General features: G+C 36.3%; 2 protein-coding genes across 4 annotated transcripts; both read right to left on the bottom strand.

Moving 5' to 3' along the window:
- Window positions 1–34,233: 34,233 nt before the first annotated feature.
- Window positions 34,234–56,123, bottom strand: LOC131052905 (pentatricopeptide repeat-containing protein At3g12770). The gene is made up of 10 exons (XM_057987546.2): window positions 56,043–56,123; window positions 55,747–55,826; window positions 55,552–55,611; window positions 54,046–54,126; window positions 53,861–53,961; window positions 37,489–37,986; window positions 36,323–37,344; window positions 35,570–36,184; window positions 35,141–35,172; window positions 34,234–34,435 (listed from the first exon to the last, which is right to left on the bottom strand). Exons 1-10 carry the CDS (start codon window positions 56,121–56,123, stop codon window positions 34,234–34,236), a joined length of 2,772 nt encoding a protein of 923 aa, XP_057843529.1.
- On the bottom strand, window positions 53,451–65,384 carry LOC131052914 (putative pentatricopeptide repeat-containing protein At3g23330). Of its 3 annotated transcripts, XM_057987559.2 has the most exons (7): window positions 62,631–65,384; window positions 62,530–62,590; window positions 60,512–60,591; window positions 55,707–55,796; window positions 55,552–55,611; window positions 54,046–54,126; window positions 53,451–53,961 (listed from the first exon to the last, which is right to left on the bottom strand). In XM_057987559.2, the coding sequence occupies exon 1, from the start codon at window positions 65,265–65,267 to the stop codon at window positions 63,033–63,035; it is 2,235 nt and encodes a 744-aa protein (XP_057843542.2). In that variant the 5' UTR covers window positions 65,268–65,384; the 3' UTR covers window positions 53,451–53,961; window positions 54,046–54,126; window positions 55,552–55,611; window positions 55,707–55,796; window positions 60,512–60,591; window positions 62,530–62,590; window positions 62,631–63,032. The 3 variants fall into 3 exon arrangements, with proteins under 3 accessions (XP_057843542.2, XP_057843541.2, XP_057843543.2); XM_057987558.2 differs by lacking the exon at window positions 62,530–62,590; XM_057987560.2 differs by lacking the exons at window positions 55,552–55,611; window positions 62,530–62,590.
- Window positions 65,385–72,089: the final 6,705 nt, after the last annotated feature.

Here is a 72,089-nt window from a genome sequence, read left to right as displayed (position 1 = left end):
TTTGAAAATGACCCTAAATTCCCTTTTATATAAACAAGAGAGCAACAACAACTCCTGTGTGATTCTCCAATGTCCATGCAAAAGCGAATACAAAGTTTCAAAACCCTTTGCAAAATTGAAAATGACCCTGAATTCCCTTTTATAGAAACAAGGGAGCAACAACAGCTTCAAGTCGAATTGCAAGTTTGCAACATGTGAACATTGAACATCAAAATCACAAACTCGACACATATTTATATGGCCATCACAGGCCGTATTAGCAATTTAACATCTGCTACATGTTTGATGTCTCCTGTTAAAAAAAAAAAGTTCAAAATTAAATATTAATTCACACCATGAGTCATAACAAATTAAACATAGATACTAGCTATAGGAGTGCCTAAAACCTACTAATCAGAAATAGAGAAATGCATAAATGTTAAAGAAAAAGAGAATTTGAGAATACAAATTTACTAGTTGAAGTTTTGCAGTGTGCATCATAGATACATAGGCTGGATTAGCAAAATAGCAAACAGAAAAAAAAAAAACCTTGAAATTAAGAATAAAAGAAGAAAATTGTGCAATATATACTATGATTCTTAAGAATTTTGTGCCAGTTTTTGTAGGGTGCTCCACTCTTCGTATGATGGAAGGTCAATATTCTGTAAACTATGGAAAGTCAACTCCAACTTTGTCAACATTCCATATCTAGAAGATTTACTTGACATCAATGTTTCATCCAATAGCGAATTTAGTGTTGTAAATGGTTGGATGAATTCGAGAAAGCTTTTGGGAGTTGTGTCCTTTGGAAGCAAGTCTAAATCAGACTTCATTTTTTTCTCCATGATTTCTTTGTAAGCTTCTTCTCCAATGAATTTATTTTCTGTGTCAACAGGCTTAGGCAAACCAAGTTTAATCAAATTATTTTTCTTTTCTTGTAGCTTCATTATGTTTTTTCCACAACTATCCATAACTTCTGATGTTTCCCTTAGCTTTTGGCATTTTTGAATGATAGATGATGTCTTAACTGTGGCATCAATGCGGCTCTTAATTCCCTTAGATGCCAAGTAGTTGTCACTGGAACTGTATACTACTTTCAGAATCTTTTTTGCCATTTCCTCTTTTGAATAAACATGTGTGCTCTTCTCATAGTGCCGTTTGATTTAAAAAAAAAATTGTCTCATACTTTCAGTCAATTGAAACCATTCACACAACTTCTCACTCCTCTGCATTATTTCCCGCCAAATGTTTTCTTGTATATACTTCATTGTATTTTTCATATTATCTTTGAATCTATCATCCAAAGTTTTTATTTTATCATTTGCATTGTGCAGGTCTTCTTTCATTTGTGCACATTTTTTTCTTTCTTCCTCTACTTCCTCTTGCAAATGTTTTTCTTTTTCCTTCCCATGATCCAATAGGTCCTGTAATTTTTTCATTTCGACAGTAGCAGACTCATAACTTCTGTATAATTTTTGAAAACTGGCTTTTTCCTTAACAATTTTTTTACTGCTTTTAGCCAGTTTTTCTATCAGGTCCTTCAATTCTGCATCCTTCTTGTCCTGCTCTGCAATTTCTACTGCAGAGCCCGAATTTTTTATCCTTTTCTGTAATTCATTGCACTTGCTATCTGCTGCTTTCCTCCTTGATTTTTCATTTTCCAGGTCTGCCTGTAACTTTTCTATTTGTTTCTCCAGTTTATTTTTTCTCTCTCCACCTTTAGCAGTGAAGTGTAGACCACTTCGTTAGTCCTTTTTGACACACTAATTTTGTCCACATTATGTACTTTGGAAAAATCCATGTGGAGGGTGCTATCTTGAAATTGAGAGGGATCTATCTGACCGTGTGGTGGATTTTTATCTTTAGATGTGTTCGGGGGCATAACAACCATGAACTCCATGATATCTTTCTATGGGTCATATGTTGGAAATACCCTGTTCCTTGTAGGTTGTTCATTTACAACTTCAGACACGGAATTCCTATGAAATGCTTTCTTTTTTTCTTTATTTGTTTTTGTTGTGTGTTCATATTTTTCATAGTAATCACAAAATTGAAAATCTAGGCTTGCTGAAGCAATTGAATGTTTGAAAGGTGACATAGGAATACCATAGGCTCCAGTTCCACTTATTCCTGTGGTTTTAACTAATGCTTGACCAGGATTAGGATTACCAACAACAGTTCCTGATGCTGTCCCACTCCCACTGACACTTTCATGTGTAGTTTTCATAGTCTTTTGAGGTGTGTGATCTGAAGCTGCAAATGATTGCTTTGTAGTGTTAGTGGCACTTGATATAGGATTCTCAATAGTATGAGATTGAGTATCTACCTCTAGTGGCCTCTTGTGAGAGATATTTTGTTGTTGCCCTTGTCCAACACCAAGACAACTAGTATCAGTAGTAGTACCCATGCCAACATCACCAATCACAGTGGCACTTGACTGAACAAGAATAGGAATACTATCCCCAGATTCCCCACCAATGGCAGTGGCACTTGATTCACCACCAATGGGAACACCATGATGTGGTGGTGGTTGTGGATTTGAACCTGAAACAAATGTAGGTGGATTCTGAGGGTAATGATTAGTAAGTATCGGTGACGAATCTGAAAAATCAAGTCCACTGACTGGTTTATAAGGACCTTTTGATTTTGACCCACCAATCACAGTGGCACTTGACTGAACAATAATAGGAATACTATCCCCAGATTCCCCACCAGTGGCAGTGGCACTTAATTCACCACCAATGGGAATACCATGATGTGGTGGTGGTTGTGGATTTGAACCAGAAACAAATGTAGGTGGACCCTGAGGGTAATGAGTAGTACCTATCCCTGATGAATCTGAAGAATCAAGTCCAATGACTGGTTTATAAGGACCTTTTGATTTTGACTGTGATGGAAGTTGTACCTGAAGTGGATACCAAATGCCCTCTCCTCTGGGACCTAGACCACCACCTTCAAAACTCATTTTTTCCACAAGGTTTGCCCCTTTGCTATATTTGTCTTTCATGGACTCACTGACTCCACCTAATATTTTAGGCACTGTAGTAGTTGTTGGATGGGGCTCAACGACAACCTCATGCTCATCATCATCACCTTCAGTCCCACCACGATCCATATCCCACAATTTGTTAAACTCTGCATCCTCGTCGATGCTCTCAAATTCTGCACTTGTCTTTGGTTCACCGAGATTCCTCCTCATAGTCCAAAAATCATTTATTTTGGTTTGAGTTCAGTGATTCTCTTTACATTCGTGCAGCATTGATTTGGGAATAGTTTTCTTAGATGGATTAGCAGATTTTATGTAGAAATTGTAGGACCTCCTATTTTGGATGCCCTCATTGCCCTGGCCCTCCATAATTTGTGATGAAATTTCTTCATTTGAAATGTTATTGTTAGCTGTAATTTTCTCCATCTCTTTTTTAACCTCATCCCAGGAGTCCTTGTTTCTAAGGTTTTCTAGCAATGGTTTACTTTCATGTTGACATAACGCTGAAGAGTTCCCATTTTTCTTAAGCCTTGCTTGAACTACACCAATTGGATCATACTGCCAGAGACCCTCATCACCAAAGTTAAAAACTGTCAAGAAATCATGTGCCACAATGAATGCTTTTCTCTCAAATGTGAACCCTCCACATGAGAAAGGCAAGGAAGGAAATATGCTCTTCTTTTGCTGACCATGGAAGTGCCTATCTTTTCTCTCCAATTGTCGTACATACTCTAATGCAAATACCCTCTTTGTCACATGTATTGGAAGTTTGTATGGTTTTACTGTCGATCCGTAAAATCTTAACACAGTGAATTCTTCCATGAAGAACCAGTTAGCCAATTCTATTTGACTTCCGAGTTGAATGCAATCTCTACAAGACATAGGCAACCTAGGCATTGGAGTGCTTGTAATTTCATTATACATTGGTGCCAAAAAGAAGTCTACAAAATGGTTGTAGTTCTTTCTGTTATCATGCATCCTTATCTTTGGGCTCCAATCATATATTGGACAATCTGTTCTCTTCCTAGTCTTCTCATCAATCTTATAGCTCACAATTTGAAGCTTGTTGGTCTCAAATATTGCATGATACTTGGATAGAAGGAGATAGCACAAGTAGGATGAGAACCTAAATGTCTTATAGGAACCTTTTTTTATCATAAGTAATTGTTTTTGCATGGATTTTACAATGTGATCAATAAAATTATATCTTACTGGCTGACTTGCACAATGGATATTATAAATCATTTCAAAAAGGCTTGCACCCACTTCCCTATCATTTTCCAATCCCAAGCAAAACGACAACAAGGAAATACTGTCCTCAACCCATGGAACACAATTTTTTGAATCATAAGGAGGCTTATGATTCTCATCCAACACAATACCAGTACCAATCTTTATTAGACCTTTGATAAATGAATCTCTGCGACTTGGATTGAGACTCTCATAATTCCCTGCCAGCTTTTCAAGGTCAATTTGGACGTTTGAATTTTGGGCTTCAAATTCTAGGTTCAACAAACGAGCAAATTCTCCCTCGTTTATGGATAGAATTTCCTCTTTTGTATTTTTATTGACAATTGCTTTTTTATCTTCATCATAATTTTCGGCGCAAACCATGACAAAATCAGGGCAAGGGAATACTTCAGGGAACACCATGCTTCCCGATCCAACATCCCACTATGCGATTTTATTTGTTATTTTTTGTAACATTGGGTTGAAAACAGAAAATTTTGCCTTGGATGCATCTGCCGCCTTACTAGACAATATATATCTAATATCTATGATACGGTTTTCACCATGGATAGCAAGGTCATAAATATCATGGTATCATCAGTGAAACCTGGTGTTTTAACCAGTTCAGTTAGGTACATTTTGTTTTTCACTTGGCTTCTTGTTGAACTACTGCTTCCCGTTTTCCCCATCACTATTAGTGTTAATAATTCAAAATAATGCTGGGCAACTACATAAAAACTTGAAAATGCTAACCCTCAAATTGGACCACGAGATTACCGAAAGCAAAAAAGGTGGGATGTAGGTGTTTTAGATTTTACCCGAAAATTGGAATTTCTATTTCACTAGATTGGCGCAGACAGTCTCTGTTGCAACTTGCATTCCTCGATCTAGTAGTTGTTTCTGAATCTCCCTCGATTTACAGGTTTATCCAAGAAATGAAAGACAATTATGATTTACGAGTCTCTTATTTTGAAAACTCTAAAAAGTAGAAAAGTAAAACCTAAAGGGCAAAATATCAAGAATCATGTTGTAATTTTATTAATTACTATTAATAACTATTCGATGCCGAAGGAAAAAACATTCATTACTTCAGTATAAATTCCGAGGACATTAAGAATCATGTTGTAATTTTATTAATTATTATTAATTATTTGATGTCCAAGGACAAAACATTCAATACTTCAGTATAAATTTTGAATTTCTGAGGACATTAAATGTAATACGTTCAATTCCGGGTGAAGTTCTCCCAAATGTGTTCACTTCCCACATTCGGGCCGAAATCCACCCTAAGCCGTTGATCTTTGCTCATCCAACGGACGAGGGACCAAGGACCTGTTGTGACTTTACGGGTGAGTTTTTTAAGTTTGTTTAATAATTTTAAACTTCCATCCGAAAAAGTGCTTTACAGACTTATATTTAATTAAATTTAAAACGTTTCAATTCTGGGCAACGTTCTCCCAAATGTGTTCACTTCCCACATTCGGGCCGAAATCCACCCTAAGCCGTTGATCTTTGCTCATCCAACGGACGATGGTACCTATTGTCAGTTGTCATGGGTCCCATCACTTCTGCCAATTTTCAGGCATGTCACCATACTCGTGTCACTTTTCCGGTTTGATTTTTAGTCTATTTAATCATTTTAAACCTCCACCTGAGAAAAAGCTTTATAGACTTAATTGTATTTAATTACATTTAAAATGTCCAATTCCGAGCGAAGTTCTCCCAAATGTGTTCACTTCCCACATTCGGGTCGAAATCCACCCTAGCCATTGATCTTTGTTCATCCAACGGTCGCAGGTCGATGTTACGTGTTTTAAGATGTAGTGGGTCCCACGACTTCTGCCATTTTTCTGGCACGTCACCATACTCTCATCACTTTTCTGGTTTGATTTTTAGTCTATTTAATCATTTTAAAATTCCGCCCGAAAAAGAGATTTTTAGAATTAATTATATTTAATTAAATTTAAAATGTCCAATTCCGGGCGAAGTTCTCAGAAAGGTGTTTGCTTCCCACATTCAGGCCGAAATCCACCCTAGCCGTTGATCTTTGTTCATCCAATGGTCGATGGTACCTATTTTTTGATGAAGTGGGTCCCACGACTTTTGCCATTTTTTCTGGCACGTCACCATACTCGTTACTTTTCTGGTTTGTTTTTAAAGTCTACTAAATCATTTTAAAATTCCTCTCGAAAAAGAGATTTATAGTCTATAGAGTCATAGACTATAAGTATTAAGTATAGACTTTCACTTAATTCTGTTTAATTAAATTTAAAATGTTCAATTTCGAGCATTGGACAATAGTTTGAGATAACTATTAAAAATAATGTTAATATTATTTGTAAAAATTTTAAATTCAAAAATAGTATTAAATATGAAACTTAGTTTCTAGAATAAAACAAATAACTAAATAAAAATATAAATTTTGATCTACAATTTGAAAGGTAAAAGTTTAATATTAAAAAGAAAACATTCAATATTAAATCTAAAATATTAATTTAACGTTTAACAAAATTATTTGAAAATATGTTTATGATATATCATTTTCAAAAATAGTTTAAAAATATATATAAAATTTCAACATAAATTTAGTCTATTAATTTAAAAAAATGTGCAACTGCAATCCTCAACTTGTTAAGGTGAGAAAATTTGGAAAGTACAAATGCGAAGGTGGCAATTAATTGTTGCACAAGGAGTTGTTTATGGCATGCCACACGAAAGGAGGAAGGGGAGGATGGCAGGAAATCGTTTTCGTGATCTCATGGCATTAATGTCTTATTGTGCACATTCATTACCTGGCCTATAAGAGTTAAGACGAAGGCAAATTTTTTTACCTTTTCATCTGTGTACCACTTTTTGCTTTGAAGCAGCTGCAAGTGTAGAACAAATCTGTAGTTCGTAGTTCGTAGAATCATACCTTCTGTAAGACAATGGAGGCCAATTTCACACTTCGAACAGACAAGAAGTTGGTGCCCTTTTTGGGCAAAGTATCTGATAAACGAATGCAAGGACTATTCAAGTTTAAGGAGGAGAAGTTGTGGGCGGCAGCTCGACTGATGTTTGCGGAGGAGGTGGCACATATCAATCACCGGTATCGAACTAACATGGAGGTTTACTCTCTGATTATGGCATGGGCCTGTGAATTCGAACCGGAGCTGGAAAAGGTAAAACTCACATTGGTCAAATTGATTGATGGGGAGTTTTTTATTAACCTGGATTCAATCTTGGAGTGAGTGGTGTCGGGAGTTGGCATTCAAATTATGGAAGGGGACAACCAGGAGGAATTGCTTCCTTTTATTCGTGGCCCAGAGGATGAAATCAAATACCAGTGCCGTGAACGAGCCCGAGTGGGGTGGGAAGCAATGAAAATCTTTGTTAAATTAACGAGGGTGGATGAAGTCCTGAATGCTTTGCATGTGGTGGCAAGGATGGAGGTTGGTAGGGCATTGACAAATAGGGCTGAAGAAGGAAGGGCCATACAGCTACTGGCAAGCTTGGAGGGCGACCCTGACTTCGGGTTCCTAAACTGCATTCCAAAAATGAAAGCTGAAATGGCAAAAGGGAAAGCCAAAGCATCGACCTCTGAGGAGGGAAGGGACTGGGAGGACTAGGGGGATAGTGAGACTGAGTGAGCGACCTATCGGCAATGAACTAGTTTTTTTGTCTGCTTGCTATAAGCCGTAGACAAATTTTGTATCTTGAAACATTTCAATTAATTGAATGAAAAAACCTTGATTGATAAACTTTTGTATCTTGCAACTTTTAAAATTTTGTATTTTGAATGACTATATAGTAATAGTATATATTTATAAAATTATAATCAACCATAATCAATGTACAAATAATTAATGGAACAAATTGAATTTTTTTTTTTTATAACATTACATAAAAAGATCACGGTATTAAATTTATTTCCATTGTTTAACAAATAATTGAAATAACGTAGCCGGTAGCTCATATACAAAAAGCATTTGAAAGAAATTAATTAATAAAAATGAAATAGAATTATAGAAAGCATTTTTATATCCATAAGAATGTAAGAGGCAAAGTGGAACAAATTGGAATTTGAAAAATTATCATTAAATTATTTATGCTTTTGAAATTTACAATTTTTTCGTCAGAGACTTGAGTCCTCCCAAAACTTAAAAGCCAAAATGAGTGAGCCTCTGGCACTCAGCCTGTTAGGGTTCAAGGACATAGGAAAAAAAAACTACAAGTAGTGGAATTGTTTACAATTTTTCCCTATGAATCTGGCCCTCCTTCCATGTAGAATTCTTCAGACAGCATAAGCTGAGAGAATTCTTCAGGCCACATGTAGTTTGGAAAGTCGTCCACGAGGAACCATTTTCGGAGGAAGTCCCTGCCAATCCACACCCATTTTCTGTGACACGTCAACTGCTCCGCATTCAGGTTTAGGAGAAACGGTTGCCTGGCCACTGGCAGTGTTTGGTCAGGGAGGAGAAGCTTGGATAAATCACTCGCCCTAGGGATCCCCACCCCTACTTCTGCAAGAACGACAAGAGTAATGTCATCTCCGAGGAAGTCTTCCTTAAAAACCTTCCTCAACAACATCAGCATATCCACCTTGTTTCCTCCCAAGTCCAGAAGAGATGCTAAGAAGCGGGATGTAATGTCCGTGTTAACACGGTACCTATTTTCGTTTCACAAAAATTCTCTACCCAGCACCATCCGCACAGCTTCATTGGTGAACGACCCAACCTCCTTGCAGACTGATTAGAGGGTTGGGGCTCTAACGGAGCCTAGAAAGGCCATCTGGTCCTTTGCAGAAATGCTTCTCAAGTAGATTGGAGTGTCCATCTTTGAGAAAACAGATTAACAAATTAAACAACCTGAGCAGTGAGCCTATAAACCTAAAATACCATGAGCTCTGACAATTTATCTACTAAATGGCAAAGGCTAATTGAAGATGAAAGAAGTAGAGATCATATATAAATTGTTGAAGCTCTTGATTGTAATAATTACTTTTTTAACAGTATTAATTGCTATAAAAAAATTTAAATCTTTCGTATCTCTGCAAATCTTTCCCATAAATGCACGAGTGTGCGAAATTGGAAACAGCTATGAACTAGTACCAAATTGGCAAGTATCACATTGGAAGTTGTGGGGACATAGTGGATTGTCGTAAGTGAAAAGATATATATTAAATGAACGAAATTATGGATCGTGATTCGTGACATTTGATACATGTCTATTGAATCCAATTCCATTCTGGGCACTTTCTGGTGAGCTATGTTCTCTTCAGAAAATTGGGCCGAAATAAAACTTCAGCCATTGATATACGATCATCGAACAGTTTAAAATCATTGATAGATTTTAGGTATGTATCACCCTTTACATGTCAAAGAGGCCGCGCTTATTGATACATCGTGCAGAGTCCAGACTCAATGTATTATGTGATGTGATGTACTGATGTGATGTGATGTGCCTTGTCTATTAATGGCAATGAATTTATGAAATCGCCAATGAATTATATTTCATTCCATAAATAACAAAATATTCGCCAATACATTTAAATGATTTTCAAGCGGTGGATAAAAATCGCCAATACATTTAAATAATTTTTCCTTCGGAGTAAAAATTTTCGCTCATACAATTATATATTTGTTCCTTTTAACAATAATTATTCGCCTCCCACAATAAATATTTTCTCCATAGAACAAGGTATTATTCGCCAAAAATTTATAGCATCGCACACTAGAAAAAAAATCGCCAATACAAAATAATTTTTTCGTCATTTAAAAAAAAATTTCGCCATCGATATGAAAATTTCCCCCCGAAAATAATGTCTAATTCGCCAGGATTTTACACAGCTGCCTGGGGGGGGTTTCTTAAAGTTATCCTTGGTGCCCTCTTCCACGTCCAACACTTCCATGTTCCTAATTTAGTTAATTTTTGTCTCCTTGCTAGTGTAAAGCGGAAAATCGTAATCGAACCCTAGTTGCTCTCCCCTCTTCCAACTCCGAGGAGAGAGAAGGGAGGTCGCTAGGGTTGATGGTTTTCACTTAGGGGAGACTTTACATTCAAAAGAGGGGTTGAAACCCACAAGATCCAATCCCACACAATGCAAGATTGGATGCTAAATGCGTTTCAAGGGTTAAGACAGCAAGGCTACCCTCTTTTGTAAAGAATGTTGATAGAAGAATTAAGCTAGGAATGCATAGAAAGTGAGAAAGATTCACTTATAAACTGAGATAGGGATATAGGATGAAGCTGCGGACCTGGAATTAGCAGTAAAATGTCGATACGGCGCTGTCCTACAAATTTGAGCAAAAGTTGACGGGACGATGGCACCCGGAGTGCACACGGTCCTCCAAAAATTCCGCGAAACGAAGGGGGATCTGTTCGTCTCTGCACAAGGATTCCAGATCTTCAATTTCAGCCGCGTACCTGCAACCTACACACAAAAAAGTGAAGACGATTGGGGGGTTAGGGATTAGGGGTTTGCCTTTAGGTCAAACCCCGGTTTTGGAATTAACCAAGAAATGAGAAATTGCTGTAAATGTAAATGATTGGAATGTAAAACAAGTACTAATACCTTGTTGTAAGGATGTTTGTATCCTTATGTGCGAAGGTATAGATGTTGTTGTTTGTTGTATGTTGTATGTTGTATGTTGTATGTTGTAGTATGTTATCTCCTCTTCAATGGTTGAATCCTTGTCTTGAATGCAACACTTAGCCTTGAATGGAGACTTAGAATGATCAATTGCTTGAAGGCATGTTTGAATGCTTGAATGCTTGAATGCTTGAGTATCATTTCCACGCTTTTTCCGTCATATCGAATGAAAGAGGAAAATGTAGTTTATATACTTGCCAATTAGGGTTGATAGACTGATTTTCCTGACCTTAGGCCGACCAGGAAAGATAATTTTCCAATTTGCAAACAAAAAGACCCGAAGTCCCATAGGAGACCGGGCCCAAAATAGGGCCAGGGACCAGGGCGCTGGGCGCCATGGTCCTGGGGGACCAGGGCGCTGGGCGCCCTGGTCCTGAAGGACCAGAGCGCCAGGACCAGGGCGCTGGGCGCTCTGGTCCCACCTCCCGGGACAGCAGGGTGCAAAGGAGGTTCAGGCCAGGGTGCTTGAAAAATGCAGTTTTTGGTGTCGTGGACAAGTTTCAGGGTCTCCATTCAAGTTGCGTGTTGTGTTGCCATCGTGAAGACTGAAATGCAGTCGAAATTGCAAGTGTCACAATTTTAGGACGCTACATTTAGCCCCCACTTTAGCGGGAGTATAGGCGTACGCTCATACTTCCGGTAAAGTACAAGGAAACAACATTGAAAGACTTTCACCACGTCAAGGAGGCAAGACACACCAAGCCCCCAGTGGATTAAGGATCTTACGACTTCGATTGACAAAGTAAAAGGGAAGATCACGAGGGAAAACCATGATTGTCAGTAGTAAGGTTCCCTCACTATGAGTCATGCAAAAGAAATACCAAAAATTTTCAAGGCAAAGCTAAGTTCGCCAAGAAATTTTCAAGTATCTTGAAAGGATAGACGGGGTGTATGCCCCCCTACGTTAAAGCGATCGCACACGCCTCAACGGGGGTGATTGTTTTAACGTAGTGATACACATAAGAAATGAGAAAGGAAAGGAACACGTTATCACAAAGATTTAGCCCCCAAGTGTGAGATAAACCCAAGGATAATAGACACAAAACACAAAGCACAAGGTGACTTCGCTTTCCTCGGGGTCAGTATGCTGTATGATAATTCATGTATATATATCATATGTATGTATGCATAATTGTTCTTCATTCCCCAATCAAGGAAGGTCACCTAGAAGAAGGGAACACATGTGTCTTTTGAGTCAACATGAGAGAGACCAAAAGAGATCTCAATGCTTTGCATCGTCCTCAAGTAGACAACACTAAGGACAACAAATAGAAGAATGAGAATAACACATAGAAGAAGTAACACAAGAGAGGAGAAGAGAATCTACTATGCTAATGTAACTAGTCTAGCACGTCATCTACCCCCCGATCTTGCTGATCAATGTTTCGGGAAGGCAGAGAACACGCTAGAGGAGGAACATCCAACACAGCAGATGGAGCTATCACAAGATCCAAACAAGGGCTATGTTCATGTCCCAAGCCACGTTGTTCTTGTCTAGGAGCTAGGATAAGTGCTTTAGAAAATTCGTTAGATAAATGGTTATCAATATCAACAAGTTCATATTCACTATCAGAAGCAAGAGGAGTAATATTTTCATCATGAATAACATTTTCATCTATATCATCATCAAGATTTATAAAAATAGGATCTTTAACTCGCACAGGATCAAGACCATCATGCATCTTATGTTTAGGAGATTTTGGAGAAAATGGAATAATGCTTGTTGAAGGTGTTTTTGGAGATTGCAAAGTTTGAGAAGCAGCTGCTTGAGCTCTAAGACGACGCTTTCGTCGGCGTTCACGTGCAGAACGATTTCGTCTAGTCTTAGTAGGAAGTGGAGAAGATTGAGGAGGAGGAATGTTCTCATCCTTATCACTTGGGTGTTTAGGTTGTGGTCTCTTAGGCTGGATAATAGGAGAAGAAGAAGGTCTCTTCTCTCTATAAAAGGAAGGAGGAGGAACTACTCCATATAAAGGAGGAATTTTTGGTTTAGGAAGAAGACCAAGTCCATCATGATGAGGAGGTATAGGTCTACTTTTAGAAGGTTTATTAGGCATAGACATAGTCACATCCATAGGGATAGGTTGGGAATCTTCTTGAGGAAAGACATTAGTTTTATCTTTCAAAGGAAGAACTTCCTTCTCAAGAACGATAGGAATATCAAGTTTGGGTGTTCTAGGTTCACTTAAAGATAGGATCATATCTGTTTTCCACTTTTGATAAGATTTGAAAAGATGATCACTTCGCGGTGGAAGAGATTGGAATTGTTTAGGCCAAAAGTAATCAATAGGAATGCTAGAAGTTCTTTCAGCTGGTTTAAAGAGACTATGATTGACAGTAACAATTTCACCATTATGGGGAAATTTCAAACACTTATGAATAGGAGAAGCAATAGCTTTCATGGAAGATAGCCAAGGATAGCCAAGCTTCACACGAAATTTTTCGGATGAAGGAATAATAGCAAAGTTCACATCAAGGGATTTGTTACGAACTTCAATAGGTAATGTAATAGAACCAATTGCAGGAGAAGAAAATGCATCTGTAGCGTCCTAAAATTGTGACACTTGCAATTTCGACTGCATTTCGGTCTTCACGATGGCGATGCAACATGCAACCTGAATGGAGACCCCGAAACCTGTTTACGACACTAAAAACTGCATTTTTCAAGCACCTTGGCCTGAACCTCCTTGCACCCTGCTGCCCCGGGAGGTGGGACCAGAGCGCCCTGGTCCCCCAGGACCATGGCGCCTAGCGCCCTGGTCCCTGGGCCTATTTTGGGCCCGGTCTCCTATGGGGTATCGGGTTTTTTTGTTTGCAAATTGGAAATTATTGTTTCCTGGTCGGCCTAAGGTCGGGAAAATCAGTCTATCAACCCTAATTGGCATGTATATAAACTACATTTTCCTCTTTCATTCGATATGACGGAAAAAGCGTGGAAACGATACTCAAGCATTCAAGCATTCAAGCATTCAAACATGCCTTCAAGCAATTGATCATTCTAAGTCTCCATTCAAGGCTAAGTGTTGCATTCAAGACAAGGATTCAACCATTGAAGAGGAGATCACTTCCTACATGCTACATACAACATACAACATACAACAAACAACAACATCTATACCTTCGCACATAAGGATACAAACATCCTTACAACAAGGTATTAGTACTTGTTTTACATTACAGACATTTACATTTACAACATTTCTCATTTCTTGGTTAATTCCAAAACCGGGGTTTGACCTAAAGGCAAACCCCTAATCCCTAACCCCCCAATCATCTTCCCTTTTCTGTGTGTAGGTTGCAGGTACGCAGCTGAAATTGAAGATCTGGAATCCTTGTGCAGAGACGAACAGATCCCCCTTCGTTTCGCGGATTTTTCGGAGGACCGTGGCGCCGGGCGCTATCGTCCCGTCAACTTTTGCTCAAATTTGCAGGACAGCGCCGTATCGACATTTTACTACTAATTCCAGGTCCGCAGCTTCATCCTATATCCCTATCTCAGTTTATAAGCGAATCTTTCTCACTTTCTATGCATTCCTAGCTTAATTCTTCTATCAACATTCTTTACAAAAGAGGGTAGCCTTGCTGTCTTAACCCTTGAAACTCATTTAGCATCCAATCTTGCATTATGTGGGATTGGATCTTGTGAGTTTCAACCCCTCTTTTGAATGTAAAGTCTCTCCCTTAAGTGAAAACCATCAACCCTAGCGACCTCCCTTCTCTCTCCTCGGAGTTGGAAGAGGGGAGAGCAACTAGGGTTCGATTGCGATTTTCCGCTTTACATTTTGGTGAACCCGACGTGAACATCCTTTCTGATTATTCATGGTTAGATCTGAAAATTGGCTCCCTTGATTGCATTTCCATGTTTGATCTTTTGCAAATTTTAGAGGTTGATTGCATAAAAACCCTAAATTTTCTTTTTGGTAATTGAACTTGTGAAATATTTAATTGTTAATGCTTGTTTCAGATCTACCCTTCTATTACAAATTATCAATTCATATTTGTGCTTTAATTTTGAAAATTAAGTGGTTAAGTGTCAAAACCCTAATTTTTGAAACCCTCTTGATTCAACCTTTGTCCAACAATTTCACTGATCAAAACATCTCCAAATCAGCTGTAACTTTGGATTCCGCAATAAAATCACAATATCTTTCATCCCTGAAAATTTGGAAAAAAGTTGTGAGGACCGTGTGCACTCCGAGCGCCATCGTCCTCGATATTTTTTCTGAAATTTCGGGAGCAAGATCTTACCGTATTTTCCTGCTAAAATCCAGAATTATGGCTGATTTTATCAAATCTAACACTTTCAAATTTACAGTCAAAGTTGGTCTTGTGATTGTTTGGTTTAAGGCTTCTAATCATTCAAAAATTGTTGAAATTGAAATTTTGTGTCAAAATTGTTTTCTTACTATCCTAAATCTGAAAAGTGTGTTTGCATTCATTCGAAATTTTAGTGCTTTATTCAAATTCTTGCAATTTGTCACTTTTGAAATTAAGTGCTTAATTATAACAACTTTGATTTCCGCTTTCAAAATTGAATTTTGCATGAAATTGAGTCAATTTTTAAATTTCAAAACTTGCATTGCTTTTGACATTCCCTCTAAAATCATAAAATTCAAAATTTCAGTTTCCCTCTCTTTTTCAAAATTCAAATTTTGCATTTTTCGATAATCTGGGTAGGGTTCAATTTTGAGATTGCAACTTTAATTTGGCCTATCTACAGATCATAAAATCACTCAATTTTTTCAGATTAGCTCTAAAATCATCATAACTTTCATCCCTGCAAATTTTGAAAAAAGTTGCAAGGACCGTGTGCACTCCGAGCGCCACGGTCCTGGACATTTTTTCCGAAATTTCGAGAGACTGTCGAGATTGCATTTAACAGCTTAAATCCAGAAGATTGGCTGATTTTACTGAAAATTGCTACCTCTAAATTCAAAATTTTCTCTCTCTCTCTAGTGCATGAGTTTTACAACAATAAGCCCTACTTCTACTATTCCCGTTAGACGAAGCCGTAGAATTAAGTCTTTCCGAGGTGTAATTACCGAGGAGATGGAACCTAATTTGAATAGCCTTTTTAACGAGGACATGGGTAATTCGTCTAATCCTCCTAATGATGAAGAAGCTCTCCATGAGGTTTCTGTAGAACAACTTTCAAAATTGGATAACCAATTTGACGATTTTCACCAATGGATGTCTCATGAGTATCCCGATAGTCAAGCTCTTCCTTTAATTGAGGGTCTAAAACGTATGATTCAAAGTGATAAGAATGGAATTGATATTTTGCGTGGTATTGCACACATTGTGGATTCAAATGTGATGCCTATAAAGAGTTGTGCCGAAACTTTAGGTTATACACAACCTCCTACACAAGTTAACCATTCTATTCCTTTGACAACTTCTATTGCTAGCATGCCTACCTTTACATCAAACATAATGACTACTTCTATACAAGACATTCCTCCTGTGATTACTAGTCATGGGGGCAATCCCTCTTCTTCAATTAACCCTCTTCCTTCATTCAATCTGACTTCTTCATTCATTCCTTCAATGAGTGTTCCTATTACATCTTCACAAATGAACATGACGCAAGGGGGCAATTCATTTAATCATTCCATTCCTCCTTGTAGTGTTCCTCCTGTCCAATCATCTCCTATGACTAACTATCATAGAGTCCCACCACCTTACTCTTTACCTTCTTTCAATAACATAACACCTCCATCTCAATCTAACACATCTAATATGAACTCTTCGACTGAAGCAACCATTAATAATCTTGCACAAACTGTTTCTTCTTTACAGCAACAAATTGCCTCTATGAATCAATCTAAGTTTAGTGTGCCCACATTTGATGTTGCGAGCCCACTTTCTCTTGACATTGTTCGAGCTATTCCCCCTAAACATGTTGAAATCCCGCATTTGGAGCTTTATAATGGTAAAGGTGATCCTCTAACACATGTTAAGACTTTTCAAACAATATGTACTGATTTTGCTTATGACCAAAGGTTGCTTGCGAAACTGTTTACTAGAACATTAAGAGATAAAGCCCTACAATGGTATTGCTTGTTGCCTTCTTATTCTATTACTTCTTTCGAACAACTTGCAAATGCTTTCATTCAACAATTTCAAAACAATATAAGTCCTAAAGTTACTTTGATTGATTTAATGCATTGTAAACAAGGTGTTAAAAAAAAAGTGACTAATTTCATTGGTTGATATAAGCATTTGTATGCTCAAATTTCTTTTCCAGTGCCTGACAATGATATTCAAAGAATCTTTATTTCTAATTTACAAAAAGATATTCAAGACAAATTTCTATTTTTTGAGTTTACTTCTTTCCAACAGTTGTGTGCAACTCTTCATAATTATCAACTGACTGTGAGTCAAATGGAACAATCACATCCTATGGCTCCGAGTGATAAGGGTGATAGCAGTCAACAACCATTTGGAAAGTTTAAACCGAATAGAGATTCTATCAAATTCAATGAAAACATCATCAACAACAATGTGAATGCAGCATCAGGTGAGCCTCCTATTTCTAAGTTTTTCAAGAAAGAAAGAAAGTATACTCCTTTGAATGAATCATTGCATAGTATTATGAATAAGTTATTGGAACAAAATGTGCTTACTCTTCTTCCTATAAGGCAAATAGATCCTGCAAAGATTACTTCACCTTATTTTGATAACAAAGCTTTTTGTCAATTTCATCGTCAGCCTGGGCATGATACTGAAAAATGTTTTTCTTTAAAGGGTAAAATTCAAGATTTGATTGATAATAATACTATCTCTGTTTCTGGAGTGAATGATAAAGGCAACACATCTGTAGCTCCTCCTAACCAAAGTCTTCAAATTTTTTCTGATCCATTACCTTCCCATACCTCTAATGCGATTGAGGCTAATGATTCCTCTCTCTCATCTGATGGTCTTGTGTCTATGACTCCGAATGTGATTAACTTTGTAGAGCAGCAAGAAAACCCTAAAGAACCTTCCATCACATTTGATTCTAGTGAAACCATTAGAGCACCTGATGGTCCTTTATACATAGTTGCAAAAGTCAAGAATACACCTTGCCGTGGAGTGCTTATTGATCCTTCTTGCATGGTTAATGTTATTACTGAAGAATTTCTTTTTACTTTGCAATTGAATCAAGTGATCTATGACAAAACAGATGTGATTGTGAAATTATTTGATGCATTTTCTTCTCCTGCAATTGGTTCTATTACATTGCCTATTGAGGTCCATAACAAATCTCTTGATGTGAACTTTGCTATTATTCCTTCTTCTGAACAATTTCGTGTGAAGCTTGGCTATCCTTGGCTATCTTCCATGAAGGCTATTGCTTCTCCTATTCACAAGTGTTTGAAATTTCCCCATAATGGTGAAGTTGTTACTGTCAATCATAGTCTCTTTAAACCAGCTGAAAGAACTTCTAGCGTTCCTATTGACTACTTTTGGCCTAAACAATTCCAGTCTCTTCCTCCGCGAAGTGATCATCTGTTCAAATCTTATCAAAAGTGGAAAACAGATATGATCCTCTCTTTAAGTGAACCTAGAACACCTAAACTTGACATTCCTATCATTCTTGAGAAGGAAGTTCTTCCTTTGAAAGATAAAACTAATGTCTTTCCTCAAGAAGATTCCCAACCCATCCCTATGGATGTGACTATGTCTATGCCAAACAAACCTTCTAAAAGTAGACCTATACCTCCTCGTCATGATGGACTTGGTCTTCTTCCTAAACCAAAAATTCCTCCTTTATATGGAGCAGTTCCTCCTCCTTCTTTTTATAGAGAGAAGAGACCTTCTTCTTCTCCTATTATCTAGCCTAAGAGACCACAACCTAAACACCCAAGTGATAAGGATGAGAACATTCCTCCTCCTCAATCTTCTACACTTCCTACTAAGACTAGACAAAATCGTTCTGCACATGAACGCCAATGAAAGCGTCGTCTTAGGGCTCAAGCAGCCGCTTCTCAAACTTTACAATCTCCAAAAACACCTTCAACAAGCATTATTGCATTTTCTCCTCAGTCGGAAATTGAGCCTAAATCTCCTAAACATAAGATGCATGATGGTCTTGATCCTGTGCGAGTTAAAGATCCTATTTTTTTAAATCTTGATGATGGTATAGATGAAAATTTTATTCATGATGAAAATGTTACTCCTCTGGCTTCTGATAGTGAATATGAACTTGTTGATATTGATAACCATTTATCTAACGAATTTTCTAAAGCACTTATCCTAGCTCCTAGACAAGAACAACGTGGCTTGGAACATGAACATAGCCCTTGTTTGGATCTTGTGATAGCTCCATCTGCTGTGTTGGATGTTCCTCCTCTAGCATGTTCCCTGCCTTTCCGAAACATTGATCAACAAGATCGGGGGATAGATGACGTGCTAGACTAGTTACATTAGCATAGCAGATTCTCCCCTCCTCTCTTTTGTTACTTCTTCTATGTGTTATTCTCATTCTTCTATTTGTTGTCCTTAGTGTTGTCTACTTGAGGACGATGCAAAGCATTGAGATCTCTTTTGGTCTCTCTCATGTTGACTCAAAAGACACATGTGTTCCCTTCTTCTAGGTGACCTTCCTTGATTGAGGAATGAAGAACAATTATGCATACATACATATGATATATACATGAATTATCATACAACATACTGACCCCGAGGAAAGCGAAGTCACCTCATGCTTTGTGTTTTGTATCTATTATCCTTGGGTTTATCTCACACTTGGGGGCTAAATCTTTGTGATAACGTGCTCCTTTCCTTTCTCATTTCTTATGTGTATCACTACGTTAAAACAATCACCCCCATTGAGGCGTGTGCGATCGCTTTAATGTAGGGGGGCATAAACCCTGTCTATCCTTTCAAGATACTTGAAAATTTCTTGGCGAACTTAGATTTGCCTTGAAAATTTTTGGTATTTCTTTTGCATGACTCATAGTGAGGGAGCCTTACTACTGACAGTCATGGTTCTCCCTCGTGATCTTCCCTTTTACTTTGTCAATCGAAGTCGTAAGATCCTTAGTCCACTGGGGGCTTGGTGTGTCTTGCCTCCTTGATGTGGTGAAAGTCTTTCAATGTTGTTTCCTTGTACTTTACCGGAAGTATGAACATACATACTCCCGCTAAAGTGGGGGCTAAATGTAGCGTCCTAAAATTGCGACACTTGCAATTTCGACTGCATTTCGGTCTTCACGATGGCGACGCAACACGCAACCTGAATGGAGACCCGAAACCTGTTTACGACACTAAAAACTGCATTTTTCAAGCACCCTGGCCTGAACCTCCTTGCACCCTGCTGTCCTGGGAGGTGGGACCAGTGCGCCCAGCGCCCTGGTCCCAGGGCCTATTTTGGGCCCGGTCTCTTATGGGGTATCGGGTCTTTTTGTTTGCAAATTGGAAATTATTGTTTCCTGGTCGGCCTAAGGTCAGGAAAATCAGTCTATTAACCCTAATTGGCAAGTATATAAACTACATTTTTCTATCTCATTTGGCATGAAGAGGATATGTGTACAAGCATGGAAACTATACTCAAACATTCAAGCATTCAAGCATTCAAACATTCAAGCATTCAAGCATTCAAGCATTCCTTCTAAGTCTCCATTCAAGGCTAAGTGTTGCATTCAAGACAAGGTTTCAACCATTGAAGAGGAGATCACTTACTACATGCTACATACAACATACAACATACAACAAACAACAACATCTATACCTTCGCACATAAGGATACAAACATCCTTACAACAAGGTATTAGTACTTGTTTTACATTACAAACATTTACATTTCCAGCATTTCTCATTTCTTGGTTAATTCCAAAACCGGGGTTTGACCTAAAGGCAAACCCCTAATCCCTAACCCCCCAATTGTCTTCGCTTTTCTGTGTGTAGGTTGCAGGTACACGGCTGAAATTGAAGATCTGGAATCCTTGTGTAGAGACGAATAGATCCCCTTTCGTTTCGCGGATTTTTCGGAGGACCGTGGCACCGGGCGCCATCGTCCCGTCAACTTTTGCTCAAATTTGCAGGACAGCGCCGTATCGACATTCCTAGCTTAATTCTTCTATCAACATTCTTTACAAAAGAGGGTAGCCTTGCTGTCTTAACCCTTGAAACTCATTTAGCATCCAATCTTGCATTGTGTGGGATTGGATCTTGTGAGTTTCAACCCCTCTTTTGAATGTAAAGTCTCTCCCTTAAGTGAAAACCATCAACCCTAGCGACCTCCCTTCTCTCTCCTCGGAGTTGGAAGAGGGGAGAGCAACTAGGGTTCGATTGCGATTTTCCGCTTTACAGCATCAAATAATTTCACAATCACATCTGTTTTGTCATAGATCACTTGATTCGATTGCAAAGTAAAAAGAAATTCCTCAGTAATAACATTAACCATGCACGAAGGATCAATAAGCACTCCATGGCAAGGTGTATTCTTGACTTTTGCAACTATGTATAAAGGACCATCAGGTGCCCTAATAGTTTCACTAGAATCAAATGTGATGGAAGGTTCTTTAGGGTTTTCTTGCTGCTCTACAAAGTTAATCACATTCAGAGTCATAGACACAAGACCATCAGATGATAAAGAGGAATCATTAGTCTCAATCGCATTAGAGGTATGGGAAGGTAATGGATCAGTAAAAATCTGAAGACTTTGGTTAGGAGGAGCTACAGATGTGTTGCCTTTATCATTCACTCCAGAAACAGAGATAGTATTATTATCAATCAAATCTTGAATTTTACCCTTTAAAAAAAAACATTTTTCAGTATCATGCCCAATCTGACGATGAAATTGACAAAAAGATTTGTTATCAAAATAAGGTGAAGTAATCTTTGCGGGATCAATTTGCCTTATAGGAGGAAGAGTAAGCACATTTTGTTCCAATAACTTATTCATAATACTATGCAATGATTCATTCAAAGGAGTATACTTTCTTTCTTACTTGAAAAATTTAGAAATAGGAGGCACACCTGATGCTGCATTCACATTGTTGTTGATGATGTTTTCATTGAATTTGATGGAATCTCTGTTCGGTTTAAACTTCCCAAATGGTTGTTGACTGCTATCACCCTTATCACTCGGAGCCATAGAATGTGATTGTTCCATTTGACTCACAGTCAGTTGAGAATTGTGAAGAGTTGCACACAACTGTTGGAAAGAAATAAACTCAGAAAACAAAAGTTTGTCTCGAATATATTTTTGTAAATTAGAAATAAAGATTCTTTGGATATCATTGTCAGGCACTGAAAAAAAAATTTGAGCATACAAATGCTTATATCAACCAATGAAATCAGTCACTTTTTCTTTAACACCTTGTTTACAATGCATTAAATCAATCAAAGTAACTTTAGGACTTATATTGTTTTGAAATTGTTGAATGAAAGCATTTGCAAGTTGTTCGAAAGAAGTAATAGAATAAGAAGGCGACGAGCAATACCATTGTAGGGCTTTATCTCTTAATGTTCTAGTAAATAGTTTCGCAAGCAACCTTTGGTCATAAGCAAAATCGGTACATATTGTTTGAAAAGTCTTAACATGTGTTAGAGGATCACCTTTACCATTATAAAGCTCCAAATGCGGTATTTCCACATGTTTAGGAGGGATACCTCGAACAATGTCAAGAGAAAGTGGGCTTGCAACATCAAATGTGGGCACACTAAACTTAGATTGATTCATAGAGGCAATTTGTTGCTGTAAAGAATAGATAGTTTGTGCAAGATTGTTAATGGTCGCTTCAGTCGAAGAGTTCATATTAGATGTGTTAGATTGAGATGGAGGTGTTATGTTATTGAAAGAAGGTAAAGAGTAAGGTGGTGGGACACTATGATAGTTAGTCATAGGAGATGATTGGACAGGAGGAACACTACAAGGAGGAATGGAATGGTTAAATGAATTGCCCCCTTGCGTCATGTTCATTTGCGGAGATATAATAGGAACACTCATTGAAGGAATGAATGAAGAAGTCGGATTAAATGAAGGAAGAGGATTAATTGAAGAAGAGGGATTGCCCCCATGACTGGTAATCATAGGAGGAATGTCTTGTATAGAAGTAGTCATTATGTTTGATGTAAAGGTAGGTATGCTAGCAATAGAAGTTGTCAAAGGAATAGAATGATTGACTTGAGTGGGAGGCTGTGTATAACCTAAAGATTCGGCACAACTCTTCATAGGCATCACATTCGAATCCACAATGTGTGCAATACCACGCAAAATATCAATTCCATTCTTATCACTTTGAAGCATGCGTTTTAGACCCTCAATTAAAGGAAGAGCTTGACTATTAGGGTATTCTTGAGACATCCATTGTCGAAAATCGTCAAATTGATTATCCAATTTCGAAAGTTGTTCTACAGAAACCTCATGGAGAGCTTCTTCATCATTAGGAGGATTAGAGGAATTACCCATGTCCTTGTTAAAAAGGCTATTCAAATTAGGTTCCATCTCCTTGGTAGTTAAACCTCGGAAAAACTTAATTCTACGGCTTCGTCTAACGGGAATAGTGTAAGTAGGGCTTATTGTTGTAAAACTCATGCACTAGAGAGAGAGAGAAAATTTTGAATTCAGAGGTAGCAATTTTCAGTAAAATCAGCCAATCTTCTGGATTTAAGCTGTTAAATGCAATCACGACAGTCTCCCGAAATTTCGGAAAAAATGTCCGGGACCGTGGTGCTCGGAGTGCACACGGTCCTTGCAACTTTTTTCGTTGCAACTTTTTTCGAAATTTGCAGGGATGAAAGTTATGATGATTTTAGAGCTAATCTGAAAAAATTGAGTGATTTTACGATCTGTAGATAGGCCAAATTAAAGTTGCAATCTCAAAATTGAACCCTACCAAGATTGTCGAAAAATGCAAAATTTGAATTTTGAAAAAGAGAGGGAAACTGAAATTTTGAATTTTATGATTTTAGAGGGAATGTTAAGAGCAATGCAAGTTTTGAAATTTAAAAATTGACTCAATTTCACGCAAAATTCAATTTTGAAAGCGGAAATCAAAGTTGTTGTAATTAAGCACTTAATTTCAAAAGTCACAAATTGCAAGAATTTTGAATAAAGCACTGAAATTTCGAATGAATGCAAACACACTTTTCAGATTTAGGACAGTAAGAACACAATTTTGACACAAAATTTCAATTTCAACAATTTTTGAATGATTAAAAGCCCTAAACCAAGCAATCACAAGACCAATTTTGACTGTAATTTTGAAAGTGTTATAATTGATAAAATCAGCCAAAATTCTGGATTTTAGCAGGAAAATACAGTAAGATCTAGCTCCCGAAATTTCGAAAAAAATGTCGGGGACGATGGCGCTCGGAGTGCACACGGTCCTCGCAAGTTTTTTCCAAATTTTCAGGGATGAAAGATATTGTGATTTTATTGCGGAATCCAAAGTTACAGCTGATTTGAAGATGTTTTGATCAGTGAAATTGTCGGACAAAGGTTGAATCAAGAGGGTTTCAAAAATTAGGGTTTTGACACTTAACCACTTAATTTTCAAAATTAAAGCACAGATATGAATTGATAATTTGTAAGAGAAGGGCAGATCTGAAACAAGCATTAATAATTAAACATTTCACAAGTTCAATTTTCAAAAAGAAAATTTAGGGTTTTTATGCAATCAACCTCTAAAATTTGCAAAAGATCAAACACGGAAATGTAATCAAGGAATCCAATTTTCAAATCTAGCCATGAAAAATCAGAAAGGATGTTCACGTCGGGTTCACCAAAATGTAAAGCGGAAAATCGCAATCGAACCCTAGTTGCTTTCCCCTCTTCCAACTCCGAGGAGAGAGAAGGGAGGTCGCTAGGGTTGATGGTTTTCACTTAGGGGAGACTTTACATTCAAAAGAGGGGTTGAAACCCACAAGATCCAATCCCACACAATGCAAGATTGGATGCTAAATGCGTTTCAAGGGTTAAGACAGCAAGGCTACCCTCTTTTGTAAAGAATGTTGATAGAAGAATTAAGCTAGGAATGCATAGAAAGTGAGAAAGATTCGCTTATAAACTGAGATAGGGATATAGGATGAAGCTGCGGACCTGGAATTAGCAGTAAAATGTCGATACGACGCTGTCCTACAAATTTGAGCAAAAGTTGACGGGACGATGGCGCCCGGAGTGCACACGGTCCTCCGAAAAATCCGTGAAACGAAGGGGGATCTGTTCGTCTCTGCACAAGGATTCCAGATCTTCAATTTCAGCCGCGTACCTGCAACCTACACACAGAAAAGCGAAGACGATTGGGGGGTTAGGGATTAGGGGTTTGCCTTTAGGTCAAACCCCAGTTTTGGAATTAACCAAGAAATGAGAAATTGCTGTAAATGTAAATGATTGTAATGTAAAACAAGTACTAATACCTTGTTGTAAGGATGTTTGTATCCTTATGTGCGAAGGTATAGATGTTGTTGTTTGTTGTATGTTGTATGTTGTAGTATGTTATCTCCTCTTCAATGGTTGAATCCTTGTCTTGAATGCAACACTTAGCCTTGAATGGAGACTTAGAATGATCAATTGCTTGAAGGCATGTTTGAATGCTTGAATGCTTGAATGTTTGAGTATCGTTTCCACGCTTTTTCCGTCATATCGAATGAAAGAGGAAAATGTAGTTTATATACTTGCCAATTAGGTTTGATAGACTGATTTTCCCGACCTTAGGCCGACCAGGAAAGATAATTTTCCAATTTGCAAACAAAAAGACCCGAAGTCCCATAGGAGACCAGGCCCAAAATAGGGTCAGGGACCAGGGCGCTGGGCGCCCTGGTCCTGAAAGACCAGGGCACTGGGCGCTCTGGTCCCACCTCCCGGGATAGCAGGGTGCAAAGGAGGTTCAGGCCAGGGTGCTTGAAAAATGCAGTTTTTGGTGTCGTGGACAAGTTTCGGGGTCTCCATTCAGGTTGCGTGTTGCGTCGCCATCGTGAAGACCGAAATGCAGTCGAAATTGCAAGTGTCGCAATTTTAGGACGCTATAGCTAGAGCCTTCTCCGAACTGCAGTACACGACCCTTCTTAGTTGTTCTTCCACAAGGTCGACCCTGTTGTTTTGTGCGTGCAGGAACTGTTCATTGCACAAGTGCTCTATATTCTGACCAAGGTCCCCATTTTGCCATCTCCACACGCGCTTCCCAAACATCGACCGTCTCAAGGTATTGCACAATACCATACATCCCAGCCTGTGCTACACTTCTTCTGGCCTCTTTATCGAATGTGGCACTCCAAAGAAAGAACGGTCACAAGGGAGGACTGAATTCACTCACGTGAATCCACGCTCTGTCCACACTTTCAAAGTCGTCCATGTCTTGTGCCAATCCTAATAAGGCTTCCATTTCGCCTAGCCATTCCTTCTTCACACACCTATTCATGATTTCTCTGACTTTCAGAATAGGTCGGAGCTCGAGACACCATGCCATAAACAGAGACACTATGTCCGCATTCGTTTTGTACTTCCATCCACCTTCTACATACTCGGGCCCAAGGATCAACTTCACCACAAACAGGAATGAGGTGTCTTCATAAATAAACAGGTTCATCAACCTCTCATCGCTTATTCGTCCCCAAAATGCGACCTGTGTTTTGGTTGTTTCTAAAGAAAAGTTGGCCTCCATGTTCAAAATCAAGATACCTGTTATTCCAAAACGGACATGCAAATATGTCAGACTAACAACAATGCCTATAAATTATTTCAATTTTTATAAACCTATGCCTTAATTTTTTAGTGCTTTCTAATAACTAAGTTCATCCACCACATGTTCCATGTTATTCTACAATCTAAATTTCTGCACAATAGTCTATGCATGTTTTTTAAGACTTACACATTTCCATATGATGCACACAGCTAATCAAAAGTTTCTTCGATTAACGGGCAGCGATTGACTAACATTACGGATTGACTAACAGTCATGTTAGTCATGCGTGTTACATCGTTGATTTTGTAACAAACTGTTTGCGATTGACTAACTTGTCGCTAACACGTTGTCCAAAAGGTCTGTTTTGGAGCCAGAATAGCTTCAGCCATATTGCCTCTGGAAGGGACGGCTATTCTAGCTCCAAAACAGAACTGTCGTATAGCGTGTTAGTTAGAGGTTAGACAATCGCAATTGTTAACTGCAAAATCGATGGTGTAAAACATGAGACTAACACGCGTGTTAGTCAATCCATACTATCTGTCTAAAGGTTTAGGGTTTTTGAAATTTACCATATCGGGATAGTGCAAAAATAGTTATATTGATCCCCGATGACATGGAGAACAGGGAAGGCGGAACCATCGGTATTACCTATACCGATAAAACAAACTTGGAAGCATTAAGCATAAAAGTGCATCGAAGATTGATCGGGACTTTGGGAGGAATGGAAAAATGCTATTTCGACCCCCGATGAAGATAAAAGCTCCTGCGGGGATATCGGTGTAAACTATATCGATAAAGTAAACATGCATTAGGACTCATCGAGAGATCGGAAGAAGCACTTTTATGCTATGTCGAGTCCCGATAGGACTATTAAGGCATGTTAGTAGTGCATTTTACACCGTCCATAATGCGACCAACATTCTGCGATTGTCTAACCTATTGATAACGCGCGGTTGAGATTGACTAACCTGTCGCTAAGACACTGTATGACATGGAGAATGGGGAAGGCAGAACCATCGGTATTACCTATACCGATAAAACAAACTCGGAAGCATTAAGCATAAAAGTGCATCGGAGACTGATAGGGACTTCAAGAAGAATAGAAAAATGTTATTTCAATCCCCGATGAAGATAAAAGCTTCTGCGGAGATATTGGTGTAAACTATACCGATAAAGTAAACATGCATCAGGACTCATCGGGAGATCGGAAGAAGCAATGTTATGCTATGTCGAGTCCCGATAGGACTATTAAGGCGTGTTAGTAGTCCGTTTTACACCGTCCATATTGCGACCAACATTCTGCGATTGTCTAACCTATCGGTAACGTGCGGTCGAGATTGACTAATCGGTCGCTAAGACATTGTACGACATGGAGAATGGGGAAGGCGGAACCATCGGTATTACTTATCCCGATAAAACAAACTCGGAAGCATTAACCATAAAAGTGCATCAGAGACTGATCGGGACTTTGGGAGGAATAGAAAAAGGCTATTCCGACCCCCGATGAAGATAAAAGCACCTGCGGGGATATCGGTGTAAACTATATCGATAAAGTAAACATGCATTACGACTCATCGGGAAATCGGAAGAAGCAATTTTGTGCTATGCCAAGTCCCGATAGGACTATGTAGGCCAATGGAGAGTTGCTAGGAGTTCTTCAAGGTGATTTATGCCGATAATGCAGGGGACTTACTCACAATGCGGACTCATCGGGGCATTGCAGGGACATAAATTGAACTATGCTGATACACGATGGGACATATCGGTCTATGTTTCGGCTATCGGGAGCGGTCTCGGTCTGCTATACCGATACCCGATCAGTAATGAGTAACACGCGTGTTAGTCGCACGTTTTACACCATCGATTCTGCAGTTAGTGGTTGCGATTGACTAACCTGTCGCGAAGTAGCGAAAGGGAAGTGGGCCCAGCGTGAGGATGACGTGGAAAGAAAAGAAGGTGCATCTTGAAAAGGATATGATGGTCTGCGTTATTTCATTGGGCGAAATAGCATGGAGTTTATCTTTCGCGAAGTAGCAAAAGGATGGTGGGCCTGGCATATCAGACTAGTCCTGCTTTTTTTTTTAAAATGGCCATATCAGAGAAAAAGACCATATCGGGATAGTGCAAAAATAGTTATATTGATCCCCGATGACATGGAGAATGGGGAAGGCGGAACCATCGGTATTCCCTATACCGATAAAATAAACTCCGAAGCATTAAGCATAAAATTACATCGGAGACATATCGAGACTTCGCAAGGAATAGAAAAAGGCTATTTCGACCCTCGATGAAGATAAAAACACTTGCAGGGATATCGGTGTAAATTATACCGATAAAGTAAACATGCATTAGGACTCATCGGGACATCGGAAGAAGCAATTTTTTGCTATGGCTAGTCCCGATAGGACTATTAAGGCGGATGGAGAGTTGCTAGGAGTTCTTCGGGGTGATTTATGTCGATAACGCGGGGGACTTGGTCACAATGCGGACTCATCAGGGCATTGGAGGGACATAAATTGAACTATGTCGATACCCGATGGGACATATCGGTCTATGTTTCGGCTATCGAGAGAGAAACAGGGACCAACAACAGCGTGTTAGCGATAGGTTACGCGTTCGGCCACAACTCCAAAACAGACATTTTTTTTGTTATCTTAGACTATTTTATGCAATAAATAGTAAATCATATTAAAAAAAGCAGACAAAAATCCCTATGTAAAATTAACTAGAAATTTATATGGGTATTTCTACATATTTATTTGAATCATTTGAAGATAATTTCAATATTACTGTTAATTGTTAATCGCCCGAGGAGTAACACGCCTAATCGCATGTTACTCAGTGCGTACGACAAAGTCGGCAAGGCCACAGCTATTGCGCAACTAACAACGCATGGAAATCCATCGGAGAAGTGGCAAAACCGATAACAACGCATGGAAATCCAAGGTCGGACCTATTGGCGTTACTCTCGCCAATTAAATTAATAAGGCAACGATGGTTACATCAAAGAACCGGTAAAAACATAATATTGTCTTGCCGATAACCGAAAAGCGCTACAGAAATGATAGACCAAAACGGCAGTACAGAGATACTAACAGACACCAAAAACCCAGCAAAACGACAATATAGACATACTAACACGCATTTTACAACTACTTTTTGGAGCCAGCAAACACGCGTCGAGCCCTATATCTAACCCTAACCCAAATAATTTCAAGCTACAGAAAAACAAGAATAACCAAAGCAAAAACAAGACAATATAATTTTCGCACAACGTATACAAATCTGAAAGAACGGCTACTCAAAAAAACAATAAAACATGCAAATTTTCCAACTATAACTCAACATACCTGTTAACCTTCAGAAATGAACGCAGGCTGCCCTTGAAAACTAAGTTCTTGTTGCCTCCTTCAAACCCTTCTTTGCCTTCAAAAACGCCTTCAAAAACAACATAACACTTGAACAAATGAGGGCTTTGGACTTTATCTAATCGCACATCAGTCCGTCCCTTTATGCTTGTCCCCTTTTTTCCACAACACGCAGAAAATGGCAAGAGGTCCGGTTGTACGGTCCACCTAACACGTGGAGCCCTAACACGCGTGTTTTTCCACATGGGGTCGCGAAGCCACAGAAAATGGTAGGACGCGTCTATTCTGGCTCCAAAAAGACAGTATGGATTGACTAACACGCGTGTTTGTCTCGCATTTTACACCGTCGATTTTGCAGTTAACGGTTGCGATTGACTAACCTATTACGGACTAACACGTTGTACGAAAGGTCTGTTTTGGAGCTATGGCATCGGTTTTCACTGAACGGCTGTGATTGACGGATTGATTGAGTAAGGACCCACTTGTCAGCAGTACGTACGAGACAACCATTGCAGCTTGGAAGCCTGCGGCCTCTTTTTCCCGCCGTTTTGGCGTCCGAATGCGGTCATCAACACTTGTCGCTGGATGTTTGTATTCTATGGCTTTTAATATGCGTGTTAGGCAGAACACATCAGCGCGAGTCGCGGCCCACGATCCACCATTTTCCGGCATGTCCACGTAGTTTCGTGTGGGCCCTGACGTTTGAAACAGCCGACTCCAGGACAACTCCACATCATTTTCGGTGGGTCCGGTGCCTGCGCCAAATGGGCATGGTATGCATGGGCTATGCATGTCTCGAACATGTCCGTCGATGCATGTCGTTGGTACGACAGATCACTTTTGGAGCCAGAATAGATGCGTCCATCTAGATTACTTGCGTACATGTCTAACTCCTCTCCTCTAAGGAAGTCCAATAAACAGATCTGAACAATGCCCTTTAGCAGTTGATAAGGATGTGATCTAACTGGACACAAAATTTCCCTAGTAGTTCATCATCGTAATCTTCAGAAATCCCAACTGTACAAATTCAAATTCACATGCATCACTTGAGCATAAGATATACAGTAATCCACACAAAAATCATACAAAATGACAAAGATGGGAGTGAAACTCCATCAAGAGATGATCTCTCATCATGCCCAAGAACCGGCTTAATTGTAAGCACTTTTCTAACATTTTCCACTGGTTGACCATTTTTCAATTTTTTTAGAGCATTCCTTGTAAGGAAAGCTACGATGCGGAAACGCTTTCCTAATGCCAATTCGCAGAGGATGTAAGCAACAATATCTATCTACTTCCTAAATTGCAAAATCTCGAGATGACTTAAACAGAAGAATAGAGAACATATAAAAACCATGCACATATACACAGAGATTTTTACCATGGGAAACCCTTTCGGGAAAAAACCCATGCACCAAAAAGCCAAGCGTCTCCTTTGTATTATAGTAAACAATATTACATACAATCGATAACAGACTTTTTGCACAGGCTCAGATTGTATTACAATCAACCCGAATTTCTATCACACTCATTCCCAACGAAACTTGTAGCAATTTATACACACTACAATCCGTTATGAAATCTGATACTGCAACTGTCACTTCACAAACGGTCAACCATACGGATCAGCATTGGCAACTACCGTAACCACCATATGGGTCAACATTGGCTACGCCTTTGTCTGTACGGGTCTGCACGGAATTACCACGTACTAAAATGTCATACGAATATGTCTTTGTTCGTACTAATATGTCTGTACTAATGTGTAACATTCCGTACTTGGCAATGATTTCCGTCGATCTGGCAATGCAACTACCATACGGGTTAACTCAGTACGTACGAGGCAACAACCATACAGTCCATACATACTTCAACAATCTCCCACTTGCCGAGGTACGTACTAATATCCGCAGAGTTACTCAACAAGTCTAATAAGAGTCAGGGGCTTTAAGTCCCATGGAGCTTGCACACCATTTAAATTTAACTGTGCTCACCGGCTTTGTCAATGCATCTGCAACATTCTCCTCAGTGCCAACCTTTTCTATCTTCACCTTCCTATCTTCAACCATGTCACGTACAAAGTGATATTGCACATCAATGTGTTTTGTTCTAGCATGATAAGTAGGATTCTTCGCCAAACAAATTGCACTCTGGCTGTCACATAGGATAGTGATTCTCCCTGCATCAAAAACAACATCAGAACACAAGCGCTTAAGCCAAACAACTTCTTGACACGCACGAGTAGATGCCATGTACTCCGCCTCAGTTGTAGATAACGCAGTTACGCTCTGTCATTTGCTCATCCAACTGATGGCACCACCATTCACTGTGAACACATATCCACTGGTGGATGTTCTTCTGTCAACGTCCCCTGCCCAATCAGCATCTACATAACCTTGAATGCTAACAGATCTACTTGATCTAGTTGAGTTACCTTGATAGCACAAAGCGTACTATGTCGTACCCTTCAATATTTAAGCACTCTTTTCAAGGCATCCCAATGCGGCTTGCCCAGATTTGCCATAAACCGACTTAATACTCCCATTGCTTAGGCAATGTTAGGTCTTGTACTGACCATTGCATACATGAGGCTGCCAACAGCACTCGCATAAGGTACCCGCTTCATGTCTTCAACCTCATCTAGAGACTTTGGACTGTCATTAATTGACAACTTCGTTCCCTGTAAAACTGGAACTACTTGCTTCTTGCAATCAGTCATATTGAACCGCTCAAGAATATTGGTAATATATTTGCTCTGGCTGAGCCAAAGTTTCCTACTAACCCTATCTCTCCTGATTTCCATCCCCAGAATAAATTTAGCTGCCCCTAAATCTTTCATCTCAAATTTCAAGGACAACTGGGATTTTAAATCTGAGACCATTCCTTTATTATTGCCTATAAACAACATATCATCTACATATAGTGCAATAATAAGTATCTGATCATCTTCAATTTTATAGTACACACAATGATCTAATTTAGACCTCATAAAACCCAAAGATAAAACATATGAATTGTACTTCTGATACCACATTCTGGGTGATTGTTTCAAACCATAAAGAGACTTCTTAAGCTTACAAACCAAGTGTTCTTTACCTTTCTCCACAAAATACTCTAGCTGGGACATATATATTTCCTCTTCAAGATCGCCATGTAGAAACGTTGTTTTCACATCCATCTGCTCAATTTCAAAATCATGTGTTGCTGCAAGTGACAACAAAAATCTAATGGATGTTAGCTTAGCTATAGGAGAAAAGATTTCTCCATAGTGAATCCCTTCTTTTTGAGAATACCCCTTTGCAACTAGGCTTGCCTTGTACTTGTCAATTCTTCCATCTGGACCATACTTCTTCTTAAATACCCACTTACAACCCACATACTTTTTATCTTTAGGCAAGGTACCAGATCCCAGGTTCCATTTTTCTCCAATGACTTCATTTCATCTTTCATGGCTTCCAACCAAGAATCTAAATCTGGCATATTAATTGCTTCATTCACAATCCTAGGCTCATCAACATCAGTAAGCAAAGCATAGGCACAATTAACATTCAACATTGAGTATTTAAACCTTTCTGGTGAATAGCCGTACCTATCAAGTTGTCGTCTCTCCCGTGTGGATCTCCTTACTTCTTGTGGTGAGTCTTCACGAGGTTCGACATGAGGTTCATGATCATGAGGTGCCATTAAACTTTTCAATGTCTATTCTCCCTGACGTGCCAGCCATCTCAATTTCCAGACACAACCGATAACCACTTTGCAAACTCCCACTGAAAACAAATTGACACAAAAAACCAACCCTACTTAACAAGGATAACAACAACTGGCCAGGCTCTGATACCACTTGTAAGGAAAGCTATGGTGTGGAAACGCTCTCCTAATGCCAATTCACAGAGGATGTAAGCAACAATATCTATCTACTTCCTAAATTGCAAAATCTCGAGATAACTTAAACATAAGAATAGAGAACATATAAAAACCATGCACATATAAACAGAGATTTTTACCGTGGGAAACCCTTTCGAGAAAAAACCCACACACCAAAAAGCCGAGCATCTCCTTTGTATTACAGTAAACAATATTACATACAATTGACAACAAACTTTTTGCACAAGCTCAGATTGTATTACAATCAACCCGAATTTCTATCACACTCATTCCCAATGAAACTTTTAGCAGTTTATACACACTACAACCCGTTATGAAATCTGATACTGCAACTGTCACTTCACAAACAATCAACCGTACGGATTAGCATTGGCTACGCCTTTGTCCGTACAGATCTGCACGGAATTACCACGTACTAAAATGTCGTACAAATATGTCTTTGTCCGTACTAGTAGGTCTTTGTACTAGTTTATACACACTACAATCCGTTATGAAATCTGATACTGCAATTGTCACTTCACAAACGGTCAACCATATGGATCAGCATTGGCAACTACCATAACCACTGTACGAGTCAGCATTGGCTACGCCTTTGTCCGTACGGGTCTGCACAGAATTACCACGTACTAAAATGCCGTACAAATATGTCTCTGTCCGTACTAGTAGGTCTTTGTCCGTACTAATGTGTAACATTCCGTACTTGGCAATGCTTCCCGTCAATTTGGCAATTATTTCCGTCAATCTGGCAATGCAACTACCATACGGGTTAACTCAGTACGTACAAGGCAACAACCGTACGGTACACATGAGGCAACAACCATGCGGTCCGTACGTACTTCAACATTCCTCTCTTTTCGCATTTCTCATTCTTCCACTTTTTTCGAGTTTTTGTTAGATAAGTTTTGTAAGCTTCCTATGCTTAATAGATTAGATAGGATCAATCTTTCAAGTTGATCAGTTTTCAATGTTGTTTTTGGTGTTTGTCTAATGTAGTTACAACTGCCCTAATTCATTATTGCATTGGAGAATTGTTGATTCTTTACGATAGTGATATATTTTGATGTGATGGGTTTTTATCCAAAAGAGCTTTCTCAGGTGAAATACTTTGTTGTCTTTGCATCCTATTACTCTGTTTTTCTATTTCAGATCGAATATACACTACACTATTTTACATATTTATTAGACTTCTTTTTCCCTACAGTTCTCAATCTAGAGTTGTGCTTCCTCAAATGCAATTCAATGTCATGACTCAATGGAATGATCATAAAAAGAGTGCAAAACTAGTCGCCGATTAGCATATCTAGGTAAGTGATACATACCATACAAAATCAAGCATGGTCTAACTCTCCAAACACTCGAAACAACATTTTTCCAGAACATGAAATTAAAACTTGATGTCTTCTCATCACTGCAAATATGAAAAGATGCATCTTGGTATAGTTAAAACCTCCCCTGGCAACTTGCCTCACTTAGCATTACCTGCAGTCTCCACAAGAACATAGTCCATGCTTGAAAAAATGGAGACAACTGACATCTCTCACAACAGTTTCTCTTCAAACAACCTTGGAGACAAACTTGGTTGCAGTGTGGCGATCATCACATACTAAATTTCTTGACAACTGTAATAACTATGTCAGGGGCCATGGACCTGTTCAACAAGCTGAAGGAAATTGCCGAGATCTCAGTATGGTGGCACGGGAATTTCTCTTCCTCCTAGGTCTCGTATCTGAAATTGTCTTCAGCAACTAAGCGTAGGTGTCCTGTTTTTGTGGAATAATTGGTCTCCTACGCTAAAAACATGCACCATTTTATTGACTACAATCCAACTACATCCAGGTTGCTTTTTAATTCCTCTACCTTTCATCAAATTTCTTACCTCCTGAATGTCACCCCACCTGCCCATTTCTGCATAAATGTTCGACAAAAGAACATAAGGTGCTGCATTTTTAGGATCAAATTCAAAAAGGAGTTTTGCCACGAATTCCCCTAGCCCTGTATTCTTATGTGACCTACAAGCACCAAGCAAACTCCCCCACACAATCACAACAGGTTTCATTGGCATTTTGATGACAAAGTTTAGCGCTTCCTCAAGATATCCAGCGCGGCCAAGAAGATCAACTATGCATGCATAATGATCCATCTTAAGCGAGATGAAATTAGAGTTGCCCACGTAATTGAAGTATTTACAGCCCTCAATCACTAGACCTGCATGGCTGCAAGCAAGCAAGACACAAATGAAGCTTATATGGTCTGGACTGGTTCCAGAGTGCTTCATTAGATCAAAAAGTTTGAGGGCATCCTTGCTATAGCCATGCATTGCATATCCTGCAATCATCGCATTCCATGAAACTACCCCTGGATGACGAATTTGATCAAACAGTCCACGCGCCTTATGTATACTCCCACATTTTGCGTACATGTCTATCAAGGCAGTCACAACCACATTAGAGGAAACCCCACTTTCAATTGCTTTTTGATGAATTTCCATACCCTGCTCCAAAGCTTCAAGTTTGGCACAAGCAGGGAGGATGCTGGCAAAGGTCGACGAATCTGGTTTTACATTTTGCAGTTGCATTTGCATAAACATCTGCAAGACTTCATCAAAAAGGTCATTTTGGGAATAACCTACAATCATTGCATTCCATGAGACTGCATCTCGTTGAGGCATTTTTTCGAACAATGTCTGTGCCTTCCACATGTTTCCACATTTTGCATACATATCTATTAGGGCAGTTGTAACTACAGGATCAGACAACAATTTATTTTTAATTATATTTTGATGGATTTCCATGCCCTGTTGCAGTGCTTCAAGCTTGGCACAAGCAGGGAGGATGCTAGCGAAGGTTAAAGAGTCTGGTTTAAGACCTGCCAAGTGCATATCCTTGAGAATTTCCAGGGCTTTACTGGCAAGCCCATTTTGTACATATCCTACTATCATTGCATTTAATGAGGCTACATCTCGTGGATGTGTTCTTCTGTCAAACAAATAACGTGCCTTACTTATACTCCCACATTTTGCATACATGTCTATAAGTGCAGTCATAATCACATCAGATATACATCCACTTTCAATTATTTTTCTATGGATTTCCATGCCCTGATTCAAAGATCCAAGTTTGGCACAAGCTGGAAGGATACCAGCAAAGGCTGACGAGTCTGGCCTTACACCTGCCAATTGCATTTGCTTAAAAATTTCGAAAGCATTATCAACCAGCCCATTTTGTGCATATCCTACAATCATTGCATTCCACGAGGCAAAATCTTGCTGAGGCATTTTGTCAAACATTTCCCGTGCCTTATGGATACTCCCACATTTCGCGTACATGTCAATTAGAGCAGTCACAACTACAATGTCTGACAAAAATTCACTTTTCATCACTGTTTCATGTAGAGCCATACCCTGTTCCAAAGCTCCCATTTTGGCACAGGCTGGGAGGATGCTGGCGAAGGTTGCTGAGTTTGGCTTTACACCAGTTGATTGCATTTGGTTAAAAAGCTCCAATGCTTTATCAATTAGCCCATTCTGTGCACATCCTACAATCATGGCGTTCCATGACACAACATTTACTTGAGGAATTTCTTCGAAAAGTTTTAAAGCCTCGTCAACATCACCACTTTGTGCATATCCGGTAATCATGGCATTCCATGAAACTACATTTGCATTGTGCATTTTGTCAAACACTTGACGTGCCTTGTGTAAGTTCTGACTTTTTGCATACATGTCCAGTAGAGAATTCGTCACAGCGACGTCAGATTGAAATCCACACCTAATGATTTTTCCGTGGATCTGCAAACCATGTGTAAAAGATGTGGGGTCAACACATACAGGAAGAATTCCCGAGAAAGTAAACTGATCAGGTTTGACAACCGTCCGTTGCATTTGGCGAAACAACGCCAATGCCTGTTGAGGAAAACCATGCCTTCTGTAAGCTGCAATTATCATATTCCACGAGTAAACATTTTGTTCGGTCATGTGATCGAAAACACCGCGAGCATCCACCAAACTTCCGCACTTGTCATACATGTTGATAAGAGTGTTTTGTAAGACTGCGTGAGTAGCAAATTCAAATCCTCTGCCATTGATGTGAGAATGGATTTGCCTACCCTCTGGAAGCGCATTCTTGGCAATGCAGAGCCGTAATAAGTTAATATATGTAGAACAATCTACAGGAAGGTTTGGTTGTGTAAACAGAATGTGTAGTGCTTCCTTTAAGCAACCATCTCTACAGTAGGCTCTGAGATTTCGATTAAGATGAGAAATTGAGGACATTGTATGAGTATCATCATTTCTGGCTGTGGCAACCCAAATCAAAATGAGGAAGAAAACCCATCTGCTATACTATTTATCAGATAAAACTTTCAAATATAAATGAAACTATCGAGTTTTGTGGAGGAAACTGCATACTCTGCATTAAAATGGAAGAGAACATTTCTTATATTATTTGCAAGGAGGGACTTAATATCAAATAAAATCCTAAAATATAAATGAAACTCTTCATTTCTAGTTTTACAAAGGGAAAAAGTATATTACATTTTTTAGTGTTGTCAGATTCCAACAATCCATTCTGATGTTCAGTGATATATCATTTTTTTATCATCAATTTTTCATGATTTATCATAGGTCGAAACGATAAAAAAAAATGATATACACAATTGAATCCAGAAACAAATCACTGTACATATTACAATTTTTTTTCAATTTTTTTATTTAATTTTAATTTTGTAAAATTTTGTCATTTATATTTAAAATAGAGATTGTAGAATACATGCTAATTATATCTAATTCTTGTCCTATCTTTTTACTTGATTTTACCATTGTGGTTTGAAACAAATTCAAATTTTATCTATTACCTCACTCTATTCAAAATTGCCAATATAGTTTTGCCTTGAGACATCATTTCAATCCCCTCTTCAAAATGGGGTATATATATATATATGTACATATATGTATTATGTAGGTAGGTAGGTATATATATACATACATACATATATGTGTGTGTGCATATGTGTGTATGTATAAATGTATTTTTCAATTATTGAGACAAGAAGGATTGATTAGTGTTAGGCTATAGAATGGACTCCATGATCTCTTATGTAAGTTTAAATATATGTGAAATATATTTGCATTAAGACATAGAAGTTTGTTAGAAATCCTCAACACTACATACGAGTTATAGTTTTTTATTGCATAAAAACTCGGTAGATCCTATCAACATGTCAACATCAAGGAGAAACCCAAGATGAATCGTATAGTCCCAGCCTTTTTGATATCTTGTAAAGAAAAAACACTTACACAACAACCAAGTTTGCAAAGATCATCAATAAACTCACAATAAAATACCTTCACTGAAGTTAATTAATGAATATGCAACTAGCAAATCTTAACCAACAACAAGACAAAGAAAATGGAGATAAATGATGTATTTATAACTAAGTTGAAACCCAAGGTGATTAATCTACAAACAACTGAACTCGAGACACCTCGAAGAAAAATAAAAGGCATACACCTACCCTATAAAATTCATCTATTTTATGCTAGTTCATACTTGAAATGAGAATCCATTTTTTAGCTATTACGTCACTACCAATTTTTTGTTTGATTTTTTTAGTTGTTTCTTATAACATATTAAGTTCCTTAACAAACATATTCTTACATTTAGATCACTGGTATATTTTAGATCAATGGTATCGATATCTATATGCTTTTATATGTACAATTGGATTTGATTAGAATATCTAAAAAATTAGTTAAAAATAAGGGTGATCAAATTATTTTATTAATATATGAAAATAATTACATATGGATGTTAAAGAATGAGATGCTGACCTCATATCCCTTTAGATTAGAGGTGATGAACCAATGTACATAGATGCCCCAAAATGACCTACTTATATCATGAATTCCACTAGGAAGATAAATTTTCATTCAAAATCCCTTAAAATTCTAAGTGAAATTTGACACCCTAACCTTTGAGGAAAAAGATTACGCAAGTTTCATTGTTGATTAGATTTATAGATTATAAAATTATTTATGTATAAATAATTTTGTAGATTTAGATATAATCACATTCGCCCTCCTAAAATTTGAACCTTGTGTTCAAGAATATAAGGAAGCTAGATTGCTATCCAAGGAGGAATCATGGAAGCTTCACTTTGATGAGGTGGTGAAGATGAATCCCACTTAGGGAGATTTAGTGTAGGGAATAAAGGGGGAAAAAATGAGGATACATATGAATAAAATTCCATCCAATACAAACTATAGAAAAATGATTGGAAAGTAAAAGACTACTTCAATACTTTTCATGGATTTTCTATGAAGCTCAATGTCAAGGACTTTGAGAAGCATAGGGTCCTCAAGTACTATATTATATTTCAACGCTACAATTAGATAAACATGACATTTTTACTATCAAAACACTAGAAGGTACCTATCATTATAGGTTAAAGGTTGAAGATAAATCCAAGCCCAAAGGTAAAAAATAACCTTTTGCATGAATTTATTAGAATATGAAAAACAAAAGATAAACCAAGATCTAGTGTGAGAAACGTAGTCTACTAAAACTATAAATGTAGATGATTAAAGAAATTAAAATACCATCACAAAGTTAGTCTCCAAGAGAGTAACACAAATGCTCAAGAATTAAAATAGTATTAGAAACTCTTAACAACATGAATTACACTAGAAGTGTCCAAGAATAGTAAATATAACTCCCATGGGAGATGCCAATTCCTCACACCACTTGTTGGGCCTCAATATATTTTATAAGTCCACCTCCTACAAAAAATTCTACAGTCTTGAGGTTAGGGTTCAAGGCTAACTCAACGATACTGGGTTTTCTCTCCTACACTTCAAGCTCATCTTAGAATCAAGAGGGTTTTCCTCAAGATTCAAGTACATGAAACAAACAAGTACAACTAGTAACTTAACCTAGACTATTGATTGGAAATCATTGGTCTAAGAGAAACCACTTTCTTTCGTCTATATAGTTGCAATACTATTGCAGTGAGTAAAAGGTGGGGGAAGACACATGATTTACAAAAAACTTATGATTGTTATTCCCCATATATAGTGAAATCACGAATTGCATAAAAATAGAAGTACACTAAAAATAGGTTGCTTAATGATTTGTTCTTCTAGTGAGTAACTAAATCAATATATTCGCAAACTAGTGCCTATTGAAGGGTTATAGAGTCAAGTTGACAAAAAGCAATTGCAATGAAAGGTAAAGTAAAAAATAATTGGTCAAAGCATGTAAATGCATTAGATTGGGAGTATTGAAATAAAAAATACCTAGTCATCCATAACTAAGTTGTACAAGTCCATTCTATATCTAATATTTTAGAAAATGTTGTTGCACTTATCAAACAAAGTTTATATTCATAGCAACGGATGTGGTAAGAGGAGATCCTAGCATATTAAGCAACAACCTTAAACATATACCTACAATTTTGAAGACATAAAATTTGAAACATACCTTGCTATATCATCTTTTGGTGCTTCAACAACATCCATTATCTTCTTGCAATTGAAATTGATTGATTAGAACCCTAAATAGCTCATACATCTTCTTTGGTCCTTGAGAATAATCACTAGCCAATCCCTTCAAATGACTCAAGAAATATCACAATATACCTTGTTGTGTAAATGCCTAACCACTGTAACATTGTCAAATCTATAGCCAAGGATGAATCACACTCAAAATGGACCTCGATATGATAAAGAGACTATACATTGATTTTTGTTAGTCAAGTTTTTGGATTGCATTGCAAATAGAGGGTTTTGTTTGGTAATCTTTGTGTTAGTGCATGCGAGTTTTCATATTATTAGCAAAAATGAGGTTTCTCTTTCTAATCTTTCTTAGGGTGATTCAACTAGCATAACACGCCTTTCTAGCCTAGTTTGACTCTCCTTTCTTTCACACGGATAACACAACATAACATACCTTCTCTGATGGCATAACATAACTTGCTAGCCAGTGGAATATGTGCCTCTAACATGAATCACCTAACATAACACACCTTGTTGACTAGTTGAATTCATGGTTTCCCATGGACCCATAGCATAACATACTTTTCTAGTTGTTGGATCATGGTTTCTTGTCTCATCAATTGATGTATGCTCTTGTACATTATATAGTGTCACTTGTGCTTTTGCAATAACATTCCGATAATGATATTAGTAATTGAGACATTTTGATTATTGAGGTCTCTTCAACTACTTGACTTAGAGCCTTTTGTTTTTAGTACTAATCCCTTTTTGTGCCTTTGTTTTCCTTTTTTCCCCTTTTGTTTGGCTTTGCTTTGTTTTTCTTTTTTCTTTGTTTTCCCTTCCTTGTATGTGATTGTGTGAGTTAATATCCTAAGCTTGGGGGCTTGTTCTCTCAAACTTAGTGACATATTACTCTTGGTAATCTTACTCGTGGTTTCTCAAGTCTCTCCCCCTCTTTTTCTTCTACTTTATCGTGAGTATGAGTGTAAGTTAATACTCTCGATAAAGTGGGGGCTAAATGTAGTTTTGTAAATTGTAATCCCTTACAATTTCACTATTGAACATACCTTAGGATTGAGAATAGGGGTGAATCAGTCCATAGCTTAATACTTTTAACCTTAAACTTTATCTTTTCAAAACATAATCAACTTATATTTCACTTTATTAGCAACAATGAAGAATAAAGCAAAGAAACACAATGCACAATAGAACACTGGATCTAAGTGGAAAACCCAAACAAGGAAAAACCATGGTGAGAGTCAACTCACAATATATGAAATGATTACAAATCTATTTTAGGATCACTGCCAAAGAAGCACATTGCCACCTAAAATACTTGTAGGTTGGCATGCACTATCGTAGGGTAAGAAACAGAAGGAATTGCGGGCTTAAGCTCCATGCTCTAGGCCAAGATACAAAAAGACTTGTAGTTTGAAGCTCACTACTGCAGGGCAAGATACAAAAGAACTTGTAGGTTGAAGCTCACTGCTCCAGGGCAAGATGCAAAGACTTCTAGACTAAAGATCACTTCTCTAGGGAAGGATACAATATCACAACATTTAAATTAGTAGGATAAAGTCTTCTCCAAATATGAAGTTGCACTTGAACCACTATCTCAAGTAGCCAACTCCAACAACAATCACCACCACGTTGTCATTGTCTTTGCATCACCCAACTCTGTAAGTAATATGGGCATGAAATAACATTCTCATATGTTTTGATTTACTCGCTCACATCGCTCACATCACACCAATCACACTTCACAACACCAAATTGATCTTCTATATATATACTATCTTCTTCATTACAACCATCAATTATGTCAGCCAAAACAAAGGATAGACATAGGTCCAATTAAGACAACCATCAAACATAGTTATGGTGAATGTAGTCCAATCTATGCAACAAAGAGGAGCTAGAAAACATCATATTACACTTCTTTAAGTAGCTCCAAATAACACACACACTGGCACACATCATCCAAGAATGACAACTAGGTAACATGCATGTAGATAAGCAAAGGAGCACATAACCAATTGGCCCAAAAATATAGCATCAAAATGAATAAAATCAATTTAAATCCCCACACACCAAAGGTAGGACCAAAATACAACTTAATAGACTCTCCAAGATCGAAAAATATCATTAAGATCATGGCGAAAGCTAGAAAACAAAACTTTGTCAGACAAACCACAATAATTACCCAAAAGACAACATCAGATACCATTTAGCATCAACTAGAACATTCAACACCATGGAAAGCACATAAGGACATTCCCATAGCATCCAACATCATTCCCAAATACTTCTTTCTCATTGTCACATCTATACATGTTGACACAACACAAACAAACGCATAACACTTCATTGCCAAAATGCTTAGAAACACAGTCTTAAACAGAAAATCCATAAATCTTCTTGCATAACACTTCAACAACTAAAACTAAAATTGAGACAACAAACAAACATCAAAAGCATGTCCTCCAAGTTGTAGCACTTGAAAAATCAATGCAAAGAAATGCAAAGTATTTTCTAGACCAATCAAATCCACTTATGAAAGGAAAGCACATCCTAGTCGTCGTCGTCGTCATAATCATTATCATCATGCTACAACATTATAATATCATCATTAACATATCAACATCTTATACTAAATGTAAACATCATACACCAAGAAGGTAGAAATCCACAACCCAAAGAAACTACAATTGGTAATAACTATCTCTCAATCCAATACAAAAACATATCTGATATCCCAATATAAGTTGCAAGTTGACAACACTGTCAACACTCTCTCCATTGACATCAACAAAAACACATCATCAATGACCACATAAAAACTACTCATCTTCAAGAACACATCATCAATTATAACACCTATTATAAGACATAGGTTGATATCAATGACAACACACATTGCTAGTAATATCCCCCTTTTTCATTGATGGAAACACCATGTATAACATTGTAAATATCTGCATAAACTCCCCCTGTCAGTATTAACTCTTCTCCTCAACATCTCTCTACCCCTTTCACATCAAGGACAAAGGGCACACAAATACACTTTATCGTCATTCCATCACCAACAATATATGCATCTTAGTTCAAAGAAGGAGAGGCAATAACCCCTAGCTTATGTCAAAGATATTGAAAAGTATCCTTTGGGAGTCCCTTAGTGAATATATCCACAATATGATCGTTAGCAGGCATATACTCTATTTTGACTTCCTTCTCTACAACTTTTCCCTTAAGAAGTGATGTCAGATAGAAATATGCTTGCTTCTTGAATGCATCACAATATTCCTTGAAATGTTTATTACACTAGTATTGTCACACATAATAAGAATGGGCTCATGTCATAAGTTGTCACCTTGATATCTTTCAAATTTTACTTCATCCACAACACCTGAGTGGAGCAAGATGCTGCAACAATATCACAAGGACTTCACTGGCTAGGCAATATTATATCACGTGTATTCATATTGGGGGCTTTGATATCCCAAAAATGAGGGTACAATATGTTGCTTATCGGTGAAAATAGGGGGGGTTTAATTCAGTCTATGAAAAAATACAATATCTGGCCAAAATAGGGGGCTTTTAATTTAGGCTATGTATTGGGAGGGGGTGACAAAAAAGGAGTTTAAGGCAATATTTTTTGAAAATGGGGGGATTCTTTAGTATGCCATGAACACACATGCTATAACCCAGGTTCACTAAGTGAAGCCCCCGTGAACAATCTATTTTACTTTTGCAGTGGATAAGGAAACTAAATTTTGCTGCTTCTTGAACCTAGAGATCAATTTGTCTCCCAAGAGAAATGCACTACCACTGGTACTTCTTTTATCATCAATATAGCCAACCCAATCAACATATATGAAGCCATGAGAGAGAAATCACTATCCTTTTTGTACCATAGGCCATAATTCATAGTCCCTTTTAAATACTCGAATATCCTTTTGACTGCCACATCATGATATTTCTTAGGATTTTCTTGATATCTAACCATCCATATTGCATGCATAATATCCGGTCTAGAAGCAGTCAAGTATAACAAACCACCTATCATAGGTCTATATTGCATTTGATCAACCTCTGGAGATCCATCATCCTTACTCAAGTGACAACTAGTAGTCATGGGAGTACTCACTGGTTTAGCATTCTCCATTCCAAACTTCTTTAACATATTTTTCTTGAGAAATGAAGATTCAATTATCTAACTGAGCAACTTGAAGCATAAGAAAGAACGATAACTCACCACTCATTGACATCTCAAATTCCTTTTGCATTTCCTCTTCAAATCATTTACATGTCTTATCTTCTCCTCTAAAGATGATGTCATCAACATATACAACTACTATCAACAAAATTCCATCCTCAATTTAAAATAAAGATTTCTATTAGTTGTACCTTTCTTGAAGCCTTGTTGTAGTAGATACTTGTCCAACCTAGCATACCAAGGCCTAGGGGTGCTTGCTTGGGACCATATATTGCCTTTTTCAATTTACATACCATGTCTAGATCTTTTGCCAACTGAAATCTGGATCAAGTTGTTCTATGTAGACTTCTTCTTGTCCCACATTCAAAAAAGATGACTTGAAATCAATCTAATATACCTTGAAGTTTTTATGAGCGAAAAAATTTAGGAACATTTTGATTGCTTCCATTCTCTCTCCCAGAGCAAAATTCTCCTCAAACTCAATTCCTTCAACTTGAGAATATCCCTTACATACTTGGCCTTGTTCCTTGTCACTTTTCCTTATTCACTCATTTTTTTCTAAAATACCCCCTTGGTTCCAATAACATTCTTATCAATGGGTCTAAGAAAAATTTCCTATGTACGATTCTACTCAATTTGATCAAGTTCTTCTTCCATAGTTTTCATCCATCCTTCCTCCTTGCATGCATCAGAAAAAAGTTTTAGGCTCAACTTTTGATAGAAGAAAATATTTACCTATTCACTTGCCTTAGCAAGTCTCCTCTGGGTCTACACACCTTTATTTTTGCCACCAATGGTTTGATCTTCAGAGTGATTCTTTCGAAATGGATGCTAAGATCATATTCTCAAGGTCTGATAGAGGAGGTAAATTTACATCAAATGATTTTGAAATATTTTTTAAAGAGCATGGAACTGGGAGACATTTTCCTACTTCTAGGACACCAAAGCAAAATGGTATTGTTGAAAGGAAAAATAGGAGTATTCAAAACATCAAGTTCGCAATCCTTAGGCACTAGTGTAATATGATCCCAATCTTCATCCACTCTAACATTTGCACTTTCAACTATCTTCCTTAATCTTGTGTTGAAACATCTATAGGCCTTTCTTCTTGTTGAGTAACCAAGAAAGATTCCTTCATCAACTCTTTCATCAAACTTTCCAAGATCATCTTTATCCCTTTTTATATATAGTAGTAGGTCTTTTATGCCAAATATCATAAAGGGTATTTGAATGATCAACTCTCACCTTCACTTTTTTGAGAACATACACTGTAGTATGGACAACTTCCTTCCAACTTCCTTCCAATAAACATTTGGTAGATTAACATCTTTTAACATTGTTCTAGCCATGTTTTGAATACTCCTATTTTTCCTTTCAACAATCCCATTTTGCTTTGGTGTCCTAGAAGTAGGAAAATGTCTCCCAGTTCCATGCTCTTTAAAAAATATTTCAAAATCATTTGATGTAAATTTACCTACTCTATCAGACCTTAAGAATATGATCTTAGTGTCCATTTCATTTTCAACCATAGATTTGAAAATCTTCAATCTATATAAAGCTTTTGATTTCTTTTTTAAAAAAGCAACCCATGTCATTCTAGAATAATCATCAAGTATCATAAAGTACCTCTCACCATCAATTGCCCTTGTCTTGGTAGGTTTGCATAGATGAGTATGCATCAAAATCTAAAGGTTTTGAAGTAGAAAACTCTTGCTCTTGAATCGTGTCTTTGTTTGTTTCCCCATCTAACATTCCTTGCATACAATGTTTGTATGTTTGGTAATTTTTGACAAATCTTTGACAACATGTGTAGAACTATTCTTCACCAAGTTATCAAAATTTATGTGTCCCATCCTCTTGTGCCAAAGCTAACATTCACTACTCTGAGCAATTGAATAGATTTCATCTATAGCTTCCTTCAAGTAGTACATATTTCCATTAGTTCTTGTTCCTTATGCAATTAGTATTCCAGAGTCACCTTTTTTGATCTCACAACTCTTATCATTAAATGTAAGTCTATATGGTCCTTTATTGCACATCTAACTAACCCTGATAAGATTGTGCCTCCAACCCTTAACATATAGAACATCCTCTATCTTCATCTTCCCTAAAATGGATATGTCCCTTTGTCATAGACCTGAGGAGATTCTACACCACCTAACTTGACTAGTCCACCATTTATCTTTTCAAAATTGATAAATTTTCTTCTATCATCTGTCATGTGGTTAGAGCAACTATTATTAATTACCCATGCATTCAACTGCTCTTTTGCTTGCAAAGAAAACCACATAATTAATGATCTTTCATCATTCTCATCAGATTGTTGGATATTAGTTTCCTCTTCATCGTCAACTTTCACAGCTATATACAATTTTTTATCACTAGAATCATTAGAGTACTCATCTTCAGATGAATTGCTACTCTCTTTGGAGTAAAAACTTCTCTTAGGATTATATCCATTATCTCTATCATCTATCCTCTTGTTTCTATCATCTCTTCTTCTATTTATTTCTTCTCTATAAGGATATCTAGCAACAAAATGACCAATCCTACCACAATTGAAACACTCTAGAGGTAACTTACCTTTGTATTTACCAATCCCCTTTGGTAGTCTTCTTACAAAGTTTGCTTCTATATCATCTAGGTCAGCATCATCTTCATCCTTCTTACTTTCTTTTAATGTAGCTTCCCTCTTAGGTTTATCCAATTCAACATTTCTCATCTCAAAGGTAGAAAGGGCTCCATAGAGCTAACCCACAATATGAGTATCCAAATCCCTACTTTCTTCAATGACAGACACCTTAAGAACAAAGGATTTGGGGAGAGTCCTAACTACCTTCCTTACAACTTCATCTTCTTTCATTTCCCCACCAACTTCATCTTCTTTCATCTTCTGAAATTCTTAAGCTTTCAAATCTTCTTTTGAGATTTTGCAACTTGACTTGTTTTATCTTCTTGTGTCCTTCATAAATACTACTACGTTTCTCCTAAACATCCTTGGCAAATTTGTAGTCCATCACCTTGAAAAGTTCATTATCAAATAATCCACTTATAATTGCATTCCTTGCTTTCCCATTGTTCACATGTGCCCCGATCTCATATGGAGTAATAATAGGAATAAAGGGAGGAGTATAACCATCTACCATAGAGTTCCAAATCCCAAAATCAATAGAGTTCAAATGTGATTCCATCCCCTTCTTCTAGAAAGAGTAATTTGAGCCATCAAACTTGCAAATCTTGTAAGATTCATCTTGTATCATGTTGTATTTGCCTCACGCAATTAAGCTTCTTCTGGAGGTACTATGTTGTGATACCAATTGTTGAACTCACCTTAGAAGGAGGGGGAAGAATCAGTCTAAACCTTAAAACATTTAACCTTAAACTTTATTTTTCCAAAACACAATCAACTTATCTTTCACTTTATCAACAATAATGAAGAATCGATAAGAGAAACACAATGCATAAGAGAACACCAAATAGAGAAAAACCATAGTGAGAGTCATCTCATAATATATGAATGATTACAAATTTGTTTTAGCCTCACTCCCAAAGAAGCACACTACTACCTAAAAGACTTGCAAGATGAGATTCACTATCTTAGGGAAAAATACACAAGGAATTGCAAGTTCAAGTTCATTTCTCTAAGGAAAGTTACAAAAGGACTTGCAGGCTAAAGTTCATTTCTTCAAGACAAGATACAAAAGGACTTGCAGGCTAAAGCTCAATGCTCTAGAGCAAGATACAAAGACTTGTAGATTGAAGATCACTTCTCTAGGGCATGATACAATATCACAACATTTGAATCAACATAATAAAGTCTTCTCCAAATATGAAGCTTCACTTGAACCATTATCACAAGTACCCAAATCCAACAACAATCACCACCACACTATCATTGTCTTTGCATCACACAACTATACGTGTGATATGATCATGAAAGCACATTCGTACATATTCTGACTTACTCACTCACATCACACCAAACACACTTCACAACACCAATTTTATCTTCTATATATACCATCTTCTTTATTACAATCATCAATTAGGTCAGCCAATACAAAGGATAAGAATAGGTCCAATTAAGTTGGCCACCAAACATAATTATAGTGAATGGGGTCCAATCCATGAGATAGAGAGGACCTAAAACATCATATTACACTTCTCTAAGTAGCTCCAAATTAAATACACATTACCATACATCATATAAGGATGACAACTAGGTAACGTGTAAATAAACAATATAACACATAACCAGTCAACCCAAAAAACATAGCATCCAAATGAATAAACTCAATGTGAATCTCCACACGCCAAGGGTAGGACCCAAATACAACTTAAAACACTCTCCAAGGTCGGAAAGTATCATTAAGATCATGACACAAGCTATAAAAGAAAACTATGCTGGCCAAACAACAACAATTACCCAAAAGACAACATCAAACACAATGTGGCACCAAACAAAACATTCAACACCATGTGGAGAACATAAGGAGATTCCTAGAGAATACATGTTCATCATTATAAAATGTTTCTTTCTCACTGTCACGTGTATACATGATAGAACAACACAAATAGACACAAAACACTTCATTGCCAAAATGTCAGTCCTAAACATAACAACCATAAATCTTCTTTCAGAACACTTCAATACCTCAAACTGGAACTAAGACAATGCACAAACATCACAGGCATGTCCTCCAAGTCACAAAACCTGAAACATCAATGCAAAAAAATGTGGAGCATTTTTCACACCAATCAAATCCACTTCTAACAGACAAATAGACTATTAGTAAACATAATCACTAGCCACATCAAGAAACTGAAAAAGATAGCAGTGCAATATCCACAGAGCATAAATATTATGTCCAAATCCGCAAGACCAGATTATCAAATACGGAAGAATGCAAAGTATTCTTCCATTCATACTGTAGATACTCTTTCTTGCATATCACATCTCCTCATACTAAAAACATTATAGAACCAACATTAACTTGAGCAAGAGTGACAAGGACACGGAAAGCACATCCTAGTCATCATCATCGTAATGCTACAAGATTATACTATCATCATTAACATATCAAAATCACATTCTGAATTTGGACATCAGACACTAAGAAGTTGGACATCCACAACCCAAAGAAATTGCAATTAATAATAACTATCTCCTCAACCCAATACAAAAACATATCTGATATACCAATACAAGTTGTAGGTTGACAACAAATGACAACACTGCCAACACTCTCTCCATTGGCATTATCAAGAACACAACATAATCAATGACCACATAACAATTTCTCATCACAAAGAACACATCATCAAGGATAACACATATTGTGGGTGCTAAATATAGTTCTGTAAATTGTAACCCCTTATAATTTCATGCTCCTTTTTTAGCCCTTGTCGTAGTGTGTCTCCTCCTAGCTCTTTTCCAAGCCTATTTCTGGTCTTGTTACTATAAAATTGATGTCAAATATATTGATATGGTGATCTAATTCTTTGTTGTGAGCTTTTGTACAATCGATATTTCTTTATCCCATCTTAATCTAGGTGGATTAGGGTGCTAGGTGTCTTATTCCTAGTGAAGATTGGGCCCAATTTTGAATATGTCAGTGTACTCATTCTCTTGAGATGATTTGTGATCCTAGTATTTTAATAAGACTGTTGGAGGTTGGCCTAATTATGAAATACTTGGGAACCCTATATAAGAGAATCTTTCCTCATTCATTTTCATACCTACACATTACAATGAACTCCAAGAGCAAGTATATCAACAAATTTCTTTATATCTAAGAATTATAAAATAACAAGTTGCAACAATCTTCATGCAAGTGGTTTTTCATGATTGATCTTGTTTTGTGGTGTTATGTTATTGCTTTAGCATTTGAGGGTCCTGTCCACAAAAAATCACATCATCACCAACAACATCAAGCTTGCGATATAATATTGTGAATTCAACAATTTCCTTAATGTTTCAACCTATGCCCTACAAGGATAAACACCCTTTTCTATCAATTCTTCATTATAGGGTTAATTCTAAACCTAGGATTTGACCTAGGAAAACTCATATAAGCCCAATACCATTGTTTCCTCTCTTGTGTAGGTTTTTAGATTTGATAGAGAAGGATTATAGATTTAGAAAGTGCAAATTGAGATAGAGAGATCCAAACTTTGAAGAAGCAAAAAGCCCTAGACATTTCAGACAATTTTGAAGTGTTTGAAACTTTTTTGACAAAATTATAGGAGACATTCTAAGCAACATCGTGATCCCAAGTTTGTTCCCAATATCTGCATCAAACACCTTTAAGACTAGGACACCTAGCCATATAGTCCAACACTTTTAGCCTAAGATTGAAGAAATAGGTTCCTTTCGTTCCTTGTTTTCATATGTGTGGTCAAAGTCTACATATTTGCTTTGTAGCTTATTGTTTATGTTGATTTATGTAAATTGTGCATCATTATTCCCAATTCTTGCATTCTCTTATCAAATCAAATCACTCAAGCAAAGAATAACTCATTCAAAGTGCCCAACTCTCACAAATAGGTTTGAAGTTGGGCGTATTGATTATTCTTGAATGTATTGCTTGCATATATGGTTTTTATTCCTATTCTACATAATTAGACTAGTGAATTTCATTTACCTACTCTACAATAGATAGCAAGAACCATTCACAAGATTAAAGTAAGAATTTTATTTAGTATAGATTCTTATTCTTCCTAAATTGTCTTAGTACTTAGAGGTCATACTAGATGGATTTTTCACTCAACATGCCCATCTTATTTCTCACTATGATTGACACATTGTGTAGGCATCTTGTGTATAAATCGATTTATACTATTATCCAATCCTTCAAACCATGAAAACATTATATACCAAGGAAGGAGACCATCAACTATACAAATCATAAACATTTTTTGTTCATGCATATTTAAGGCAAGCATAAAAAATGTTGACATCAAAGGTAGTCAACATATCACTAATAGTTTCAACTCACTACTTAGCACAAAGAGAGAACTAACAAGGATGTTGATTTACTATCTTTACCTCCAATTTCAACCCTAAAAATACTCCTAGAATCTGGTGGGGCATAAGACATCAAAGTGGCCCTAATTGTAGCTAACTTCTATGACATGTTCCAAAAGATGAATGTTTTAGAATATCCTTTATTATGTCATATGTGGGATATTCATTTTCCTATTCAAAATAATTAGAAGAAGGTTTAGTTAGCTTACTATAGGCAGGTGGTAGGTCACTTTGGAATAGAGAAGATAGTGGTGGTTTTGTAGAAATACTTTACTAAACAAAATTATGTTATAACATTATTGTATAGATTAGATATTGTAAATATAATGTGATTACAAAGTCAATAAATAAAAAATAGGGAATGTACACACCCCCAACCAATTCTTCACCACTCATGGAAGTTTCTTTTCATTGACTTCATGTTGGGTTCCCATTAGTAGGCATGATTAAGATTGTGTATGTGTTATTATTGAAAAGTTTTCAAATATGTTTGTTTTATTGTCCTATTAGAAAGGGGACTTTGCAAAAGACACATGATTTCCTAAATTTTAAATGTTTTTCTTTTCATGTCTTAAAATTAACAGGACTTTGCAAAAGACATTGCAAAAATGTTATTTGAAAGCATGTAGGCCCATTTTGGCCCATAATAGACTATTATATCATATAAGGATCATAGGTTTTGAGTTATTTTTATCGTTCTTATGTGATAGACACAAGAATTGTGAATATAATAGCATTGCAACCACAAACATATGAGGAGACAAAGGATGTTAGCTGCATGATAATGCATATTCTCTAAATAGATCACTTAAAGCATGAGATCTTAGGTTATGTCCAATATAGATAAAATTGATTTAGCTCATTCATTACCCACCTTGTGTTCCAACCATTATCACCCATTGATATATTATTAGTTGCCATATTAGATGATACATCATCATATATAGAAAGTGAATGAATAGGGCTACTAGAATTGTGAAGAGGATTTAATACATTTAACAAAAGCTCCATGAAACCAAATGCAATGAACCAATGAAAATTATGAATACTTAGTGATATGATGTGTCATGTCTCACATAGGTAGCAAGTAAGACAAGGTATGGTTTCACCTTCATAACAGAAATGCCTCAATCCTAAGTTAGGAAACATGTGCCTTTATAGTATGGATCATACACCATTACCAAGTATGTGGGTGATAACAATTTTAAACTCAACTTGCTATCCTATCTTGTGTTACATTTTTTGTTACATGATTTGCATTGATTAAGAATCAATAACAAATTTAATGGTGTTGCAAAATAATTGGGTTGGGACTTGGGATGGCTTTGAAAGTAATCATTGAGGAAGATACAAAGGTATTGTTTATAAAGATTAACAAGCTACTTCCTCTGTTATGATTGACTATTCAATTGATGGGTTAAAATTGTTGCATTACAATTGAAGCTTTGCGCCATTTCTGTAGCAAAGTATTGCCATAAGAAGCTATAGCCTGACATTTTATTGGAAGTTCTGTATACAGTAGCATCCTCTTCATATCTGCATCAATGAAAATATTAAATGGAACACAAATATTACTGTGAGAAAACATTAGAAAATTATTTACTAGTAATAGCAACTTACAGTGCAATAGCTATGCTCAAGAGAGTGTAATCCATGCAAACAGTGGCTGCCCTTAAAGCCTCCGAAGCCCTCTCTTCCTGCCTGCAGTTACAGTCTTGGTCAATTGAGTATCAATAGTGTTTTTCTAAAAATTAAAATTCCAAAACCTTGACATGAGCAATGTAGGACAAATAATTATAGAAGAAATATTAAAAAACAATATCTGACCATTGGCCATTCTTGGTTTGTAATTCTTTTATGTAGTTAATAATTTATTTTCTCTTTTGTGAAAACTATGCTCAATGATTTATATAATTGAATATCAAGCTAATAAAATAGCAATTATGTTATATATCACTTACAGAAGAGATATCAATAAATCATAAACATTTCAGATGGTTTTTAACTTTTATTAATTGTTTGCTTTATTTTTCCTTGAAACATGTCATCATACTCTGTAAAAGCTGGGTATGTTTATCAATCTCACCCAGCTCATTACCCACTACAAAAATAGTTTGGTGTTGCCTCTTTGGAATGTGTATTGGCAACCACCAAACGCTGATAGAACAGGTCATTGGATAATCATAAGAAATGGGGGAACAGTGGGCATTGCATGTACAAGTGTTAAAACGTTTATTTTTCTTTGGACTGCTTTGAATGTCTTGAACTGGAAAATGTGTGGGAATCGAAGGTCAATTTGGAGTCAGGGAACTGTGAATGGCTGAGTTAATCTAGGCATACCTACACCTTGAACAAATGTTTTGAGCTGCACACTTAGCCCTTTTACAATTCTCACTACCAAACCTTATTTGTGTCATATGCACCTGTTGTGATAGCATGCAAGGTTTTTGAGAATGACAACAATTACAATTCATAGTTCCTGAGTTGAAGATGGTATGCAGGTCTGGAAACAATTGTTTCCTTGGATTATAGAGATCATGCGTTCTACTTTCTAGTTATTTAGGAACTGGAATCATACTCTATTGCTCTTTCAAAGATTCTGAATTACTGGAATTTTCAGGGACAATCAATTCTCTCCTCTTGCTAATAATATTCTACAAACCTCGTAATGTAAACTTTTCTAATATAACACATAAAAGTACAATAATGGTAGTAATTTTACTTCTCAATATATAGATTATTACTTATTTCAAACTAAAACCAAACAAATCAGTAATCACTAAACAAATCTTGTTGAACCTTTGTTCTTCTTTTTTAAATAAGCATCTCATAAGTAAATCAATTTTCCAGGAAAGTAAAAGATACGTGGAGACTCGTTCAAAATCTCTATGCATTGCTAGAGATGTTTTGTCCATTTCAAACATTATCAAAATTATAAAAGAAACTTATCCATATTATGTGGATAGCTGGAAGATTAAATTTAATTTAAAATTTAAAACCAAACTTCGAAAAGCCCTTGGACCAGTTTGAGTCCTTTATTCCTCCGCACCAAGGAATTCCAATTCCAGATTTCAACAATGCCCTTTATCACATAACCTAGTCCTAAATGATTGAAAGAAAGCTCACCTTGACAATATAAATTTGTAAGTGCATTTTGGTACATATAACTTACACCATATGACAGACCTGACATAAGCACAAGACAATTGATTTAATCCAGACATAAAGAGGATACAAAATTACAGAGTTAGGACTAAACAAAAATCAAGAGTTGTCCTCACCACATCCAAACATTGGACTGATTGAAAGCCCTTATCTCACATTTCCTTCTCGTTAAGCATCTTTAATTTTCTTCGGGTATCCCTCTCCTCCTGTAATTGCCATTCTTTAATATCCTCCAGCTTTAGAACAGTTAAATCTTATGACTCCTCCATAGTATTACAGAATAGGGCTTATTGAATACTCCATCACTATCTCTATGCAATGATGTATACTTACAATATCATTTCATCAAATCAAAAGCACGGTTAGCTCTCTAAACAAATAAAAACATTTATTTAGAAGCTGAAAAAGAAAACCAGATTCCTTTTTGTCACTGCATATCGAATGCTGCACACCTTGATGGTTATAGTGTACCCCTGTATCCTTAACTTGTTTCTGTTTGGATTACCAATAATCTCCACAAGAACATTGTCCATGCTTGAAATGATTGAAAAGTTGGGCATCTCTTAAAAAAAAAATTCTATCGCCTTGGGAGGAAGAAGCGCGGTGTACCCCATCTTCTACATATATAAGAGAGCAAAGACAAAAAAAACAGAACAAACTCAAACTAAAAATCAAAACAAACTCAAACACACAACCCAGTTTGTATACGGATCATCTCAATTTTGAAAAGAAGATTGCAGTGAATATGACAAATTGCCAAGCATAACTTCTACTCCACTTAGATTAAACTCTATGCTTGGCAACTTATATTGAGTTCAAAATGGACCTTCTCATGAAGAATAACGAGGCCACTAGAAAGCTTTTTGGTAAGTATGCCACTGTAAAATTTAAATTGGTATCTGTTATCGGATGGCGTGTAAAATAAATTTGGCAAATATCTCCACTCGAATCCACATAATTGGCTCCTATTGTCTGCATCCTTGCTTGCTTGCTTATGGCGGCTATTTCATTCTTACAAATGAGTGGATGCAAACAAGTGGGAGTCAACATCGAATTCTAGTGCAGACCATATCCCAAATTCTTTTTAGACAATCCCCATAATAGAAGGCACTTATTTAAGTTTCACCGTGCTGCACTTCTGCGACACCACTGACAAGTGATTTTGAGGGTTTGTGTTTGAGTCTCAGAGCGAGCATCTGAAACTTCATCCGCTGTCCATGGGTTGCCTATTATATATTACCCAACTTCAATACCCAGCCGAGGCAAATGTATAAGTCATAAGAATAATATTTAGATCAATAAACAAGATTGTTTACACTGCATTAGAGGAGTATTCAGTACTTTTAATTGGAAATGCAGAATATAGGGCTTTGCATGACTTATGATCGGCTACCCTTGCTTATGAGTGAATACCTTTATAATCATGGTCAGCTCGCTTGTCAGAGTATCAACTCTTCACCACTAATTCTCATTCAAAACCATGTCCCTAATCTTCACTAATGTGCTTAAATTCAAAAAAATTCATCAAGGTCTTGAATCAAATAATCAATTTAAATCAATCATGAGAGCCTGATTAATTAATTCCTAAGGTATAAAAATGCAACATCTCATGATTGATTGCCATGTTGCATTTTTATACCTTTGGAATTAATTAATTAGGCTCTCATGATTGATTTAAATTGATTATTTGATTCAGGACCTTGATGAATTTTATTGAATTTAAGCACATTAGTCAAGATTAGGGGCCCATGGTTTTGGATGACCATTTTTAAGGTATTACACTAGTAAGGTAGTTTTTCATGATTTTCAGTTGAAGTACATAAAATAAATCATATGATTTCCATGATTTCAACGATACAGATATATTTAAAGTTTCTTAGTTGCAACATTAAATGAATTAGATCATATGTTTGATGCCAGAATGAAGAAAGCACAATGATACAGATATATCATATGGTTTCCATGATCTCAATGGTACAGATATATCATATAATATCCATGATCTCAACGATACAATTATATCATATGGTTTTCATGAACTCAAAAATAGAGATAAATCACATGGTTTCCATGATCTCAACGATGTAGATATGTCATAAGGTTTCCATGATCTCAGATATACAAAACAACATGCCTAACACATGATAACAACCATATCCCATTTCCGAGATGATAACATGATTAACGAAAGATTCGACATGAGATGTACATGGGAGTTTTTTCCATATGTTGGGGCTTTTAAAAACCTCTCTGCAGTCCAATACAAAAATTATTATTTTATATCAGTCAGTCTTAAATCTCATACAATATATTTAGTCTAGAAAATGTCAGTGATTCTAAATGTTAAACACTTTCAAACTTAAAAATCAAAACTTAATGTATATTATTTAAGCCGTTTTAGACCACTCTTCCTGCTCTGCCTTGCTATTCTCTTATGCTACTGCACTCTGAGGCTTCTCTCTTTGTGGATCGGATGCACAGAACAACAGTGACAATAAACAAATAGGAGTGCTCTTGATAAACAAATCTGCAATCAATTGGCTGAACTTTTCTACTGAGGATAGATTGTTACATATGATTCTGGTCAGGTTAGGAAACAAAATATGTTAAAACTTCTTCATTCATTTCAAATAATAGTATTACCTTTTTCCCATCTTGTAAAAATTCTAGACATCAACCGCCCATTAAGTATATGGAAAATGTATGTATAGGACTTTGCTTTTTCGTTTCTCTAATAGCCTTCATAAAAAAAATTGTAGTAGGTGATTCCCTTCCTAGCAAGTTCAAAGATAAGCTTTTTTGCAATTTCAAAGATAAAACATGGATCAGACAATTCTTGAGTTAACAAACATTTATATATAAACAAAAGAAATTGCTATCCTATCTTGTGTTACATTTAGTGTTTAATGAAAAGAAAAAGGCTATACCTTCTACCACTATTGGACTCATCAGATGTTGTTGAACTATTATTGAGTATAGAACTAAATCTTGTTAAACATTATATTTCTTATAGATCAAATAATTGATATATTAGTCAACAATATGAATAATAATTGAATTCCACTATATTGAGTGGTGACGGTAGATTAATTAAACATCAACACGAATGGTTCACAAGAATCCAAATACAATAAAAATTTGTTGATTAAGCATACAAATTGAGATGAATGGGGGCTATTTCTTCTAAGGAGGGATGAATGATCTAGAGAACTTTTCAACTCATCTAAGTAATGTTTTTGGATAGAATTCTAAAATTTCGATTTTCAATATTTCTATATTGTTGTATTTTGTATTTTTTGGTCCTCTTGGAATGAAATTTGGTGATGCAATTATTAAACCATGTGGATGTTAGGGCCCAACCAAAATTGATTAGTTTAAGATCTAAGTTTTCCAAAGCATATATAAATTTGACCTTAAAAGCAAGGATACTAAAATTAAATAACTTCGACAAGTATTTTTAGTTTTTAAAAAGTATGTCTATATCTACTTGTCAAGTTCAACTTCTAAGGACACATTTCTACCACGTGATGACTTCATGTCATTAATAATCTTCGTCTATTATTTTTAGTGAACTTTTTGTTTCTTATATTGTAAATATATATAATAGATAAATTCAAACCATGCAAACAAGGCAAAGAGCATATATCTCTTTTACAAGGTTTGTCTATTTTCTATAATATCTCAATCAAAGCAAGGATCTATATAGTTCAATTATTATTTATAATATATTAAAATCTTCAAATAATGTATTGTCTTCTAAATTATCAATTTAATTTAAATTAGTGATATTGAAAAAAATAAATAAATAAATAAATTAAAAGACAAGTGATTTATTAAATTATTTTCTTCATGAATGTAAATGAATATTAATGAATAAATTATTTTTTTAGCCAAGATCAAATAACCCTTATACATATACCAAATTATATTATATTGTTAAAAACAATGTAGATTATGTAGATTTTACCATTAAATATTTCTTCTTGCAATGAGCACCATGAATTGCTAAGGGTGGATAGGATTCCCTTTTAAACACCATACTTGCATTCTATGGAAAACTATTTTTATTTGATGTATACAGAGAAGTATATGTAACTTCGAATATGCTGTGAAACATCACGACTGTTACAGTTTTTAGCATTAAAAGACAGTAAGTAGACTAGTGTATCTTGAAAAAGTAGTAGATGCATGTTGGCATATTACTACATATGTGATTGTATAATATCAAATTTAGTTTATGCTCAATATATTATTTGAGTTTAGAATGTCAGGCCTTGTTAGACCTTGTTTGAGATCAAGGCCTTGTTTGGTTGATCTCATATTTTAGTTTTTGTATTGTTTTTAGGCAGCTTTGTTCAATATGATATAAGTATTTCCTTTAACATATTTTCATTTCCTTTCAATACATTGTTTGTTAATTAACCCTTGGATGAGGCGTTGGATTTAAAAGTAAAAGTCAATACAACAAACATGGTTTATTGTGAATAAAAAGTTGGATTCATATTATATATAATTGAAATTCAAATTCATTTACACGTTACATGATTTGCATTGATTAAGAATTCAGAACAAATTTACTGGTGTTGCCAAATAATTGGGTTGGGACTTGGGATGCCTTTGAAAGTAACAATTGATGAAGATATAAAGGTATTGTTTAATAAGATTAACAAGCTACTTCCTCTGTTATGATTGACTATTCAATTGATAGGTTAAAATAGCTGCATTACACTAGAAGATTTGCACCATTTATGTAGCCAAATATTGTCATAGGAAGCTATAGCCTGACATTTAATAGGAAGTCCTGTATACAGTGGCATCCTAAAATATTAAATGGAACACAAATATTACTAATTATGTCATATGAGCAAAGGTAATGGAGGGCTAAAGCTTAGAAAATTATTCACTAGTAATAGCTTCTTACAGTGCAATACTTGTGCTCAAGAGAGTGTTATCCATGCACACAATGGCTGCCCTAAAAGCCTCCGAGCCCTCTCTTCCTGCCTGCAGTTGCAGTGTTGGTCAATTGAGTATCAATAATATCTCTCTAAAAGTTAAAAATCCAAAACTTGACATATAGAAAGCAGTGCAAGTGATTATGGAAGAAATAATAACAAACAATACCTACGAATTATGCTCAATGATTTATATAATTGAATATCAAGCTAATAAAATAGCAATTCCATTCTGTTTATACGTATGTTCTAGGGTAGCCTACGAAAAAGATATCAACAAATCATAAACATTTCAGATGGGTTTCAACTTTTATTCACTGTTTGCTTTATTTTTCCTTAAACCATCTCATCATACTATTGTAAGAGCATGGTATGCATGCCAAATATGTTTATCAATCTGAACCAACTCATTACCCACTACAAGAATAGTTTGGTGTTGCCTATCAGCAAGGCATTTTATTGCCTCTTTGGAATGTGTATGGCAACCGCCAAATAGTGATAGAACAGGTCATCGGATAGTCATAAGAAATGGGGGAACAGTGGGCATTGTATGTAGAAGTGTTAAAACGTTTATTTTTCTTTAAACTGCTTTGAATGTCTTGAACTGGAAAATGTGTGGTAGTTGAAGGTCAATTTGGAGTCAGCGAATTGTGAATGGCTGAGATAATCTAGGCACACCTATACCTTGTACAAATATTTTGAGCTCCACACTTAGCCCTTTTACAGTGCTCACTCCCAAACCTTATTTAATATTTATGTCATATAGACCTGTTGTGATCGCATGCAAGGTTCCTGCGTGGAAGATGGCATGCAGGAATTTTCAGAGACAATCGATTCTCTCTTGCTAATATCATTTTATAGACCTCATAATATACAACTTTTCTAATACAACAAATAAAAGTACAACAATGATTATAATTATAAAAGATATTCAAATTTAAGTTCAAGTCTGAAGTTATATATAGATTATTTTTCTTTACTGATATTTTCTATTTCTTATGTCACAGGTTGCTGAAGATAACATTAATTATTTCGATACATCTACAGCAGTCTATTGACATATACTTATAGTCTATGCTCACCGATCAAGGCATGCCTTGACCAGTCATGTCTTTTGACATGCCCGATCAAGACATGTCTTGATCGGTGCAGAGGCACCGTTTCAGTTAATATTATCACATTAACATGTGTTATGCCGATAACTATCGGTCACGTCATTTATCATTTATTATGTGTTATACCGATAACTATCGGTCACGTTATTTACCATTTAACATGTTTAAACCGATAACCATTAATAATCGGAGCACATCAATATTGTCATCCGATAAATGATCGGGATAAAATATAATTCTCAAATTAGTGATTGGTATTAACATGCGATTGGGATGATAGCTATTATAGTTATCATATGATAGCTATGATAGTTATAAGTCTGGTCTGATCACAGCATGAGTAATATCATTGATTATGCATATAAGATGATTATGACAAGTTTATTTATTTAATCATAAAGTCTATGTTTATATTGTAGTTATATCGATAAGGTAGATGATTGAATGGGAGATAAATGAAGTCTCTCATTCAATCATTTATCCTACGGAAGCTACTAAGTTTCAACAATAATTTTATTTCTAAATATGTAAATTATCACTCGTTTCAATCTAAAACCAAACAAATCAGCAGTCACTAAACAAATCTTATTGAATTCTTTTTTTTTTCTTTTTTAAGTGAACATCTTGTAAGTACACCAGTTTCCAAGAAAGTAAAAGATATGTGGAGACTCATTCGAAATCTCTATCCATTGCTAGAGATGGTTTGTCCGTTTCAAACATTGTCACATTTATAGAAGAAACTTATCCCTATTTTTGTGCATAGCTGGAAAATTTAATTTAGTTTAAAATTTAAAACCAAACTTCGAAAAGCCCATGGAATATTAACAATGACCTTTATCACTTAACCTAGTCATAAATGATAGAAAGCTCACCTTGACAAATATAGATTTGCAAGTGCATTTTGGTACATATAACTTACACCATATGACAGACCTGACATAAGCACAAGATAATCAAGAGTAGTTGTCCTCACCACATCCAAACATTGGATTGATTGAAAGCCCCTTATCTCACATTTCCTTCTGGTTAAGCATATTCAATTTCCTTCAGGTATCCCTCTCCTCCTGCAATTGCCATTCTTCAATATCCTCCAGCTTGTCAGTCCATACCTGGATAGGCTTCGTGAAAAACAGCTAAAATCTTATGACTCCTCCATGGTATTACAGAATAGGGCTTATTAAATACTCCATCACCATGTCTATGAAATGTTCAATATCATTTCATCAAATTAAAAGCATGGTTAGCTCTCTAAAAAAATAGAAACATTCTTTTAGAAGCTGAAAAAGGAAACCAGATTCCTTTCTGCCACAACAAATCTGATGCTGCACACCTTGTTATAGTGTACCCCTGTATCCTTAACTTGCTTCACTTTGGATCACCAATAATCTCCACAAGAACATTGTCCACGCTTGAAATGATGGAAACGTTGCGCATCTCTTACAACAATTTCTCTATCAATAATCTTGGAGATATACTTGGTTGCAGTATGGCAATCACTACATACTCGAAGGTTCTTGACAACTCTAATAGTTGTTCCAGGAGGTGTGTTTAACAAACCAAATGCAATTGCCAACTTTTCACTATGGTGGCAGATAAGTGCTTCCTTCTCTTCCTCCTCTACATCATTCAATACAGATCTTGTATCTGGAATATATCCTACTGCCTTCATCTCCAAATACAACTTCTCCAACCTTAAATAGATCATCCGTGTTTGAGGGTGTGATCTATCTCCGACAGAAAAAACATGTATCATTTTATGGACTTCAATCCAACTACATCCAGTTGTCTTTCTGATTCCGCTTTCTTTCATAAATTTTCTTATCCTTTGAACATCATCCCACCTGCCCACTTCTGCATAAGTGTTTGACAGAAGAACATAAGGTGACGCATTTTTAGGATCTAACTCAAAAAGGAGTGTCGACACAAATTCCTCTAGTTCTATATTCTTATGTGACCTACAAGCACCAAGTAAACACATCCACACAATCACATCAGGTTTAATTGGCATTTTGATTATAAAGTTTAGGGCTTCCTCAATATAGCGAGCACGACCGAGCAGGTCAACCATGCATATATAATGATCCATTGTCGGCATGGTGCAATAAGAATCAGCCATACAATTAAAGCATTTACAGGCGTCGTCCACAAGACCTGCATGGCTGCATGCAAACAAAATGCAAATGAAGCTTACATGGTCAGGGCTGGTTCCAGAATTGTTCATTAGTTCAAAGAGTTTAAGGGCGTTGTTGCTATAACCATGCATTGCATATCCTGCAATCATTGCATTCCATGCAGAAACATTTGGATGGTGCGTTTTGTCAAACAACTGGCGTGCCTTCCGTATGCGGCCACATTTTGCATACATGTCTACCAGTGCAGTCACAATCACAGAATCTGACAGAAAACCATGTTCAGTTGTTTTTTGATGGATCTCCATGCCCTGTTCAAAAACCCCAAATTTTGCACAGGCTGGGAGAATGCTGGCAAAGGTTGAAGAGTTTGGCCTTACATCTACCAATTGCATTTTCTTAAAAAATTTCAAGGCTTCGTCAACGAGTCCATTTTGTGCATATCCACCAATTATTGCAGTCCATGAGACCACATCTCGTTGAGGCAATTCGTGAAACAGTGTGTGCGCTTTTTGCATGCTTCCACATTTTGCGTACATGTCTATCAGAGCCGTCACAACTACATCTGACAAAGAAACACTTTCGATTACTTTTTGATGAATCTCCATGCCCTGTTCCAAAGCTCCTATTTTGGCACATCCAGGGAGGATGCTGGCAAAGGTTAACGAGTTTGGCTTTACACCTGCCAAAACCATTTGTTTGAAAAACTCAATGGCTTTTTCAACAACCCCATTTTGTGCATATCCAGCTATAATTGCAGTCCATGAGACCACATTTCGTTGGGACATTTCTTTGAAAAGAGTTACAGCCCCATCAAGAACACCATTTTGTACACATCCGGTGATCATCGCATTCCATGACACCATGTCCGTGTCATGCATTTTGTTAAACAGTTCTCGCGCCTTGTGTAAATTTCTGCATTTCGCATACATATCTATCAAGGTGTTCATCACAAAAATCTCAGATTGATACCCACATCTAATTATTTTTCCATGGATCTGCAAACCATGCTTCAGAGATCCGAAGTGAGCACATATAGGGATTACACTAGAGAAGGTGAAGTGATCGGGTTGAACAGGTGTTAGTTGCATTCGGTGAAACAGTGCCATTGCCATTTGAGAAAGTTCATGCTTTCTGTAAGCTGCAATTATCATATTCCATGAGAAGATGTTTGGTTCTCTCATGTGCTCGAAAACATTACGAGCATACACCAATCTACCACACTTGTCATACATGTTGAGAAGTTTGTTCTGTAAAAGCGTATTTGTAGAAAATATAAATCCCTTGTCATTGATGTGAGAGTGGATTTGTTTACCCTCTGAAAGGGCTTTTTTGGCAATGCAGCTCTGCAAAAGTTGAAGGTATGTAGAACAGTCAACACTAGCGTTTGGCGTACTGAGAAGAATGTGAAGAGCCTCCTTCAACCGACCTTCTCTGCAGAAAGCTCTGAGATTTTGGTTTAGATGGTCTATAGATGACATTGTACGAATGTGCCTTGTTACCTATTCTACTGCGATAAAACACCATAGCTTTGTCCACGACAAGTTCTGCCGTGCTCGCTAATTTATTTTTTTCAACAAATTGCAGGTGCCTCTGTGTTTTAGTGTGGATTTACATATTTAGAAATTGACCTCTATTAAATATAGAATAAATTTTCATTACTATAAATATTTTTAAGACATTCATCGTTGATCGTACCATTTTTTTAGGTCTTAATAGACTAAGTATAGAAAAATCTCTCTAATAAAAATTGGAGTATGTTAGGAAATAACTCAATATGGATCTTGCAAATGTGTAAAATAGGCAATTATAGAGGAGAAGGTGTTAAAATAAAGGTGAGCATATAGTTGGATAATAAAGGCTTAAAAAAATCTTATTATTTAAATTACAAACATAAGAAGAAAATTCGTTTGATAATGGATGAACACTATTTCTTGTACATGGATCTTTTTAAAAAATTAGGTTTTATTAGGGCTTCGAAGGGAAACTCTAGAAGAGAGAGTCAAAGAGTGTATCCTCGACAAAATTGGTCTTGGTAATAATTATTCATAGTATTTGGCAAATTCCTCAATGCAATTGGTGGAGATAAGGCTACTCACATTCAAGAGCACCTACAATTTAGATGCATCATGAGTTTATAAGAGACAATAGGATCACCTCGATCTAATTCTAGGATTGTTGGGGGTTGCTCAACCATACAAGCCTAGGTTCCTCAAAATCTTCTAGGATATCAACTATGTGATTGAAATTTCCTCTTGATAAATTTCATTTTTGGTGGTTCAATGTCTTTCCTCTAATGTAGGTTTTCATAGGCATGAAGTCATGTGGATCTAATCCATCTCCATGGATCAATTATTTTCCATTTCCTTTTCCTTTAGCTTTTGCTACAAAACTATTTAGAAGTGGTAGCGAGAGAATCGTAACCATATGTGGGTAGTCTATCTATAAGTGCCCATAAGCATGTGACAAAACTCAATAGTAAAACAGGAAGGTCTTCATAGTATTACAATATGTTTTCCAACCTAATCTCTAAAGAATTAGATAGAGGTTTACTAAAATCAATTTTAGCACAAATACAAGCATGCATAGATACCATCCTTTCCATTGTGAAATGAGAGGAACCCATCTATTTTCCAAGAACTATCTAGCAATGAATTAATGTAAAATGTTTGGTCTGGGCCAAAATTTCATGGTAGTTATAAAAGATGAATCCATATAGGTATTCATAAAGGAAGCTCTTCCATAGGATTGAATCCCAAATGCTATGGTTTAATGAATAAACCCAATTGACTGTAAAATTAAGGACCTCTAATGAAGGCCATATTTCAATTGGACATTCTTGAAAAAAACACAAATAATTTTCATGTCCTCCTTAAGTTGTCAAATTTGACAAACCTAACTTTCTAAGAAGGGTAGTGAGACTTTGATTTCTATTAAATTGTAGATCAAAGTGTGCTTTAAAAGGTATAACACATCATCTGGAATTAGGTTAGGATTGATGACAATGATGGGTTGATCCTCTCTCTTTTGCATACAACCATTAAACATTAGGCCTTTTTCAAGTTCATGGATAAATATGAAATCATGTATAGCCTTCAAAAAATCTCGCGTTTTCATGTCCAGAGGTTGAGGGATCATAAGCTCCAACCACATCCTTGAAAAAGAAGGGAAAGGGACCCTTCAAGTCCCCTCCTTGAACAAAACCATAAACACCAAAATTCATAAACAATAGATGTAAACCACAATTAAACCCTCAGTTATCTAAGTTCATTACTTCTACCATGCCTTTTATCCATTGGATGGTGATTTTTTTGAAGTTTTTGATCCATATCATATGTGATTTACTCATTAATTGAGTTGTTTAGTGTTTTTTTCCCTCTTATATACACTCAAATTCACTTATATGTGAGCCATATATTATTTCTACTTTTCTTATGGCTAGTTCACACGTGCACGCGCACACACACACATCACAATATTTTACCTTTTCACAAATTTCCTTCCCATGATTTGGCTCGTGTTGATGATAATTTAGCCCTAACATCTCATGATAACTCTCCTCCATAAGCCTAGTGTTATGTAATTGATACAAACACATGTTTTACCTCCACTTATATATGATGATGATGCACTTTCTCCCATGCCTATTGATATAACTTTTGTTTTGAGATTACCTATCTATTATTCAATAATTTTCCTAATGATGAGACTTATGATTTATTTATTTATTCTATAATTATTTATGTGACTTTACATGATACAACTTGTTTATTTTCACCTTTACATGTGGTTGTTATCCCATGGTAGTTCATGATAGTCATTCTTCTCTATCTAGTAGACCATGGTCTATTGATAATATGTATAGGGGTGAACATAGTGATGTTTCTTTACCTTCATAAGATGAGGTTGATGACTGAATTTTTCATGATGTTTCTCTTTAGTGGTAACAAAGATGAAAATTTACATGTTAAAATTTCTATCTACATATTACATTTACATACATAATGATGCTATATTGATTGAATGCTCTTGAAGATACACTAGGTAATAGAACTAAAGAATAATTTGATTCATGTCATGATTGATGAAAATCCTTCCATGATTTGGCATCCATTTCATATATTAGTTTCTAATTAGCCCTAGAATATGTCTTACTTATAATATCCATTCCCCCCATCTAGTGGTCCTTCCTTAGTAGATCTAGTGTATTTTACAATAATCAATACAATATTCCACTTTTTGATGGAGGAAATTTTTTTAATCTTAAATCATAATTTTGTATGATGTATCTATTAGTGATTATGAAATGCGCTCTTACACACCTCATAGTAAACAAATACATGATTTAGGATACATAAGGATGACGGAAAACATAAAAATATTGTAATTTTACTTGATACATGTGCAGATAATGTACCACTTCTTGATGACATATATTTTACATCCATAAGTGGTACATTATCTTGGTACATAATCTTCATCAAAGGACCTAAGTGTCAAATAAGAGGATGCCACTAAAATATGTTGTTGAATAAGTGGCAAGTAAGAGCTTTTTGCAAGATATATCATCATCAAAGGCCTTGGGTTATTTTCAAGTTTTATCATTCATTTTTCTATATGTGTACTATTGTATGTAAATGTGAGTGTGTTTTATAATTACACATTTTAAATTAGTGTACTATTAGCACCAACCTCTTTGTCAATGAGTTAAAATTATTGTCATTTAGAAAATGGGGATAATGAGCATGTACTTAATGGTGTTCATGGTTATCATAATGCACTTCCTAAATGCAATCAATTTAGAGAATTCACTACATTAAAAGAGCTTTCGTATATGATATTATAACAAAATTTGAAACACAATCCCATTCCCTCACCTTGTGTCAAATTAATGGATAATCTAAGCTTACACCACACAAGGCTAAGTATTTGTGTGCTTATCATTGCATACATTGGCATTATATAGATAAATATTTTGTATTGAAACATAAGCTTCAATATCTTAAACACAAAGGAAAGATAAGCAGTACTCCAAAGCATATGAGTTATTGGTAGAAGCACAATGATATGTCCCACAAATAGGCAAACATTAATGTTTAAATGAAAACACACTTCCATGCTAAATTTGATCTAAGTAGTGGAAGTTTGATCTAAGCCTGGGAGAGTTAGATCTAACTCTCCTTTGTGGAGCCCTTGATGTAGTTTTTTTTGCTCCTATACACATGGTAAAAATTGCTAATTTGCATTACATTTTTTAGGGTTCAGAGGAAGAAGTATGAAAATAAAATTGTATAAGTACGTGGGGCTTGGTGTTAACTTTCTATAATTATATGTCTCATTTTTAATGCAATATTTTAACTTTTATAAACATAGGTCCATTAAAAAATAATGACCTTTCTTCGACACATGGGAGAAATAACAAATTATGTTAGAAGAATCTCAAATAACTGCATTGCACTCTATATTTATGTCCCTGTTTGGATGGAAAAGATAATTTTATTATATACACAAAGAGAAGTGAATTGATCTAAAATATTATTAGGTCTATAATTTTTATTATTTACAATTAAAATCAATAATTAATAAAAAATCAAAAAAATTATGCAATAGATATTGGAGTTAATGATCTATGTCTTAGGAATTATAAAAACATCTTTTAGTTCAAGTGGTATATTATGATAAAACATCACTCAACAAAAAAATAGTCGAAATATAATAAAATTTATTAAAAACTAACCAAATATCATTAAAATAAATAAATTAGAAAATTATTATAAATTGAATTTGCATGAACAATTCTATAAATTGTTAGCTTACACTATCCTTAATCATGTGAGCTGACGCATACTTTATTATGATTACTCATAGTTTCTCTTGTAAGATTGCCTCGAGAGTGGATATATATTTATGGTATCTCTTGTTTTCTTAGCACTATGGAATAGAGAGTTGTCATCCCACAACAACAATGGGAGGTAAGGGTTGAGGTAAAGTACTCTTCACAAAGACTTTCGCTGGCATCCTCCATGAGTTGCGCTCATAATGAAGATGGCTTTTGATTGAGATTATAGTTACATTTTTTATTGTATATAAGCCTATTCTTTGGTCTATGGCTATACTCTCGTTATTTTTGTGCATCATGTTGGCTTGTCCAGCATGGGGTTGGTGGGTGGTCTACAATTTTGTTATTCTGGGTACTCTTTAGCTTTTTGGATGGGTTTCATGCACAACTTTTGTATCATGCTCTTCTTATCATGATAGCTCTACTATGTAATTTCCTTTTTATTATTAATAAAATTTTCAATGACTTTGGTCACTTTTATCAAAAAAACAAAAAGATAATATAGACCATACAAATCCTCTTGATCATTTCCCTATCTAAGTGCCTTTGCCACAAGTTGTAACCACTTAGAGGCTTCTCCTTCCAAATATCTTAAGCATACTCAACCATTAATCTCTTGGATCAATCCCAATCCTTGATCAATCATACTATCAATCTATGAATAAAACCTTCATCAAGCATCCTCAAAAAGTGTAGTGAATACTAAGGATGTTTCTAGTTCGAAGAACAACTACATACCCTCAATCACACATCTTAAGCAAAAATACACTCTTGGTGTGCAATTGGAGATTTTGATAGGTGTCTTGGAAGGTTTGTCAACTTTCCCATGCACTACCTCTTAATCTCAATGTGAGGTTCATTTGGAGGCCAAGTAAAGGCTTATTTTATTGAATTTGAATCTTTGTTTTGCATCTTGTTTCCTCTTCTTCATAGCTATAGTATGTTAAAAAGTAAGACATTTTATTGTGTTATCACCCTTATTCACTTGATAAGGTTAATCATAACTAATGAATTTTCCTCTAATGTTCATCAAGAGATTGGTTTTATTCACCATAAGACACCCTATGTTGAGGCTACACATAGTTAAAAAGAGAAAACGCTTAATGCAACATTTAATTCAATTCTTTTAGAGCATACAACACACTTGGCATCCCTACATTCCACACTTGTTCATAGGGGTGTAACTTATAATTACATAGATAATCCCATGGAGAAAATTGAATCTAATGATACCTTTTTTGAGAATATTATAGACCCACCTAATCGGGATAACTTTATTGTTTATCTACCCCCACATATCTCTTTGAAGATGTGTTGTGTTGTCCATGTACCACTTCTTTTTTTGGCTTTGTACGATCTCTTCTTTCAAATTATTTCTTATGCCACATATATTCTGATCCTACTTGATTATTCATCCATTTACTTTGTGTGTTTTTACACTTTTACCTCTTATACATGTCATGGTTGTTGTGCATATCCTCCTATTCTCTATATCCTAGTTGTATCCATGGCCCAATAGTAGAAGAGATCCAAACTCCCCTCTAAACCTAGAGAACTATACTTGTAGTTTTCAATTCCTTTGTCATTATCTTTTTCTCGACTATATTTAAATCATTTATATAAGGAGAGATTTTGCCTCATTTTCAACCTCCTAGGATGCTTGTTTTCATGACACAAAATGTTGGCAAAATATTTATGAAAGGTGATACCTAATGTAATTTATGCCACCTGACCATTCCTAGCTATGTACCTAGTATCCCATATTTCCAAGTAGGGTCACTAGGCTTGTTATTGCCTTAATCAATTTTAGATGCCAAATGAAAATAAGCCCTAGTAACAGGGTGTAAATTTTGAATTAGGGTTTCAACAAATAAAACCACTAACTAAGCAAATTAACCATACATTGAAAGAAGGGGATAAATCCAATAAATCTAGCCACAATTTGATTGGAAAAGGGGCTAAGAATACTGATTAGATTTACCAATTTGTGGATCTCCTTATTTCTTAGTTGAAATTGGATGGTAATTGTGAAATTAGGGTGAAATTATGAATAATTAAAGTGATCAACTATCGAAAACAGACTATTATAGATATCCTATAGAGCCAACAACTAAGATATGGGCAAAATAAGATATTTAGAACTTGTTCCCAGAAGTTTGGCCTGATTTTTCGAGCCCAGGTACTATGGATTCACCTTGGTTCTCTAAATTTTCCTCCATCAAAAGTTTAACCTATTTGTCACTATCAATTTTGTCATAATTCTCGAGTATAGATCCTAAGATTGTTCCCTACACATAGAAAGAAAAGAAATAGCATTGTGGATAGGGGTTTGCCTTAAGTCAAACCCTGATTTGGGAATTAACCTTGAATGAAATAATGAAAATATTGAAATATATGGTAAGGAGATATACCTCAGATCTGCAAAAGTTGATAGAAGGATTGATGATGCAATGCTCTTTGAATG

Source organism: Cryptomeria japonica, chromosome 9 (genome assembly GCF_030272615.1).
Source record: "Cryptomeria japonica chromosome 9, Sugi_1.0, whole genome shotgun sequence".
In the NCBI taxonomy this organism is placed as follows: Eukaryota; Viridiplantae; Streptophyta; class Pinopsida; order Cupressales; family Cupressaceae; genus Cryptomeria; species Cryptomeria japonica.
This window is presented reverse-complemented; position numbering and strand designations above follow the sequence as displayed.

Coding starts and splice junctions, on each gene's coding strand:
- LOC131052914 (XM_057987559.2), bottom strand. CDS start 65,267: ATGTCATCTATAGACCATCTAAACCAAAATCTCAGAGCTTTCTGCAGA.
- LOC131052905 (XM_057987546.2), bottom strand. CDS start 56,123: ATGGACAATGTTCTTGTGGAGATTATTGGTAATCCAAACAGAAACAAG. Junction 54,127..55,551: donor TACAAATTTATATTGTCAAG/GTGAGCTTTCTT, acceptor CTGTAACTGCAG/GCAGGAAGAGAGGGCTTCGG. Junction 35,173..35,569: donor GGTGGGGTGACATTCAGGAG/GTAAGAAATTTG, acceptor TGGAGACTGCAG/GTAATGCTAAGTGAGGCAAG.